This window comes from Zea mays, chromosome 5 (genome assembly GCF_902167145.1).
Source record: "Zea mays cultivar B73 chromosome 5, Zm-B73-REFERENCE-NAM-5.0, whole genome shotgun sequence".
Classification (NCBI taxonomy): Eukaryota; Viridiplantae; Streptophyta; class Magnoliopsida; order Poales; family Poaceae; genus Zea; species Zea mays.
In genome coordinates, this window is record NC_050100.1 from 61282990 (window position 1) to 61354785 (window position 71796).

General features: G+C 45.3%; 2 protein-coding genes, 2 long non-coding RNA genes and 2 other non-coding genes across 6 annotated transcripts; 1 reads left to right on the plus strand and 5 right to left on the minus strand.

Moving 5' to 3' along the window:
* The first annotated feature begins 6800 nt into the window (after nt 1-6800).
* On the plus strand, nt 6801-8433 carry LOC103626435 (uncharacterized). Its single transcript, XR_552949.3, has 2 exons — nt 6801-7672; nt 7979-8433. It is a non-coding gene; the product is annotated as an uncharacterized lncRNA (long non-coding RNA).
* Nucleotides 8434-21389: 12956 nt separating this feature from the next.
* LOC103626437 (benzyl alcohol O-benzoyltransferase) lies at nt 21390-23235 on the minus strand. The gene has a single exon (XM_008646844.4). It carries the CDS (start codon nt 23116-23118, stop codon nt 21772-21774), a length of 1347 nt encoding a protein of 448 aa, XP_008645066.1. The 5' UTR covers nt 23119-23235; the 3' UTR covers nt 21390-21771.
* A 6099-nt stretch (nt 23236-29334) lies between these two features.
* On the minus strand, nt 29335-30501 carry LOC112806036 (uncharactered LOC112806036). Its single transcript, NR_157390.1, has one exon. It is a non-coding gene; the product is annotated as an uncharactered lncRNA (long non-coding RNA).
* Nucleotides 30502-33699: 3198 nt separating this feature from the next.
* On the minus strand, nt 33700-36547 carry LOC100502201 (60S ribosomal protein L30-2). Its single transcript, NM_001196678.1, has 5 exons — nt 36466-36547; nt 36149-36254; nt 34502-34603; nt 34010-34078; nt 33700-33926 (listed from the first exon to the last, which is right to left on the minus strand). Exons 1-5 carry the CDS (start codon nt 36484-36486, stop codon nt 33886-33888), a joined length of 339 nt encoding a protein of 112 aa, NP_001183607.1. The 5' UTR covers nt 36487-36547; the 3' UTR covers nt 33700-33885.
* On the minus strand, nt 35289-35384 carry LOC111589380 (small nucleolar RNA Z103). The gene has a single exon (XR_004849808.1). It is a non-coding gene; the product is annotated as a small nucleolar RNA Z103 (small nucleolar RNA).
* LOC111589381 (small nucleolar RNA Z103) lies at nt 35472-35567 on the minus strand. The gene has a single exon (XR_004849809.1). It is a non-coding gene; the product is annotated as a small nucleolar RNA Z103 (small nucleolar RNA).
* Nucleotides 36548-71796: the final 35249 nt, after the last annotated feature.

Here is a 71796-nt window from a genome sequence, read left to right on the forward strand (position 1 = left end):
CTTGGGCATAACCTTTTGCCACAAGTCGAGCCTTGTTCCTTGTCACCACCCCGTGCTCGTCCTGTTTGTTGTGGAACACCCACTTGGTTCCCACAACATTTTGCTTGGGACGAGGCACCAGTGTCCAAACTTCATTGCGCTTGAAGTTGTTGAGTTCCTCCTGCATGGCCAATACCCAATCCGGATCTAGCAAGGCCTCCTCTACCCTGAAAGGCTCAATAGAAGAGACAAAAGAGTAATGCTCACAAAAATTAACTAATCGAGATCGAGTAGTTACTCCCTTGCTAATATCACCCAGAATTTGGTCGACGGGATGATCCCTTTGAATCATCGCTCGAACTTGGGTTGGAGGTGCCGGTTGCGCTTCTTCCTCCATCACGTGATCATCTTGTGCTCCCCTTGATCACACGCCTCCTTTTGATGAACCTGTTCATCGTCTTGAGTCGGGGGATGCACCGTTGTTGAGGAAGAAGGTTGATCTCGTCCATCTTGTTCCTGTGGCCGCACTTCTCCAATCGCCATGGTTCGTATAGCGGCCGTTGGAACATCTTCTTCATCTACATCATCACAATCAACAACTTGCTCTCTTGGAGAGCCATTAGTCTCATCAAATACAACGTCGCTAGAGACTTCAACCAAACCCGATGATTTGTTGAAGACTCTATACGCCTTTGTATTTGAGTCATAACCTAACAAAAACCCTTCTACAACTTTGGGAGCAAACTTAGAATTTCTACCCTTCTTTACTAGAATGTAGCACTTGCTCCCAAATACACGAAAGTAAGATACATTGGGTTTGTTACCGGTTAGTAGCTCATACGAAGTCCTCTTGAGGAGGCGATGAAGGTAGACCCTGTTGATGGCGTGGCAAGCTGTGTTCACGGCTTCCGACCAGAAACACTCGGGGGTCTTGAATTCTCCAAGCATCGTCCTCGCCATATCGATTAGCGTCCTGTTCTTCCTCTCTACCACACCATTTTGTTGTGGTGTGTAGGGAGCGGAGAACTCGTGCTTGATCCCTTCCTCCTCAAGGAACTCCTCCACTTGAAGGTTCTTGAACTCGGACCCGTTGTCGCTCCTTATCTTCTTCACCTTGAGCTCAAACTCATTTTGAGCTCTCCTGAGGAAGCGCTTGAGGGTCCCTTGGGTTTCAGACTTATCCTGCAAAAAGAACACCCAAGTGAAGCGGGAAAAGTCATCAACAATAACTAGACCATACTTACTTCCTCCTATGCTCAGATAGGCGACGGGTCCGAAGAGGTCCATATGCAGCAGCTCCAGGGGTCTTGAAGTGGTCATCACATTCTTGCTGTGATGCGCTCCTCCCACTTGTTTACCTGCTTGACAAGCTGCACAAGGTCTATCTTTTTCGAATTGCACGTTAGTTAAACCTATCACGTGTTCTCCCTTTAGAAGCTTGTGAAGGTTCTTCATTCCCACATGTGCTAAGCGGCGATGCCACAGCCAGCCCATGCTAGTCTTAGCTATTAAGCATGCATCTAGATCGGCCTCTTCTTTTGCAAAATCAACTAAATAAAGTTTGTCGTCTAATACACCCTTAAAAGCTAGTGAACCATCACTTCTTATAAAGACAGACACATCTACATTTGTAAATAGACAGTTATATCCCATATGACATAATTGACTAACAGATAGCAAATTATATTCAAGACTTTCCACTAAAAACACATTAGAGATAGAATGCTCATTGGAGATTGCAATTTTACCTAGCCCTTTTACCTTGCCTTGATTCCCATCACCGAATATAATTGAATCTTGGGAATCCTTATTCTTGACGTAGGAGGTGAACATCTTCTTCTCCCCCGTCATATGGTTTGTGCATCCGCTATCAATAATCCAGCTTGAACCCCCGGATGCATAAACCTGCAAGGCAAATTTAGGCTTGGGACTTAGGTACCCAACTCTTGTTGGGTCCTACAAGGTTAGTCACAATTTCCTTAGGGATCCAAATGCAAGTTTTATCACCCTTGCATTTTGCCCCTAACTTCCTAGCAATCACCTTTCTATCCTTTCTACAAATTGCAAAAGAAGAATTCAAAGCATGATATATTGTAGAAGGTTCATTGACTTTCCTAGGAACATTAACAACCTCTCTCCTAGGCATATTATGAACAACATTCCTTCTACCACCATTTCTATCATGCACATATGAAGAACTAGAAGCAAACATAGCATGAGAAAAATCATTGTAAGCATTATAACTCCTATAGGCATTTCTAGTTTGTCTCCTATCATGATACAAAAAGGCATGGTTCTTTTTAGCACTAGTAGCCATAGGGGCCTTCCCTTTCTCCTTAGCGGGAATGGGAGCCTTATGGCTTGTTAAGTTCTTGGCTTCCCTCTTGAAGCCAAGTCCATCCTTAATTGAGGGGTGTCTACCGATCGTGTAGGCATCCCTTGCAAATTTTAGTTTATCAAATTCATTCTTGCTAGTCTTAAGTTGGGCATTAAGACTAGCCAATTCCTCAGTTAATTTGGAAATTGAAACTAAATGATCGCTACAAGCATCAACATCGAAATCTTTACACCTAGTGCAAATCTCAACATGTTCTACACAAGAATTAGATTTACTAGCTACTTCTAGTTTAGCATTTAAGTCATCATTAACATTCTTTAAAGTAGCAATGGTTTCATGACAAGAAGATAGTTCACTAGAAAGCACTTCATTTCTTTTAACTTCTAAAGCATAAGATTTTTGTGCCTCTACAAATTTGTCATGCTCTTTATACAAAAGGTCCTCTTGTTTTTCTAAGAGTCTATCTTTTTTCATCCAAGGCATCAATCAATTCATTAATTTTATCTATTTTAGTTCTATCCAATCCTTTGAACAAACTCGAGTAATCTATTTCATCATCACTAGACTCATCATCACTGGAGGAATCATAAGTGACATTGTTTTGATTACATACCTTCTTCTCCCTTGCCATAAGGCATGTGTGACGCTCGTTGGGGAAGAGAGATGACTTGTTGAAGGCAGTGGCGGCGAGTCCTTCATTGTCGGAGTCGGAGGAGGAGCAATCCGAATCCCACTCCTTTCCGATATGTGCCTCGCCCTTGGCCTTCTTGTAATGCTTCTTCTTTTCCCTCTTGCTCCCGTGTTCCTGGTCACTATCATTGTCGGGACAGTTAGCAATAAAATGACCAAGCTTACCGCATTTGAAGCATGATCGCTTTCCCTTGGTCTTAGTCTTGCTTGGCTGTCCCTTGCGACCCTTTAGCGTCGTCTTGAATCTTTTGATGATGAGGGCCATCTCTTCATCATTAAGACCGGCCGCCTCAATTTGCGCCACCTTGCTGGGTAGCGCCTCCTTGCTCCTTGTTGCCTTGAGAGCAATGGGTTGAGGCTCATGGATTGGGCCATTCAACGCGTCGTCCACGTACCTTGCCTCTTTGATCATCATTCGCCCGCTTACAAATTTTCCAAGAATTTCTTCGGGCGACATCTTGATGTACCTAGGATTTTCACGAATATTGTTTACCAAGTGAGGATCAAGAACGGTAAATGACCTTAGCATTAGGCGGACGACGTCGTGATCCGTCCATCGCGTGCTTCCATAGCTCCTTATTTTGTTGATAAGGATCTTGAGCCGGTTGTATGTTTGTGTCGGCTCCTCGCCCCTTATCATCGCGAATCGTCCGAGCTCGCCTTCCACCAACTCCATCTTGGTGAGTAAGGTGACATCATTCCCCTCATGAGAGATCTTGAGGGTGTCCCAAATCTGCTTGGCATTGTCCAAGCCGCTCACCTTGTGATACTCGTCCCTGCACAAAGAGGCTAGTAACACAGTAGTAGCTTGTGCATTTTATGGATCTGTTCATTAATAAACGAAGGGCTATCTGAGCTATCAAATTTCATTCCACTTTCCACAATCTCCCAAATGCTTGGATGGAGAGAAAATAGGTGAGTACGCATTTTGTGACTCCAAAATCCGTAGTCCTCTCCATCAAAGTGAGGAGGCTTGCCAAGTGGAATGGGGAGCAAATGAGCATTTGAGCTATGCGGAATGCGCGAATAATCAAAAGAAAAGTTTGAGTTAACCGTCTTTTGTTTATCATAGTCGTTGTCGTCGTTGTCCTTTTGGGAAGAGGAAGATTCGTCGCTGTTGTCGTAGTAGACGATCTCCTTGATGCGCCTTGTCTTCTTCTTCTTCCCTTCCTTTCGTCTATGGCCCGAGCCGGTGTCGGTAGGCTTGTCATCTTTGGGCTCGTTGACGAAGGACTCCTCCTTGTCGTTGATCACGATTCCCTTCCCCTTAGGATCCATCTCTTCAGGCGATTAGTCCCTTCTTGAAGAGAACGGCTCTGATACCAATTGAGAGCACCTAGAGGGGGGGGGTGAATAGGTGATCCTGTAAAAACTTAAACTTATAGCCACAAAAACTTGTTAAGTGTTAGCACAATGATTGCCAAGTGGCTAGAAAGGAGTCTCAGCAAAACACAATACCACAAGAGATCAAACACAGAGATGACACAGTGGTTTATCCCGTGGTTCGGCCAAGACCAACGCTTGCCTACTCCACGTTGTGGCATCCCAACGGACGAGGGTTGCAATCAACCCCTTTCAAGCGGTCCAAAGACCAACTTGAATACCACGGTGTTTTACTTTGCCTTTCAATATCCCGTTTGCGAGGAATCTCCACAACTTGGAGCCTCTCGCCCTTACACTTAAGATTCACAAAGAAATACGGAGTAAGGGAGAAACTAGCAACGCACACAAGACTCAAAATCAGAGCAACAGCACGCACACAAGTCGCAACAAGAGCTCGCAACACAACTCAATGAGTCCACAACTCAACAAGAGCTCTAGATGCTATCACAATGAACCAAATGCGTGGAATCGATGTCTTGGTGCTTAGGAATGTTGTAGGAATGCTTGGGGTTCTCCTCCATGCGCCTAGGGGTCCCTTTTATAGCCCCAAGGCAGCTAGGAGCCGTTGAGAGCAATTCTGGAAGGCTGATCTTGCCTTCTGTCATCGGGCGCACCGGACAGTCCGGTGCACACCGGACACTGTCCGGTGCCCGATTTCTTTCCTTAAATGGCGCAGCCGACCGTTGCAGATCTGGGAGCCGTTGGTGCACCGGACAGTCCGGTGCCCCCTTCCGACCGTTGGCTCGGCCACGTGTCGCGCACGGATTCCGCGGCCGACCGTTGGCCCGGCAGACCGTTGGCTCACCGGACAGTCCGGTGCACACCGGACAGTCCGGTGAATTTTAGCCGTACGCCGTCGGCGAATTCCCGAGAGCGACCACTTCACGCCGAGTCAGCCTGGCGCATCGGACACTGTCCGGTGCACCACCGGACAGTCCGGTGCCCCAGACCGAAACAGCCTTTTGGCTGTACACAGCCAACTTTTCTTTGACTCGATTTCTCCTGTTTCAAGCACTTAGACACAATACATTAGTCTTCAAAACAATGTACTAAGGCTTAGAAACATACCTTTACTCTTGATTTGCACTTTGTCCATCCAAGGGTATAGATTCACATTTAAGCACCTGTGTTGGCACTCAATCACCCAAAATACTTAGAAATGGCCCAAGGGCACATTTCCCTTTCAGCTGGCCAGTTGAAATATGCAAACAGCAGGGAGACTATCGCCAGCAAATACACTTCTATTAGAGAACAGAACCGACAGTCAGGGAAGGCAGTGAAAAAGGAAATTTCATCAAACTCTGTATCTTCACTTGAAGAAAGAAGTTCTGAGCAGTGGTCCAATACTGGTATACCACCAACTGGTGTGTCTGCAACATGGGCCTCGATGAAGATAGGTTTTCAAAATTTCAAAGCCAATTTGGGCTCGAAGAAGTTTCTTCCTTTGCGCCAGGACCCAGGATTTGTTCTAAATTTTAGTGTCTCTTCACTTGAATCTCTTGATGACATATTCCAAAGGTTGAAACGGCGGCCTACAAATGTGCCTGTGGATTACCTTGATGACGATGACAACAACAACACACGAGATATGGATCTGCATTTCCAGGATCAATGAAATAGGTTGTGATATTCTTTTAGGTTCAGAATATGCATGCACAGAAAAACTAAAAGGATTGGTAGCATTAGACGCTGAAAGAAGATATAGAGGATGTATAGATCTGATGATGGTTTGGTGTGATTCCTGGAATCTCAAGACGCCTGCCATATGAAAAAACTTCAAAATGGAAGTAAGATATGATGACAAGCTGACTGCCTTTGCGGAAAGGCTTGAGATTTTCCCACCAAGAAGGTTTGGGACTTCTACTTCACTATATGCAGGTAACATTGTTGACTTGCTGATTCTCTTACCTTTTTTGAATCTGTATTGGAGATGCTGATCTGTGATTGAAGCCAAAGGATGTAAATGTGTACCTAGGATTCCATGCAGTGGCGGCCCTGAGATATTAGAGGCTCGGGACAAGGCTTAAATAGAGGCCCATACAATTATTTTTTAATGTATAAAAATATTAATATAAGTACTTAAGAGCCTTTTAAAAACATTCATATCAATATAAACATTCGATAAAATTTTGTTGTTCTTCAATATTACCATTTTTAGTAGGAGATGAATTAAATTTAGGCTCATGATCATTCACACCATGTTATCTCGCGTTGTTGTCTGAGGCGTCTCGCCTCTCGTACCCTTGATAGTCACATTGGACATACAATCACGAGCTCTTACCTCTCATTCGAGCATTTAACTATTGCTTGTCACGTGCACCTGTTATTTTTCCATCACTATTTTGAACCAAATTTTAAGATACTGTAGCAACGCACGGGCACACACCTATGACCATATAAAGTTCTAAACCTGCCTTTTGCATTCTTCGTGGTTGTTGTACTGTGCAAACAATACCATGCTGCTGAATTATGCATGATTTTTTCAAATACAATTTCACCTCCATTTACGGACTTCAGTAGTGATCAAAGCACGGCACATTGTATCTCATGCTGCTAAGTTCTGAGATGACCATACACGTCTCTTATGATTGCGCAGGAATTGGAGAAATCGAAGCCTGTCATACTAACCGGTGATCTTAATTGTGCACATCAGGAGATTGTTATACATGACCCTGCTGTGAGTAACCATCTGTTTGAATTTTTTATGCTGAATGTATTGTTAATTTTTAGTCTCTCACTTAATTGTATCCTTATTTGGTTGTTTGTTTTATGCTATAAACACCTTGATCCCTGTAATAGAGTAGAATGACTGAGAAGTTTAGCCATGGTTTTGGACCCATGTTAGGTCTGAGATTTCTGTTCCAGTTTTTTTAGAAAGCTTGAAGAGTGGAGAAAATTGTTGCCCAAAGTTGTGAGAAACCGATAAACCTTACATTGCATTGTCATGGTGTTGTTCTTTTAGCAACCTGTACTCCTTGTTGCTCATATCTATATGTATATGCTCGGTGCCCTCCATCAGATTGGAATATGTGGTAAACCGTAAACATTACCAGTTTTGCTTTAGCTACTTCACCTATCTTTTCTACATGGTCTTTAACCCATTTTTAATACCTGTTTTCCAGGGAAATCGTAGAAGTGCAGGCTTCACAAACGAGGAAACATAATCATTTGGGACCAATTTTTTGTCCAAAGGGTTTGTTGATACGTTTTGGAAACAACATCCTAATGTTGTTGCCTATAGTTACTGGGGGTACAAGCATAATGCCCGGAAGACAAACAAAGGTATGTAGTATATGTACTGGATGATATATTGATATGGGCTTTGCCACCTGGTATTGTGCGTTTATGACCTTATGTGCTGTTTCAAACACATCCTTGAGATTATGTGCCACTTACAAACATACCTATGATTTTAGCAATTTGTGCCACAATACATGGAAACTTCTGTAATTTAGCATGGTTTCTGAGCAATCTTACATCCATCATGCACAAGCACTGATCAAAATTGGTATACTCATTTGTTATTCCGGCATAAGTCAAGATCACTCTCACTGTTTCACTTGTTTTGATTTATTCATTGGATTGAAGGTTGGCGCCTGGATTACTTTCTTGTGTCCGAATCAATCGCAGAAAAAGTGCATGATTCATATATTCTTCCGGACATCTCTACCAGTGATCACAGTCCCCTTGGTCTCGTGCTGAAGCTGTAGGCTGTATCACAGGCTATGCCAAACATTCAGTCTGAAGCCTGTGCCATATTTCTCAGACAGCGATGCTTATTCCTGATGGTTTCTGGTTCGTGCAGATCCCTGGCAGGAACAATGACTTTTGTCAGACTATTAGTGAAATAAGGCTTTGTAACGCACTGAGCAGATTTGACTATTAGTGGACAACTTGCTGTTAGCAAAGCTGCACCTTTGTAGTGTAAATATGCGGCCATATCTTGTGCTGCACTTGTGCAGCTCAATATGAGCAGCGGGGGAAGCTCATTACCTGGTTATGGAATTATGATACTGACCTTAACCTGTTGAGGTCTTTAAACTATCTCTGATCATGTGCTGTGCCGCTGATGGCGTCAGAAAATAACTGTGCCATGCAATTTCACGCATAGCCGAAACTGTTATTGGACGTTACTGTGTGCTTGGTAAACTATTTCAGCGTAACAATTAATTAGTTATAGTGTAGCTCAGGGACACTGCAAACCCGTGAACATTCCATAAATACCGAAATGCAGGTCTTTTTTTGTATTATCCCTACTACTAATTAAGCATGGAGAGTGGGCGTCTGGCGCGTCCATGCCCCCGCCTCCCTGTCATTGTCGTTGATAGTCGCCTAGAGGGGGGGGTGGATAGGCGAAACCTGAAAATTAAAACTTTATCCCCCAACTAGATCCTTTGATTAGTGGTTAGAACAAGATGAACAATTATCGGAGTATAAAAAAAACTAAGTTCTTGCTAGTAAAGAGTATAGCTTTCAAATAATGTGGAAGTGATAAATCAATACAACTAATAAGTCTATGATAATAAAGCAAGAAAGCTTAGATGAAAAGAGCACTAACTAAAGTTCTTTCTTGCGGAGTGTTGCTTCACTTAAATGAGAGTTTAACTTGAAGCAACACCAAATGATATGAGCAAAGAATAGTGCAAGAGAACTTAGAGTAAGGGAAAAACAAACAAATCACAAGCAAAAGCACAATGAACACGGGTGATTTGTTTTACCGAGGTTCGGCCCTCGAAGGCCTAGTCCCCGTTGAGGAGTCCACTTAAGGACGGGTCTTTTTCAACCCTTTCCCTCTCTCCCGATCACACAAGGATCGGCGAGCTCTTCTTCTTCTCAAGGATCACTCTCGATCCCACAAGGACCACCACAATCTTTGGTGTCTCTTGCTAGCTTTTACAAGCCTCCAAAACTTTGGAGGAAGTTCAATGGGAGTCAAAACTCCACGCGCAAATGAACACAAAGATGTAGCTCACACTATCTCTCAATGAATCTCACAAGGCGCTAGGGCTAAACTCAATTGAGTAGCTCACAATTGCTTGCTCTCTCTTTTGTGGCACTTGTGTTGGTTGTAATGGGCTAAATCTTGTGTATAGGATGGATCAATGAATATATGTGGTTGGGAGGGCTTGAGTATGTCAACTAGATGACTTGGAATGTTGCTTGGACTCCCACACCTTGAAGTGGCCGGTTGGGGTGGTATTTATAGCCACCATCCAAAAACTAGCCGTTGATGAAGTCTGCTGGCGATGGGTGCACCGGACAGTCCGGTGCACACCAGACATGTCCGGTGCCCCAGCCACGTCATCCTATCCGTTGGGGTTGGAGCTGGTCGACCGTTGGAGGCTTTTGTCCTCATGTGGCACCGGACAGTCCGGTGCAGCACCGGACAGTCCGGTGCCCCTCTGACTTCTGCTCTGACACTCTGAATTCAACTGTACACTTTGCAGAGTCGACCGTTGCGCGCAGATGACCGTTGCTCCGCTGGCACACCGGACAGTCCGGTGCACACCGGACAGTCCGGTGAATTTTAGCGGAGCAGTCTTCGTGAAATCCCGAGGCTGCCGAGTTCCTGAGGCCGCGTTCCGTTGGAGCACCGGACACTGTCCGGTGTACACCGGACAGTCCGGTGAATTATAGTGGGCTGCCCCTGAGAAACCCGAAGGCGAAGAGTTTGAAGGCAATCTTCCCTGGTGCACCGGACACTGTCCGGTGGTGCACCGGACACTGTCCGGTGGCACACCGGACAGTCCGGTGTGCCCGACCAGGGAGCACTTCGGTTTCTTTTTGCTCCTTTCTTTTGACTCTTGTCTTGTTCTTTTTATTGGTTTTATGTTGAATCTTTGGCACCTGTAGAACATATAATCTAGAGCAAACTAATTAGTCCAATTGTTTGTGTTGGACATTCAATCACCAAAATCATTTAGGAAAAGGTTTAAAGCCTATTTCCCTTTCAATCTCCCCCTTTTTGGTGATTGATGCCAACACAAACCAAAGCAAAAATATAAGAGCATAATTGAACTAGTTTGCCTACGGTAAGTGCAAAGATTGCTTGGAATTTAAACCAATATTGATTTCATAAGATATGCATGAATGGTTCTTTCTTTATTTAGCATTTTGGACCACGTTTGCACCACATGTTTTGTTTTTGCAAATTCTTTTTGTAAATCCATTTCAAAGATCTTTTGCAAATAGTCAAAGGTAAATGAATAAGAGTTTGTAAAGCATTTTCAAGATTTGAAATTTTCTCCCCCTGTTTCAAATGCTTTTCTTTTGACTTAACAAAACTCCCCCTAAAAGAGATCCACCTCTTAGTGTTCAAGAGGGTTTTGATATACATTTTTGAAAAACTAATTTTCTCCTCCTTTTGAACACAATAGGATACCAATTGATAAATACTTTTGGAAAGCACTAAGTTTTTGAAATTGGTGGTGGTGCTTCTCCTCCTTTTGAACACAATAGGATACTAATTGATAAATACTCTTGGAAAGCACTAAGTTTTTGAAATTGGTGGTGGTGCGGTCCTTTTGCTTTGGGCTCATTTCTCCCCCTTGTTGGCATGAATCGCCAAAAACGGAATCATTAGAGCCCTTGATAACTTTTCTCTCTCTCCCTTTGGCAAAAATATATGAGTGAAGATTATACCATAATTGGAGAGCTAGTGTGGAGTGATGGCGAAGGGTAGATAATACCGATAGAGTTTAGTGGAAGCCTTGACTTCGCCGAAGACTCCATTTCCCTTTCAATTTACGACTTAATTATAGAGATCACTTGAAACCACATTAGTCGTAGACATAAAGAGATATGATCAAAAAGATATATTAAATTAAGCATGATCATAGTTCTATACAACATAGATTGCTCCCCCTAAATATGTGCATGGAGAGAAAGAACACATAGTTTGGCCTAAAATGCCAATTGCACATAATTAGGTTAATGAGAACAAATCTAAATCATATAGAATGTGAAGTGCATTGTGTCATAGGATAAGTGTGATGCTCATGACAGTTTATGCACTACTGAAAGCATGTTACAAATATTTTAAGCATTTTCCCTTAAGGATTTCAAAGAGGCTTAAGGACCATCCACCTTTGAGACAAAGGCAGCTTATCCTCATTACAAGGTCAAGCTTTAAGCTCTTTGACAATAAGATTACTTCATCCAGGTTAACAAAGATGCATAAATGCAAGAATGAAATGTTTGAGAGGTTAAACTAGGTATGAAGCAGGGAAAAAGTGCAAAGGACATGCTTTCTCTTCCTTTTATACAAGATATGTAAAGAAAGTATAGAAAAAGGAAGATTTAGGTACAAGTTTGAATGAAAGGAAGTGGTTTTACCCTTTTGTACCTTCTCATAGAGATGCTCTCTTCATTGTGCTTTGTCCTTAGTCTTAGTTGCTTAAGACCTATACTCAATGACAATATATGGAAATACTTTGCACAAGAGAGAGTTCTACAACTAGTGATCTTTTTCAAGTTATTGTTAGCATATATCAAATGGATCACAAGTTGCATAAATGAATCATGAATTCTCCTTTTTCCTTAGTGCATATCAAGATAGATGTCAATTAAAATTACCAATTGAGATCAAATTGAAATTACATGAGGCACTAAGAAACATAAGTGATAATCGAAGTTGTTTAATGATCAACCAATATGCGATCAAGAGAGCAACAAGGGCATTAAACTTTCAATCAAGCTTAAAAATAGGAGAATCCAATAAGCATGCTACTTTAGAAATGAAAGCAACAATCCTTGATAAAAGCGACATTATTTTAACAAGTTGGATTGATGTGAAGTAGCATACTATATGAGAAACATTATTCTCATGCAAGAGACTATATGAAATTATTAAGATAAAGCAATAGTCTCAACATAATCAAAATATAAGAATGAACTCCCCCTAAAGATATGCATCAAGTAATTGAAAGAATTGATTTCGATGCATTCACTTTTAAGGACATAGAGGGAGAAGCATTATACATTTTGATCAAGGCTCATAAATTTAGCAATAAACAACTTAAGCCTTGTAATCTCATAATGAAAAAGAATTTAGAATGCTTACAACCACACCATTGATTATTGTGAAGACCTTATTGTCCAAGTAGGTGTTGTTATCCTTGATGTTTTTCCTTTTTCATTTGAGTGTCCTCCCTTTGTATTTGTCTCTTTTTCCTTCCAAACTTATTGAAAATACTCAAGAGACATGTTAATAGCGCAAGGGAGTATATGGTGAAGGATGATTACTTTAGATAATTAGCATACATAATTTATCATCCACAAGTCACACAGACATGAAGTAAAATCCTTAACATTACTTGGAAGCAAATCAATATGATAACATATAAATATCGCAAAGGCATTAAATAGATTCATGAGCTTTTTAAAAGAATGAGATTGAATGCACATCTAGTTGAATTGAGTCCAATAAAGAATCTATTTCTCACATGGGTAGAATATGATAATTTAGATTAAATAGTCATTGAGATGGAAACTAAATTTAACTAACAAGATGAGTTCTCATACCTTTGCTTTTACTTCTCTTCCTTTGGGTGAAGAGCAACCCATGAGGCTTGTGGCATTAAACTTGCACTTACTCTTTTGTAGATTTTCATAAGTAAGCTTAAGAGAGATGTTAAAACAGCACAAGCACTAGTTTCCCTTTTTGTAATCATTTTTGATAAAGAATGAAAAGTGAATTACTATTGGCATGGAAACTTTATAATATGAACTAGATTATTCCATGAAGTATGCCTAGTTTTAACTCATAAAACAAGCATGGTTAAATTCTTGAGACTTAAGGGAATAAATCTAATTCATAACATGGAGAGCGATAAATGAAGAAGAATCATATCCAATTTAAGCAATAAAACATACAACATAAATTATTGGATTGATTTTCCTTGTCATGATGGATTACGCATTTCCATAGAGAAATTTATCTCTACAAGTGAGACTACTTAAATTACTTAGATAAAAACATTAGTCTCACTTTTCTAGCTATAGAGAGAATTTTTCCTTTTATAAGTGTCCTAAGTATTTGAATTTCTTACATGACACCTTATTCTTTTAAGAACATGAAATATCTCTCTATATCTAGAACATGGCAATAATAGAATAATTAATGTAAAGACATGCCATGTGAACTTGCAACAATTTAAAACATGTAGATTGTCATAATATAGAATTTGATAAATACACAATCTACCATTATGAGAGGAATTTCTTCAAAGAATGATGACATAATTTTAAAACATCCTTAAGTGCTTTCTATTTCTATGTGACTACACAAGACACATGACAAATTAAGATAATTGCACTTAAGAATATAAATGTTACCATCCCTTGACTTTTCTCCATGTTGTAGGCTTTGATATTCCGCACATGATGATTCTTTATTTCCTACAACATTAATATCTTCCCGAGATGATATGAGTTTTGAATACAATAAACTGAAGTAACCTTGGGTCAAACTTGAATATGTAGATCATTTGAAGATTGATAGCTTGAGTTGATAAGAATTGAATTAACTCCCTCAAGCACCCCAAAGGTTCATACCATCTCCTTCTCCTACAAATCTTGTCAAGCACATTTTGGTACCCATCGCTTGATGGGTCCGTTAAGGTTAGTAAACAAAGATCTAGGAACCCAAGTGTCCTTTGTGCTAGCGCTTGGTAAACTTGTTACCTTTCTAGCACAAGTTGCAATCTTGGGTTGCCTAGTTATATATGAATCAAATGACAAGTTAGGAGTGAGATTTTTACCAATGGGACAATCTTTGCATTGATGTCCCTTCTTTCGGCATGTGTAGCATAGGCGTTTTCCAAATTTTGAAGATTTCTTCTTTCCTTGTTTATTGCTTGCTACATGGTTAGTAAAAATTTTCTTTTCTAACCCTATGCCTCTTTGTTTTAAATGGGGACAAGATCTAAGCAAGTGTCCCTTCTTGGAGCATTTAAAACAAAGTCTATCATGCTTGTTAATAATCAAGCCATTTTTAATGTAGGGACATGACCTAATCAAGTGCCCCTCTTTGAAGCATTCACTACACCTCTTAATGTGAAGTGTGGCTTGATCATTACCTTGGATGTTACCTTTTGTGAAGGCGTGGTTGAGGCTTTTGGAGGAGGTGTTGAATTTCATCTTTTGTTTCTTCCTCTTGGCAATCCTCAAATCCTTGACATTTTCTTCAAGGGATGTAGTGCATGCCACGGTTGTTCCCGTCTCAAGCTTCTTCACCATGTGATCACGGTTATCTTGAGAAGGTTGAGCGATGCATTTCCCTTTAAGTTGTGTCAAGCTCATCTTTAGCCTCTCATTTTCTTCTTTGAGCTTTTGATATGTATCATCATTTGTTCCTGCAAATTCTAGCTCAAAGGAAGATTTGCTTGTTGACTGACAACAAGCATTAGCACATGGTAATATAGTATCAATTTGAATACATGTGCATGAGTGAGGTTGTTGAGATTTCAAGTTTTCTATCACAACCTCATGAGCAATGTTTAATATGATATGATCATCTCTAAGATTTTCATGAGAGCATAGGAGCATATCATATTTTTCTTGAAAAGCTAGATTTTCAATTTTTAGCTTTTCTACTTGGTCCTTTAGCAAGGTATTCTTATTTACTAATTGAGCGATACAATGTAACGCGTTATCTTGCTCAATTGAAATAGTTTCATACCTTTGGACCAAAACAACATGAGAGCACTTTAGCTCCTCATGTTCTTTAGTCAACTCGTCAAAGCATTGCATCTTCATGGAGAGAATACTTTCTAGCCTTTGACGAGCTTCACCTTGCTCTCTCGCTCTTTCTAGCAGTTTGAGCATGACCGCCTTATCTTCTTGGCTTAGGCGAGCGTAGAGTTGCACAAAGCTTCTTTCTTCCTCCTCATCCTCATTTGTGCTTCCACTATCATTTGTGTTAGCCACACAACACATGTGGGAATTAAAATGGGAAGACAAACCTTTTGGAGAGGTGGATTCATCGTTTGGTCTCCACCGTTCATTCTCTTCTTCTTCCTTGCAAGGGTTAGTATCACAAATACCAAGGGAAGTAGAAGTACAAAATGAACTATCATGTTTGGACTTATTAAATTTGCTTTTAATTCTAATCCAAATATCATGCACATCACAAATGGGTTTATCATATTTTATTATGAAGGCATGATAATCTTCTTTGCTAAGGGATTTACTTAAGATGTCATAAGCTAGATAGTTTAAGCGTACACATCTTAAATCTTCTTCGGAGGCATTTTCCCTAGCATAGTTAGGAGGAATAATACTCTTGTCTAAAATTTGTTCTAATTGTGGGTCTACCGCTCTAAAGGCATTTATCACTCTAGTAGACCAAGAAACATAATTAGAACAATCGGAAAGTAATATCTCAAGAGTTACCTCCTTGTTCTCGTGGGTCTTCTTGTTCTTTTGGGATCTTTTACGAGCCATCACTTCGAGTTGTTAGACTCAAGATGAAGTGCCTAGCTTTGATACCAATTGATAGTCGCCTAGAGGGGGGGTGGATAGGCGAAACCTGAAAATTAAAACTTTATCCCCCAACTAGATCCTTTGATTAGTGGTTAGAACAAGATGAACAATTATCGGAGTATAAAAAAAACTAAGTTCTTGCTAGTAAAGAGTATAGCTTTCAAATAATGTGGAAGTGATAAATCAATACAACTAATAAGTCTATGATAATAAAGCAAGAAAGCTTAGATGAAAAGAGCACTAACTAAAGTTCTTTCTTGCGGAGTGTTGCTTCACTTAAATGAGAGTTTAACTTGAAGCAACACCAAATGATATGAGCAAAGAATAGTGCAAGAGAACTTAGAGTAAGGGAAAAACAAACAAATCACAAGCAAAAGCACAATGAACACGGGTGATTTGTTTTACCGAGGTTCGGCCCTCGAAGGCCTAGTCCCCGTTGAGGAGTCCACTTAAGGACGGGTCTTTTTCAACCCTTTCCCTCTCTCCCGATCACACAAGGATCGGCGAGCTCTTCTTCTTCTCAAGGATCACTCTCGATCCCACAAGGACCACCACAATCTTTGGTGTCTCTTGCTAGCTTTTACAAGCCTCCAAAACTTTGGAGGAAGTTCAATGGGAGTCAAAACTCCACGCGCAAATGAACACAAAGATGTAGCTCACACTATCTCTCAATGAATCTCACAAGGCGCTATGGCTAAACTCAATTGAGTAGCTCACAATTGCTTGCTCTCTCTTTTGTGGCACTTGTGTTGGTTGTAATGGGCTAAATCTTGTGTATAGGATGGATCAATGAATATATGTGGTTGGGAGGGCTTGAGTATGTCAACTAGATGACTTGGAATGTTGCTTGGACTCCCACACCTTGAAGTGGCCGGTTGGGGTGGTATTTATAGCCACCATCCAAAAACTAGCCGTTGATGAAGTCTGCTGGCGATGGGTGCACCGGACAGTCCGGTGCACACCGGACATGTCCGGTGCCCCAGCCACGTCATCCTATCCGTTGGGGTTGGAGCTGGTCGACCGTTGGAGGCTTTTGTCCTCATGTGGCACCGGACAGTCCGGTGCAGCACCGGACAGTCCGGTGCCCCTCTGACTTCTGCTCTGACACTCTGAATTCAACTGTACACTTTGCAGAGTCGACCGTTGCGCGCAGATGACCGTTGCTCCGCTGGCACACCGGACAGTCCGGTGCACACCGGACAGTCCGGTGAATTTTAGCGGAGCAGTCTTCGTGAAATCCCGAGGCTGCCGAGTTCCTGAGGCCGCGTTCCGTTGGAGCACCGGACACTGTCCGGTGTACACCGGACAGTCCGGTGAATTATAGTGGGCTGCCCCTGAGAAACCCGAAGGCGAAGAGTTTGAAGGCAATCTTCCCTGGTGCACCGGACACTGTCCGGTGGTGCACCGGACACTGTCTGGTGGCACACCGGACAGTCCGGTGCGCCCGACCAGGGAGCACTTCGGTTTCTTTTTGCTCCTTTCTTTTGACTCTTGTCTTGTTCTTTTTATTGGTTTTATGTTGAATCTTTGGCACCTGTAGAACATATAATCTAGAGCAAACTAATTAGTCCAATTGTTTGTGTTGGACATTCAATCACCAAAATCATTTAGGAAAAGGTTTAAAGCCTATTTCCCTTTCAGTCGTCTTGGTCCCACCAAGAAACTCGTCTTGGTCCCACCAAGAAACTCACAGGCCGCCCACACTCGCTTCGCCTACCCAGCAATGGCGCCGACACAATCCCCTCCACCTGGCCATGCCCATAACCTTCCCTCGCTGTTGCTTCAGAACCCCGTATTCAGCGCCGTTGCCGCACACCATGTATTGTCGGCAGAATCCCCTCCACCCGGACGCCATCGCCAACTGCATCGAGCGCCCGCCATTAGCGTCCGATTTGGAAACACAGGGTGGAGGGGATTCTGCCATGCCAAGACAGAGCCCAACATCAGCGCCCACCATCAGCGCAGATCCAGTCACACCATCCCTAGGTATGTGCCGCACAAATCCAGTCACAACAAACCTACCATGTGGGCTCGGCACCGCGCCATCTCTCAGTCGTCTCCTCCGCATCGCCATCCATGCAGCCGACTCGCCCAGGACAGAGCCTGACCAACCAACTATGCTAGGCCGCGCAGTCGCGCTGTGGCCGGCTGTACAGGAGCCTAGGCGTCCCCTAGCCCGAGACGCCAGATTTGTCAATGTAGAGAACCGGTTGTGTTGGATGCATTAAGAAGTGTACTGATTGTTTAACGATGTTATTGTTTCTATCTTAAACTATGTGCGCAAGATATATAATCTGTGGTCTGTTTATACATGTTATTCTTCCGTGTATATAAAACAGGTCCGTTCTTACATTTTTTTCGTGCATGATCTCCGTCGCCGATTTGGAAAGCGCATTGTCTGCGACACCGATTTGGAAAGCGCACTCGTGGAAATCGCCTTGCCAAACGATTCCAACACAAAACTGTTCGTGCACGCCGATTAAAAAGGTCGCAATTCAGTTCCTGCTCTAACCATCCTACGGTTTTTCAGTTATCCTTCGCCCACCCTCGTAGAGGTGAGTCTTCATTGTCTTTACCATTTCTCTTATGCTGGGGCAGTTCATGAGCATGCGACCATATTTCTTTGGACTAATATAATGTTTCAGAAATCCTCTCAAAACCAGCCATGGTCGATCAAGTGAAATCATACAATGCTAACTGAAAAATTCTAGCTATGTTTATCTATTAGTTATGCTTTGTATTCATATTGTGGTCTTTTAAAATTCAAAAAAAATTGACCTGTTCTCTGCATATTGTGATCTTTTAAAATTCAAAAATACCTGACCTGTTCTCTACATATTGTGTTCTTTTATTTATTTATAATGCTGCAGAAATCCTCTCAAAATGATTACAAATCATTGCCTCCAATGAATACAATTAAAATACCTTGCATTCTCCTCATACATATTAGTGTTCTAGACAAATAAAACTCCCTTTACTGCAATCTTTTATCGATCTGTAAATGTAAATTCAGTTCTCATTCCCAGATATGCAAATGTAAATTAAGTTCTCCTTTTACTGTAATTAAGTTATAAAAAAATAGAATGTCTGTGCATGAGCTATGTTTATCTATTAGTTCATAGTGTGTACCGGTTCATGACCATGCATAACCATGACCAGCCATGGTCGAACCTTCCTGTTCATACAAATACCTCACATGTTCTCTACATATTGTGTTATTTTATTGATTTATAATTATAATGTTGCTGAAATCCTCTCAAAGTAAGTGCTCGGAAACCATAATTTCTCACTCATCTGTTGACCCTGAATGAATCTTCATACTACTTGGCCTTTTCAGGCATGAAGCCGAACTGGCAACTACGGCAACTCAACCATTACCAGATGACAATGACGACCTGATCGAGTAGATGTTGCATTATACTACTTTATCGATCTACATGTCTCGCCCAATGCGTCTTCTCATAAGTTCTCGTGTCCTAAACTTTGGGATGGTGAAGTTTTTTGTAGCTAACTGTCCTGATTAGTTGGGTTCCACCATATTTGATGAACTGGCTTCATTGCAATGGTTATTTGCTTAATTGCTTTGATTGCCAAATAAAATGCACGTTTTCTTTGTGTTTTTGTATATCACGAAATAGTAGGCATTTATTGGTGATAGATGGAGATGGCGGTTATAAAGTCTGATTCAGTTATAAATTACTTCAAAAACATCATATGTAATGTAACTCGAAGTCTCGTAGTTTGATTTTTCTTATTTAAGTACCGTCTCGCATAATGCTTTCTATATCATATATGTAGTTTAGCTTCTTGTGCTATTCTATATAGTTTGTTCGAGACTTCCATTTGTGTCTTCTTTTTGAATTTTTCTATGTGGTTATAATTTTTCGTTGCGACTACCTTGAATTCTTTGTATTTTATTAGGTGTATGTCCATGTGTTATTACGGAGTAAACATGTTATAATAAAATATATTGAGAGAACCATTAATTGTCGTTCTATGCTCTTATTAGCATCTTTTCAAGATTAATAATGTTTATATAATTATAATTTTATCTTAATCAATGAAGATAAAATCCATAAAACGTTTTGTGATAGTTTGTTTTTCATGGCGGAGTATACTTTTTTAAGGTATGTAAATATTCTTAACCTTTAAAATGCTAACAAGATCATAGAACGACAATTAATGCTTCTACATCTCAATGTATGTTATCATAACATGTTTACTCCGTAACAACGTACGGGCATACCTAGTTATATATTAAGCCAGTGTCATCGGATCTTTCAAGAAAAATATGACTTCTAACTTAAATTATACTAGTAGATATAATAACAGTTACAGTAAAACATACGCTAGCAAAAAAACACGTTTGAAAGTCATGATCTGTGTTGAGATTAAATTCAACAATGATTCAATTGCCGACTAGTCCGTCCTTGGCACACAGAGCGAGTCTCAACGTACAAAAAAAACCATGCACCTGATGATTAGTAAGTAAGGTGGCTAAGCTAGTATATGACTTTATTTGGGAAATAAAATATGCCAACACACGGTTTCCTTTGCTAATGCAATAACAACGGTCGTATCAAACAACGTGCGTTATGATCAGCAATATATCCTGTTGGGTCTTTGTTTTTCCGAATAGCATCCCAAATGTATGGTTGCTTGATTGCTTCGGCCACTACAAACCTTAGCTTACCCTGAACTTGTGGTTGCAGTCAAAAGGTCACTAGCTAGGCGTGATTTGGTTGCCTACCTTACCCTACTCATTTTACACACATTAGATCTAATATAAGCGGTGATGATTTAATATGTGCAAGTACTAAACTTTTATGTGTACCAGGTATATTCTCCTCTCGTTAATCTTGACCTTATGTAAATAATAGTGGTCTAGAACCGGTACGAGAAAGGAAAGCCATTTTGATCGTACAGGCTAGACACATAAACCAAGATCTGGTTTGAGTTAGTTTTATTGTTATATCTATTAATTAACGCATCCAATTAGAAAACCAAATTCACTTTTGTGTTCCTGATATTTTTATGAAGAAAATTAAATCTCACTCGCTATATAAAATATATTTTTTATTTTTTTCGGCTTCTTTTCCGCCCATCAACCGACACAGAAATGAAACCAATCATACAAGCTTACCAAGCGAACATCTTATTTGAATTCCTTCAAGTATTCTACCTTGTTGACATATTACGTGAAATGCATGCATGCACTGTGTTTCTTATCGTGATAGTCGGCGGGAATGTTTCTTATATAATCTAACCTCTCTGCTTAAAATGTAATTTATTATAGTTATATCCAGAGTCGTTTTTTTCCTGACTTTGAACAATTTTATTAGAAAACACACTAGCTTAATATCAAGTCAGTTTCATTAAATCCTTCAGTTAGATGTGTTTTAACTCGATGGTGTATTCATTTCAACAAATCCATGTGTTGATATGTTTTTACAAACATAAATATGGAGAAAATAAAATATTTGAAACAGGAAAAGAATTGCGCAAACCACACGTCAAGAAGAAATACAAGGGTCTAGCTTTGCAACTTGAAGGCGGGAGGGAATGACAATATTACAAACCTGCAAGTAGTATATGAATCGTTTACAAAGTTACCCTACACAAAACATGTGTGCACACCACCATCGTGTTTTGTCGAGTATGTACGGAAATACAGTACGAAAACAGCACACGATATTACGTATAGTATGGTGTTCGTGGTTCATGACGTTTTACTATCTATGTATAGTATAGTATAGTATGGTGTCCGTGCTTATGACGTTTTACTATCTACGTACGTGTGTACATCGTATTGTGATGATATCCTGGTGGGCTACTGTTTATTCGGTGCCGTGCATGCGCACACCGTACACATGCACATATGCATGCGGCTCGGTCGGCTAGAGCTCGGCGGTGAGGCCTTCCACCTCGAGCTGAAACTTCTCCATGGCGTCCTTGGGCAGGCAGATGGGCACGACGGTGCCCTCCTCCCCCTTGCCATTCTTTGCCCTCGAGAAGTAGTTGGTGACGCCGAGGAGCGGCCCTTCGCCGCCCTTGGCCGGCCCGCCGTAGACGGCCTCGCCCCAGCCGAAGTCGACGCTCTTGAACCCGGCGTGGCTGACGTCCGACACGATGTACGTCCTCGACACCGCGAACAGCGGGCGGCCCGTGAGCACCATGAGGTCCGCCACGGACAGCAGGTAGTCGTAGGTGACCGCCGTCTTGGCCTTCCTCACCAGGTCGAGCGCGAAGCCTAGGTCCCCGGCGCAGAGCTCCCCCGCGGTGGCCGCCGCGACGGAGTAGGCGAAGGCGTTCCCGTAGAAGCCCTCGGGGAGCGGGATGTCGGGCCGGCCGCGCGCGTTGACGATGAAGGACAGGCGCACCTCCTGGTCCGCCGCGTACCCGAGCGCGGCGGTGCGGCTGCGCCAGATGCACGCGGCGACGAGCTCGAAGCGGGAGCAGCGCGCGCCGGGCGGGGCGCGCTGCCGCAGCCCCGCGATCTCCCTGGGCCCGAAGAAGAAGGGGACGCGCGCCATGTCGGCGGGCGCGGTGCACAGCATCCGGTCTGCGGGCCCGCCCGCGGGCTCGCGGTACTCGAGGTGCGGGTACGCGGGCCGCGGCGGGTCGCGCGCCATGAACATCTCCCTGCCCCAGGCCGGCGCCACGGACGGCGCGGCCGCGCCGCACGCGACCTCGCACACGGCCTTCTCGAACTGCATGCCGCCCGGGGCGTCCACGACGCAGTGGCAGAAGCGCTGGCCGAAGATGAACCCGCCGCACCTGAGGCGCGTGACCTGGACGTACAGCAGGGGGCGGTCGACCACGGGCTCGACGCCGGCCACGGTGGTGCTCTCCAGGATGAACTGCTCGAAGCACGGGAACGGCGGGCTCTGCACGTCCCCGAAGTCGGCGGCGGTGAGGCCGTCGGCGTCGGCTTCCGCGAACATGACGCCCTGCGCGGCGCAGTCCACCACGAGCTTCCTTCCTTCCACCTCGCGGAGGCGGCCGGCGAGAGGGTAGTAGGGGACGAGCGCCCGGGCCAGCGCGTCGCGGATGACCCTGGCCGGGTCCTGCCCGGCCTTGGCCGGGTTGGCGCGGTACAGGTGGATCCCGGAGCTGTAGAAGCGCATGCCCTCGGCGTCGTCGATGTCCGACAGCGGCTTCGTCTCCCGCGGCGTCGGCCCCGCCGGCGCCACCAGCACCGGGTCCCCGCGCCGCACCGTGAACGCCGGGAGCGACGATGCCATTGCCTTGTTCGCTCGTACGTACGTGGTCAGAGTGACTCAGAGAGCTGAGCCGAGCTGAGTGAGTGCGGTGCGTGACTTGATGAGCTCAGTGGAGTAGGCTGCCGAGGTCTCCTCCCTGATGAGAGTTGGTTTTATAGCGCGAGGTGGGGGTTGGTGGTGCGAATCGTGCGATGGTGCCATGGTGGAGGTGGATTGGTGGAGGAAGAGCGCACGTCGCTTGGTCAGCAAAGTCAAAGGAGCCTACCCTACCGCATGCAGATGCATACTGAACTCATCATGTGCACAATACACTACGACTACACTGGGACTGGAAAGCAACGTAACCGAGCAGTGGTGTGGAGTCGATGGAATGGAAAAGAGGCCGGTGGTACGGAAAATCTGCGGCCGGGCGCCTCGCTTTTTGACCGGCGCGGTTGCAGCGAGCGAATGCATCAAGGAACGGTGGCCACGCTCACTCTCAGGCCGCCCAAATAAATGCGGCGGCGCATACCATGCGTCATCATGCGTCACCACCGCGGGGCCCAGGGGTCATCGGGGCAGAGTAACAGTCTAGTACTCAGCTGTCCTAATAATAAATCCCGAAAGGCAGACGCTAAAGTCTAGTAAGATCAACTCCAGCAACGCCCAGTACTCGCTACTCATTCGTATTCTGCACGGCCGAAGCCACTATTTCATCCTCCAGCAGACTTTATAAACCACAGTGCAAAATAGGTGTGCATTTTTCTATTCCGTATTCCTACGTTGTCTCTCTCCTCTGTTAAAACCGGGGCATTTAAAAAGCGGGACCTAACTGTCATTGAGAGGTATGGGGATACGGATATAGAGTCTGTTGGACGACCGTGTAAAATATGGAGCATGTTGACTGTTGTCACATAAAATAAGGATGCGGAGAGGGATTCTGTTGGAGTTGGTCTAAGAGCAACTCCAAGAGATTAGTTAAAAAGATTAGCCAAATTTACTGATTTAGCTACTTTCTAAAACAGATTTTAAAGAAAAAGTGTAGGCTAATCCAACAGACTCGGTAAACCTACAGACTGAATAGAGAGTGAAGGAGGCTATCCAAAATTGGAGAGCGAAGATGGAGAAATAGAGAGCCACTAAATTTGAAGAGTCGTTTACAGAATCTATTGGATACAATTTTCTTTTAATATTAGTTAAATTTACCTTTACAAAATCATATACCTAGTCTCTTGAAGTTGCTCTAATAGCAGGGGCGAATCCAGCGGGTGGTCCATATGGGCCACGGCACACCCTAAAATTACATAAGAGTAGTTAGCATAGTGGTGTAAGTGCTATATCTTGAACTTGGTAGCCAAGGTTCAAGTCTTGATGACTCATGTTTTTTTGTTTGTTTTTTATATTTTTTCGGGTACACCCTAAGCATAGCAGCTGGATCCGCCATTGTCTAAGAGCATCTCCAAGAAGTCCCCTAAACCAACCCAAAACCTGTTTTTAGAGAAGAAATCATATTTTAAGCTCTCCAACAGCTCCCTCTTCTTCTCCCCGTATTATTGGTGTCCCGTATCGGCTAGCTGTTGTCTCGCAAATTTGAACGTCGCCAATCCCACCCTAATCACCTCAGCACGTGTGCAGTTACTGGCTTCCCGCCCATGCAGCAGCTCACGGACGCAAGAAAATCCATCAACCGTCTCGATTTGTGTTGGTCGTGGCCACACTAGGTGTTTCAAAAATATTAGGGACTACTTATTAGCAGTCTGCTGTGTGTTTACCTTCTTTTTAAAAGAATTTTTTTAATAACAATCCTAATAAAGCATTTTGGGGAATATATTTTTAGTGTTCTTTTGGAGTTGCTCTAATAGGATAAGCCACAGAGCTCTCCCCAATATTGCAGCAAACGCATGCAAGCTGAGACATCGTCGTCGTGAGCTCGCGTGACCATGGATTGCTGTGGATCGGACCGGAAGCTGCTGGTCGCCACCTGCTCCGGCACCGGCAGTCTGAAACGGGCGGCGCGCGCATGGCATGGTTGATTTGATTGGTGGGTTGGTTGGTGCACCAGCTCCTTCCACACTACTACCGCAGGCGCGGTCGCGTGGACGACAGGCCGGTTCACACGTCGTCGTACGTGCCTGCCTGCCTCACAGGCCGCACGTACCGGGAAAGAAAAAAAAACCGTTTTGACGTTCAACACGACGACTACTAGTACGTGCAGCTGCCTGATCAAAGGTGGCTACCAGCTTGATATATAGAGGCGACAGCAAGCAAGGACCATCATAAGCACGTGGGGCCACCGTCAGCTAGCTCGACGACGCACGGCCGGGGGTCGTCTATATATCGTACTTGTCCAACACGTACATGCGTCGACGACAAAAAACGATGATGAGCGAGGCTTTCATCGACCAATGCAAAAGCTTGACCTCGACCGACCGATCGAGAAACAAACCCCGTTGCCATGCATGGTGAACGATGATCCACTTGCAGCCATCGGCTACTAGTCTACTATATACGGCGCACGTTCGCAAAAAAAAAAAAAATTGATATACTAGGACTACTAGGAGACTACAGTGCCTAGCACTTACGAGTTACTAGCTTGTACCGTTGTGCGACGCAAACTCTTGGGGTCATGTTGTTGGTTGACCTGGACGAGACGGGAATACACATACAATATACACGGAACATATAATCCAGTCGAATCAATCTAATTACCTTATTTATCATTCGTATCTTAAAAATAGATGTAGCGTAGCTTCAACTGTAGTTCTCCCATCTTAATATTCACTTCTCTTCGACCCTACATCGTCTAGAGTCGGTTTAGCTAGCATACCGATCCCAAAACAACCCTATAATCACCTCCCGTCTAGGTCCACCGCCTCTTAATGCATCCCAAGTAAGCGAACAAGCTCGCAGTGCGCCTCACTTTTTTGACCAGCGCGCCAGGCCGGCCGGGCCCCGGCGGATTTTGGCTGCAGTCGCGGCGCGGTGAATGAATTGCATCGAGCTAGCTAGGAACGGGGACGGGGTGCTCCGGTCACGTACGCGTACGCTGCTTGCTTGCTGCCCAAATAAATGCGGAGGCGGCGCATACTGACGCATGACGCGTCGTCATCATGCCATGCGTACCACCCACCACGCGGCCGGCCCCGGTCCATGTCCATCCGGGCCGTAACAGTTGACACATTCGCACGACAGCTCAGCTCAGCTCTAGCCAAATTCCAAAAGGCACAGTACACAAACGTTCGTTTTAGTCTAGGAGACTAGGATAGCCACGGCAGCTCTCCCCGGAGGAGCAGATGAGATGCCCCCTCCCTAGACCTAAAGTGGTTGCGTTTGCGCGAACGGTGCATAAAACTCGAAGCAAGCTGACAGCCTGACGCATCATCTTCGTGGCCGCCGTCGTCATCTCGATGGGCGCGGGCGCGGCGTCCGGCGAGAGAGCTGTAGCAGAGCAGGAGCAGGTACTCCCTCCTCCTGCTCCTGCTGCTAGCAGCTAGCCGCCCGTAGCGCGCAGGGGCACGGCGCAGCGGGTTGGTTGGTTGCGTGCGTGAGCGTGACCGTGTGGCTGCTTGCCTGCTTTTGCACCCTGGCTAGCGCAGCGCCCGCCATTGCCAATGTGCCCATCCGAAAGCCGCCTCTTTCTATGGCACCAAAACAGCCGGCGGCCGAGCTGGTGGTACCAATGCAAAACAGGGAACACCAGTAGGTCACCTTCAGCCGAGACGGATTCCTTCTATCACAACTCCTCGATCCATTGTATATTCGCATTAATTCTGAATGATTTTCACCAAAGCATTTCTCACAAAAGCGGACCAAAAAGTTAAACGTTTGATAGTCCATAAACATCTTCTGATGGTCAGAAGCTAAAAAATAGAACAAATTGCTTATCAACGAGGGAAAAAAAAACGAGGCTAGCTCTTTCATTCACCACAAGGACATACTAATAGCGCGTATAATAAGCGGTGATGTAGAGGAGATGTGACATCATACTAATATAGAGCAAGGTTAATATAATATAGCCTATATTGAGAGAGCGCTTTATGATGTTGTTATATATATTGCCGGATAAAAGCATAGTCATGCAATAACTCTACCATGTTACAAGCTATATGTTTAACATTGGTCCTATCTCCTCCTCACGGTTTCACTCACAACTGCCTACCAGTGGTAGCTGTTTCTTTTTCTTCCCAATCCACTCATCTTCTACCTTGCCAGAATACAGATGGGAAAAAAAGAGACAACGGAAACCAAACCCACGGTTCCACGGACGCACGCGCTTCTACACCACCAGCCACACACCATGGCTAACTAATCCAGCCTCGATCTGTGCTAGTCAACCCTCCAGCCTACCCTTCCAAAAAAATCATTCCATATCAGATTAGTGCTTCGCGTGTCCCATGTGTTTGATTGAACATATAGGGAGTAATGGAAGGAGGCGCCCACATTTTTATATAGTATTTAGATGAGAGTAATGTATAGTGGCAAGATGAACATTGGAATTATTTTTTATGACACTATATCTAAAAAAATCGAAAGGATGATGTCTTCCCGTCTCAACCTACTTTAACCTCAAAACAATCACATTATAAATAATCTCCCTAAGATCTATGGAGAAGAAAGGTTTGCTGACCGCGAGTCCGCGGCCACCACCATTGTGGTAGTGGAGTGCATGCAGATCTCATCCTTTTGGTTTGCCACATACACATGAGTGGTAAATACCACAAACCAATCAGGTCTGAGGAAAGGCAGCAGTAGCAGGCGGTCAACAAAGCAGGATTACCAGCCGGGCCAGAAGTAAATTGCTGTTAGTGTACTAGAAAGCAGTATCAGCTCGGCCACTGGACCTCGGCCCTCATCTAGTCAATAGTCATCAGTCGTCTGTCTCTGCAACACATCCACTTGGATTTCCTGTCGGGCGGTCCGACTGGACTCGTGTCATTAACAATAGCACTATATTTAACCATATAGCGCGCATTTTCACATTTGCGAAGTGGTAAACCAGGAGGCTAGTGGCTAGCACTGAGCGAACTCTTGATGATTAGAGTGGCGCGATGCAGGGCCCGTACGACTCGGCAGGAAACAATACAGGCATACTACTCCATTTTATACAATTTCCCATTATTATTTGCTCCATCGTCAAATTATACTTTGACCGGATGGCTGGGTTCGTTTGGACGATAGTTAGGTACGAAAATTTCCGAGGGAGAATATGGAATGACACATGCGATGCTTTAGCTTACAGAAAAGAGAAGGAAAAAAATAGAAGAAAAAGAAATGGTATCCGCCCAAGTCCTTCTGGTTGGTGGAAATTTGTCGCGTGGGATTTTGACCGTTAGTTCGAGCCATCTATCGTCTAAGCTACACCCATCGCACCAGTCACAAACAATTGTTTTTTCCCTGGTAGCTGGCTGATGATAAGATCCTAGGCTCCGCTGACGGGTTGACGCCAGCGCTGCATCATCGTGGACACGTTCGAAGTGAGCTCTCGTTTCAAATAAAGCTGGTTTTATATACATATTCAAATAAATGATAATAAACCTAGACCCACTTGTAAAGCATATGCATAGTGTTGTATGAATACAGTAATTTGGACAGTTAGGAGACAGTTGCTTTGTAAAAGAATTGACTTTTATATGAAATTTCACTTTTCGCCTCCTATATTTCAGAACCAGAGAAGATATGTACTAACATTTAGCCTCTAACTAAATTTTAACCCATGCACCAAAGGAACCAAACTTATTGTTGATCACATTCTTTATGAATTTAAGTTTCACACAGTTTGTGTCCGCCATAAAATACGTTCTGTTTCGTATACTGGAACGACGTCTACTGGATTGGACACCAACCACCATTGACGTGTCATATTACTTGGTGGCGACGTCTCTGGAGTTTATAGTTCTTACGCATGCGACGTATTGCCAGAAAGCCACACATAGCGTCGTCAGCTCCGCGTCACCGACGTAATTCTACGTAGTCAGAATCCAGCAATTTATATCAACCTGTTTTAACCACAGTTAAAGAGTAATTATCTCCATCCGTTTCCCTTTGGTACGTAGCCTATTATAATCTTACTCTTATTGCAAGGTTGGAGTAGTTCTGGGCATCGTGGTTACCACAGCCAGGTTCTGCACCACACCAACATCAAAGGAGACTGCTTTTGTTCAACCAGCAGTCGCACGATTCGCAAAAGAAAAGAAAAAAAGGTAGAACATATCTCAACTCGTGCTCGACCAGTGATATATATATAATACAAAGGTACAGTACATGCACGAATTTGAGCTGGGATCAGTTTGGCGTTGACTCATACGCAGTGGCCATCTAAATCAATCCACTGGTAATCAGTTTTTCAACGCAGATCTCAAATGACAAGTGGCCACTTTAGATGCATATTTTGGTTTCTTCTTCAAATTAACAAACAGTCCCGGTAATCGGATGAATAAAGAAAGAGGTAGATCGACGAAGCACTTCAGAGAATCAGAGTTCTGGCTTGGCTTTCTCGAACGAGAAAATGTAGCGCTCAGTATGTTCAGCGTCGATCATCTGGGGAAAGGGTCATCATATTCTCCGTGGTGTGCAACGCAGTTGAGAGAAACAAACAAGCACAAAAAAAGAAGCATCGGTTTTGGTAAGGGGCAACAACAAAAAAATAAGCACTGCATTACGTTCGGGGGTACATTTTCTGCGTAAGTGGAGGATCAGAATTCTGGCTTGGTTCTCTAATAGAGAACTTGTTGCGCTCAATATGTTCACTGTCGATCATCTGGGGAAAGGGTCATCATATCCTCAGCAGGACACATTTGAATCGTTTGTGCACAAATATAAGATCGTTCTCGAGAAAAGAAATGCGACAGATTATACATGACACAAGACGGCAGCGATGATCAGATAGAGCTAATACAGTTTGAGCCATCATGGCGGCCAATCAAACCAATAGGGAAACAATTTCATCGTCATTTCATCTCCAGACCACCACACACAGCAGCACCAATGGCGTGACTGAACCACACCCTTCTTGAAAGATGAATCCAGATCGAAGAACACGAATCCAGACAGAAAAAGAGAAAAGGCAGACATACTGAAACGGGGAAAAGGCAACGACGGGGAAAAAATAAATCAAAACAACTGTAGGACGCTACAGAGATGGACTTGAGGCGGAGCATTGGGTGCATCAGATCTCCAAGGTGAAAAAGGGTGTGACATCACAGAGATGCCTCAGATGCAAATTACCCATTACAACTTGTGGCTCCTCATCTGCACCGACAGATCCAACAGTCCCACAGCACCAAGCAGCGATGCCAAGGCAGATAAAACAACGACAGATCTCGAAGAACACGAGCAAGCGGCATAGGCGAGAAAGGCAGAGCCCGCAACACTGAAATCTGCGGACAGCGAAAGCTTCAGGACGACCGTGAAGCCGGAGATGAGCGAATTCGGCGGCGGAGGGAGGTGCTTCCGTTGTCGTACCCAAACCTCACACGGTACATATATATACGCACACAAAAGGTCTACTAGGGTTTGAGACAGAGAAAGGGCCGGCGGCCGCGCCGACCGTGAAGCCGGATGTAGGACGCGTTCTCGCTGGAGCAGGCCGGCTGAGCGTAGCGGCCCATGGACACTCACATCCTAGGCCCAAGTTGGGGGGGAAACCCCTCCTTCATCATGCTCAGCCCACTAAAACAAAAGCGAGAGTTCTCAAATGATTTAGAAATCCAGCTCAGCCACTAAAACGAAAGCGAAACCTGAACCCTAAAACAAAAGCTCAGCCCACTGAACCCTGTTTGGGAGAGCTTCACTTTGTAGTTTTAAATTTGTTTCAGGTTCTTCTATTCAAATCATAGTTGAATATTTATGTTACTAAAGTGATATTTTACACACCTAAGAACAGCTTTGTGAAGTTGGCATTATAGCTCTCTACAAAAAACACACTAAGAACACACTAACGCGATCACATCTTATCTACCAAGCTAAACCAATCATCCTTCTCGCTTATGCAGTTCTGCTTTGAAGCCACAACTACCGATTGCCTTAAAACAGAAGAAACAAGCAGGGTAGTTGATCGTTCATTGTTGAAAAAAAAGTATCTAGGAGTCGGTGGCAGAGGACGTCTAAAAATTAAGGTACGACGGTTGGCGGAATATGTCAGAGGCCTTGCTAACGCTCAATTAGAACAAACCCAACACATCATTGTCCAAGAAACCAGGTTGAATTCTGGCATTTGTTCAAATAGATCCGTTGCATTCTACCGTTAGTTGGCTATGTTAGTACCCAGTAAGAATTGTGTTCCTTGACAAGGAATTCCTGATTTGTTTTTTATCGAATACCTTGCGTGCCAGAGTGATGTCTGCCTGTTCTTGACTCAACAGGTAACCTTGGCATTTGACGCCACGATGTTATGTTAGTTATTTCATCAAACACCCTATGAGCATCACGTACGCGTAGCCCGCTAGCGGGATGGTTCTCGTGCGCAGGTTCCGTCGGTGAACGCGTCAGCGAGCGACCTCCTGACGTCGGTCATGGTCGCGCAAGTGGCCGAGATCCCGAACACGGGCGACGGCGACCAGTGGCAGTGGCGCTGTGGCGGAGGCACAGAGCGAAGGTTGTCGGCTAGTCGCGGACTACATGCACTTGACAGACGACAGTTAGCGGTAAACGACCATGGCAGGCTGCAGGTGCGGTTGTGTAGAGCGGAGTGGGCAATTGACGGCGGAGGCCGCGAAGGAGACGTCTTGACGACTACGACGGCGGAGGCAACAGAGCAGAGCGGACTAGAGGTTCTGGGCTAACCCAAGGTATGGCTCGAGCCATACCTGGCCACACTAGGTCCTCCACCACTGCTAGGAGTGTTTGGTAGGAGAACAACTTTGCAAGGTTAGGATAGATGTCCTGCCAAACACACGTTTAGACAATAGTGACACCATCTCATTTTGGTTACCAAACCAAATAAACCACCTTCTTAGAGCAACTCCATTAGAGCAACTCTAATAGTTCTTTAAAAAATAGCTCCCTAAATAGACGTTTAGCAAGTTGGTAAATTAATTTTCGAAAGACAAAAATACTTGGTCTCCAATAGTTCCTGATACGTGGGGAGGTAAATCTGATCCAAATGTATTTAGTGGGTCTATCTGTTTTAATTGAATAGGAAAACTCCCGTATAAAACCCTACACCGTCAGAGGCCTTGTGCCATCGTTACTTTGTGCTACCTGTGATCGATTTTTGCTAGAAATTAACAAAGGTTATGCCGCATCTTTTTTCCCCTGTAGCTACCAACAAAGGTCCGCACGAGTATTTTGCTGCAAAGTCCTGAAACATGTCAGTCCTTGTCTCATCTTTGCCTTTTGGGAACAGAGAAGTACCATTAGAAAAATGGTGTGGAACAAAAGAAAATGGTGGCACAATACTTTCGGAAGTTGAAATACTATAGCCACATTTGGAGAACAAATAAGGTTAAATCCAAAGTGGCTAAAGTTAAGAAGTTAATTTAAAGAATTGTTGGAGAGATGTTTTTTTGCCAAACTCTCTAAAATACTGATTTTAGAAGGTTTTTAGAGAACTTTTGGAGTTGCTCTTAGTTCCGTAAAAGGATCCCTAAATCAATAATTTAGATAGTTAATCTAAATATTATTTTTCATCAGTTCTCTAAATAAACTTTCTAAATTTAGCTACTTCTCATCTAACCCCAATTTTCTATTCTATCTATATTTAGTAATCATTTACTAACTCTCTAAAAAAAACGATGTACCCAATTTTCTATTCTATCTATATTTAGTAATCATTTACTAACTCTCTAAAAAAACCGATGTACCTATGCAGCAGTTGGCAGCTGCACTAACTTGGCTTAAAATTGAAACGAACAGGGTAGTTGACTGTTGAAAAAAGAATCAATGTGGATCCATTTGGTATGAGAAACAGAAAACAACTAGATGAAATTAGAATAGATGCTCTATCACTCACTTAGAAAACGATGACACTATCACAGCTTACAGCTTATCTAGTATCAACACATACTAATCATTCTGATTGAAACCACAAACTGCTGCTGATACGCCTACACAGCAGTTGGCTTAAAACAGAATCAAGCATACACAACAAAGGACATGCGGACTGGCTTAAAACAGAATCGAGCAGGGTAGTCATCGAGATAAAACTATCTTGCACGATTACTGACTCTTTACAAGTCGCAAAATTACTTAACCATCAAATCATAAAACTCTAAAACTTTACATTGACACAACTATCAATTCCCTAGTCATAAGATTAATGAACTGTACAAAACTTTGCATTAAGAGTAGACGTGCCCCGAACTTTCATTTTACATCATTACATAGGGAGGCCTTTACTCCCACCAATATAGGTTATGAACCTTTTTTTGCCTGCCACTATAAATCAAAATTCCCTGGATTTAAGTATATTTGCAGAAAAATATAAACAAACATATAGACCAAACAACCTTATAAATTGAGTACGACTTGAATATGTAAAATTTACTATCACAATACCGATGACTTAAGACAAGACTGTCCTGCCCGAGGTACCATGTTTAAAGCAGCATCGTGTACCAACAGTAAACAAGATACAAATTTGACACAACAGAGAATAGTGCAATTTTGAGCAGTGGGGGACTAAATGCTGTAATCCGAGCACATCCGGCAAGAGATCCATTCAACAATTAGCAAATGTCTGGAACGAAATGTTCAATCCACACAATGTTGCCAAGAACTCTATAAATTCTGACGGAACACGATAAAAGACAAGTACATCAAAATCATCAGCTACTAAGAATTCAGATGCCGAGTACAGCTGTTGTGGCATCCTTACTGCTCGCCCGGTGTAGTCTTGATGATATCAGAATCACCTGAAATCACAATAAAACAACTCTTCATATCCATGTTTTGATCAAAGCATCAAAGTGACTTGTGATATGGAGGCGGCTTTTACCAGGATCGATAATGCTGAGGCAGCAGACACGGAAGTATTTTCCACAGGCTGTTCCAAGGTCAACATTGTCTGGAAAACAACAAAATACAGTTAATTTTAGGACTTGTAACAACAGCTAGTTGCATAGACCAACACAACCCTGTCTCAAATAACATGATAGGAACCAACTATGTACATTATTTAGTTATTCCTAATAACATAGTGTGGTATGCATTACCTTACAATGTAAGTTCTTGTCATATATATTGCAAAGCGAGTAATAATTATGGATTTATGGAAGCCAAAACTTCCTTTCTATTTGATTTATAGTTAATAATTATCTTATGCATTAAACATGCATGGGTGACATTCTTGTGCTTTTCTGCAACTGGCTAGACATTGCAGAACAGTACAAATCAGGGGCTAAAAGAAAAGGTAACATGCCAACTGACAGTTGACATTTCCCTAGATAATGCAACATCGATTGAAGAAACAGAAGGGATGATAACTTACTTCCATGGAAGTGGTGGACTGTCACCTTAGCCAGCATAGCATAGTACTCAATTTCAGACTTCCGAAGCGGAGGACAGTTGTTAGCAATGATCACTAGCTTTGCTGAAAATCAATACATTGATTTAGGCATATTACAAGCATGCTATATAACAAATGATATTGTGTAGAGTCTAAGGCAGAAATTATAGTTTTGTGCACTCACATCTAATTTTAAAGAAGTTATTATCATGTCGAATGAACAGTTAGGCAAAGAAAAGGAGTCAGACCTTAGTAACCAAGTTACCGGATAGATGGGGTCAAGAAACGGGAACGTGGTACAATACTTAAAAAGGATTTTGACACTGAGGGGGTGAGATTGTATCCGTGTTCCCAGAACACAACAAACAAATAAAGTTACACGTTTAAAATACTATACTAGATGGGACATACTCAAAACAATTGTACATAACATAATCCACAAAAAACACTATAAAGCAAACAAAATATAAATCTGAAAGAAGATATCCCCCACTCATGCTCAACCAGTGATATCATGCACAGGTACCATATACGCACAAAACAGGGAGAGGATTATTATGGCGTTGACTCATACACAATGGCCATATAAATACATCCATTGGTAATCAGTTTTCAACGCAGAACTCAAATGTCAGTCACATAAAATAACTGTTTGAAATAAATAGTAACCTAAAAAGAGCAAGCAATGACAACAAACTTTATGTACAGGCTTGAGATAAATTCAGAAATTAAGATACACAACAAATAAAGCAAAACAGCAAAACAAACAGAGGATCAGAATTCTGGCTTGGTTTTCTCAGATGAGAAATTATAGCGCTCAGTATGTTCATTGTCGATCATCTGGGGAAAGGGTCATCATATCCTCATAAGTGTGCAACATAGTTAAAAAACACAAAACGAGGCTACAAATAAGCACTACATAAAATTCAGAAATACATTTTATGCAAAAATGGAGGATCAGAATTCTGGCTTGGTTTTCTCAAAAGAGAAATTATGGCACTCAATATGTTCACTGTCGATCATCTGGGGAAAGGGTCATCATATCCTCATAAGTGTGCAGCAACACAGTTAAGATAACAGAAAAGGCACAAAAAGAGGCAACAAAAAAACACCACATGGAATTCAGAAATATTTTATCATAAACGGATGATTAAAATTATGGCTTGGTTTTCTCAGATGAGAAATTATAGCGCCCAGTATGTTCACTGTCTATCATCTGACCTTCCACTGATAACATTAAGTATAGAGTGAACAAACATTCAGTGACGTAGATAAAAATACGTTGTCCAGAGAATATTTCGGTGGGCGTCCATGCAGCCACAAAGTTCATAGTGGCTGAGGTCATGAGCCCTATTCTCCTTCTTTCAATGTCGTATTTCCATCTTGACATCTAAAAATGTTCACTTCACTTGATTTTTCCCCTGCATAATCCTAATACTCCCACTGTGAGCAGTAAAAAAACAGCTACATGAACACGTCCATAGGCACGGATTGAACATCCACGGGATCAATCTACGGTATTGTAACATAGGCAGACATCCATATGCACCGATTTGACTACCTAACCCGTTAATCAAGAGCTAAGTAGCCTTACGCATGAGACAGAATATAAAGTGTGAGCTTCCTTACACTTAGAATTCCTGAGGGTCCTGAGGACAGTCTTGTAGCCGAGCGTGTACTTGCCGCTCTTCATCACAAGCTGAAGCTTGTTGTTGATGTTGTCCGTGGACTTCTTCTGCACAAAACCAACAACGAAAAACGAAAAACAGAGCTTAGAACATAAATTGCAAGACTGGAAACATGAATACTTGGAATGCAGCAGCAAGACATGTTGCCGCCCAGAAGACGGCAGCAGATCGACGGAAAAGGTGGGAGAAACGTGGGCTTGTAGTCGAGAACTCGAGATACGGGGGTAGATGTGAGAGGGCAGCAGATGTGATCGTTACCGTCTTCTTTGCGGCCACCATGGTTGCGCCCCGATGAGTGACGGCGTCGAAGCGGCTTTGCGCGGCGGCGGCTCTTCTCGGGGATGACTGCGGGGCGGAAGGCTGGAGAGCTAGGGTTTGGTTATTTATAGAGTACAAGGAACCCTAGGGGTTACTGATGTGGGCTTTGTATAGGATAGAATGGGGCTTACGAGTTCTTTGAGCCCAGACGGCAGACGCCCAGACGCGGAGTATGAACTTTGATTTTTGTGGCCAGAAAAAAAAATCTCTTTGACTTCAAAAATAGTTATTTCTATTTTTTGTGGCAGAAAAAAACGTGAGACTACGTACCATGTTGTAAATATGCCCTACTACAATGCTCATGGGTTGTGATGGTATGTAAATTATTTGATAAAAAAGTTTGTGAATAACGATTACATAAAAACGAATAACTCATATATTATCATCAGCATGAACGACGATGTGGTCCATGAATGGCCATATTCGTGCTATGAGGTTCTTGATGTAAATAACCTCATAGAGCTTCTTTCTCGCCAGTCACCTCGATGGCCTCGAGCGTTGTTGGGACCATGCTTTGTCGTCGAAGGTCCTGCAGAAAGAAACAACTTCGGCTGAAGCTGCTCATACGTGATGTCGAAGGTGTCATTTCGTGAAGCTTCGGAATTACAAACCGACTTAAAGATAGAATGACCTTTTAGTCCACAAGAGTCCGAGTCATTGTTGTAAACTTTTATGAGGGGTACGATTGTAATTCCTCACGGGCTGTGTCCTGTGCCTATAAATAGTGAACAATATTCCTTTACTGTTCACGCATTCCTGCAATTGCAATCGCATCACTCGGAAATTATACTTTGTCAAGGAAGAGGTATAAATGTGTCTAAATATTACGTTTGAACATCTTAAATTTATATAGTATATAAATGATGTTATTTATTTTCAATTTACTTGTCTTTAATGCTTTATGTCTTACGTTATTTTATATTATCTTTGTGAGTTCAATTACGAAAGTATAACTTTCGTAGTTCTGCCATTATAACCTTCGTCCGAAGTATATCCTTGGGGAAATAATGCTTCAGCGGACGAAGGGCACTGATATTTTAACATTTTATGTTGCCTTATTCTTAATTCATAGCATTTGAGAACAAGTCCCCAACATTGGCGCCCACCTCCGGTGAACTCACTTCCACTTTTTTGAGCTGATGGCTTCGTTCAACGATCAAGCTGGAGCTGCTTCGGCTCCGAAGCTGGTACTCCCGATAACAGGCGGTTCATGCTCAGAGCCAGCCAACAAGAAGCAGAAGAAGGAAGCACAGAGAAGGGTATAGCACGTTGGGGTGCAAGGACCCTTCATCAAGTCAAGATGGTCTCACATTCCAATTACCTTCTCTCAAGAGGATCTCCAACTCAAGGATTACCCACACAATGATGCTATGGTTATCTCTTATGTGATCAAAGGATTCCTGGTCCATAATGTTTTGGTTGATACAAGCAGCGCAGCTGATATCATATTTGCTAAGGCCTTCAGACAGATGCAAGAGCTCGAGGATAAAATTCATGATGCCACACATCCCCTTTGTGGCTTCGGAGGAAGGCAGATCGTAGCACTTGGAAAAATCACAATGTCAATAACCTTCGGATTCATTAACAACACAAGGACTGAACAAGTTGTATTTGATATTGTTGATATGGAATACCCTTACAATGCAATCATTGGTCGTGGTACTCTCAATGCCTTCGAAGCAATCCTTCATCCAGCCTATCTTTGCATGAAGATACCTTCGTACCAAGGGCCCATTGCTATTCATGGAAGTCAGGAAGCTGCCAGAAGGGCCGAAGGAAATTGGACAGACTCAAAAGCAATCCATAACATAGATGGAGCTGAAGCTTGTGAGCAATACAAGTTCAGAAGGGAAAAAGCTGCTTCGGCTGATCAGCCGAAGCCCATGCTCTTATGTGAGGACATAACAGAGCAGAAAGTGCTATTGGGATCTCAACTGTCCGAAGAGCAGGAGAAAACCTTAATAAGGTTTTTGTTCAACTACAAAGATGTTTTTGCTTGGTCAGCTAATGATCTTTGCGGAGTAAACATGGATGTTATTGAGCACTCGCTCAATGTTGATCCATCCTTCAGACCAAGAAAGCAAAGGCTTCGGAAGATGTCTGATGACAAAGCCGAAGGTGCTCGCAACGAAGTGAAAAGACTCCTCAGTGCTGGAGTTATCAGAGAGGTAAAATATCCAGAATGGTTGGCTAACACTGTTATGGTAAAGAAGGCCAATGGTAAATGGAGAATGTGCATCGATTTTACTGATCTCAATAAGGCCTGTCCGAAGGACGAGTTTCCATTGCCAAGGATAGATTCCTTAGTCGATGCAGCAGCTTCATCAGAGCTTATGAGTCTGCTGGATTGTTATTCAGGCTATCACCAAATCTGGATGAAGAAGGAGGATGAACCGAAAACCAGCTTCATTACCCCCAGTGGAACATATTGTTACCTTCGGATGCCTAAGGGGCTCAAGAATGCCGGAGGAAGTTTCAGCAGAATGACAGCGAAGGTCCTACATTCTCAGATAGGCAGGAATGTGATAACTTATGTTGATGATATCATTGTAAAAAGCACGAAGCAAGATAACCACATTGTTGATCTGCAGGAGACTTTCGTTAATTTTAGACAGGTTGGCTTAAAGCTGAATCCAGAAAAATGTGTCTTTGGAGTAAAGAAGGGAAAATTTCTTAGTTGCTTAGTTTCAACAAAGGGAATCGAGGCTAATCCAAGCAAAATCGAAGCTATACTTCGAATGGAACCACCAAGTACAAAGAAGGGGGCTCAAAGATTGACAGGAAGGCTGGCATCTCTCAACAGATTCATATCTAGATCAACAGAGAGAAATTTACCATTTTTCGAAGTGCTGAAGTCAGCCGAAGTTTTTCAATGGGGACTAGTTCAGTAGAGAGCCTTCGAAGAACTGAAGCAATATTTGATAGATCTAACAACATTAACTCCACCAACGCCAGGGGCTTCTTTGTTATTATATGTGGCAGCTTCGCACTCAGCGGTAAGTGCAGCACTTGTCCAGGAGAAGCTTGAAGGCCAAGTTAAGAGGCAGGCCCCAATATATTTCGTATCTGAAGTTCTTAGTTTATCAAAAAAAATTATACAGAATTGGAGAAAGTACTGTATGCTATTTTGATGGCCTCCAGGAAGCTTCGGCGTTACTTTCAAGCTTACAACATAATTGTTCCTTCTTCACAACCTCTGAAGGATATTATGAGAAACCGAGAAGCTATTGGAAGGATTGGAAAATGGGCTGCAGAGCTCAATGAATTTTGTATTGATTATGTCCATAGATCTTCGATTCAGTCCCAAGTGTTGGCAGACTTCATTGCTGACTGGACGCCAGGGGCTCAGGAGGAAGAAACGAATAAAGATGCCGAAGTATGGACAGTGTTTTGCGATGGGTCTTGGGGAACCTTCGGAGCAGGAGCGGCTGCTGTGTTGGTTTCTCCTTCCAAAGTTAAAACTTGTTATGCGGCAAGACTTGATTTTAGTTGCACAAATAATATCGCTGAGTACGAAGCTCTGCTCTTGGGTCTTCGAAAGTTAAAGGCAATGGGAATCAGAAGGGCCATTCTTAAAACTGACTCCCAAGTTATTTCTGGTCACATTGACAAGAGCTATAAAGCAAGAGACCCGAAGCTTGAAAAATATTTAGATACAGTCCGAAGGATTGAGGCTTCCTTCGAAGGATTCTCTGTCAAAAATATTCCTCGTGGAGAAAATGAATATGCTGATCTATTGGCCAAGTCAGCAGCACAGGGGTTTCCTTTACCTTCGGAAGTATTTTTCGAAACAATAAAAGCACCTTCGGTCGAGCTTCTTGAAAGAGCGGTTCTTAACATATCCCTTGTCTATAGTGAAGATTGGAGAACTGAAATCATCTCTTTCCTTCAGGGTAATTTTCTTTCAGATGACGAAGCTTATAACAGGAGGATAGAAGCAAGAGCTCGACCATATGTCATAATAGAAGGGGAACTATACAAGCGAGGGGTCTGTTCCCCGTTGCTCAAGTGTTTATCCAGATCCGAAGGCATAGAATTGATGAAGGAAATACACGCAGGCCTGTGTGGACCTCACATTGGATCTAAGCCTTTGCTTGGGAAAGTTTTTCGTCAAGGATTTTATTGGCCAAAAGCAGCTTCGGATGCAGCGGATTTAGTCCAAAAGTACGAAGGTTGTCAGAAATGTGCAAGAGATCAAAAACAATCTTCGTCTTTAACTCAATTAATACAACCCACTTGGCCATTGCAAAGGTGGGGCCTTGATTTGCTAGGCCCATTACCACCAGCACAGGGGAACTTAAGATATATGGTAGTGGCAGTGGAATATTTTTCCAAGTGGATTGAGGCAAAGCCCTTAGCCACAATAACTTCATTTACTATTCAAAAGTTTTTCTGGCAAAACATTGTTTGTCGCTTCGGAGTGCCGAAGGCCATTACAGTGGACAATGGGACACAGTTTGATTCTGAAGCCTTCAGAGAATTTTGTGATCAAATTGGCACGAAAATCCATTTTGCATCAGTCTGACATCCAGAGTCAAATGGACTTGTCGAAAGAGCTAATGGGATCATAATGACAGGAATAATGAAGTCAATCTTCAATCAGCCCAGGGGAAAGTGGCCAGACGAGTTAATCAAAGTGGTGTGGAGCCATAACACAACCATGTCAAGATCAACAGGTTTTATGCCCTTCAAACTATTGTTTGGTGACGAAGCAATAACCCCGGAGGAGGCCAAAGCAGGATCAATAAGAACAGTAGCTTCGGCAGAAGGCGAAGACGAAGTTGATTGCTCTGTAGAAAAAGATGCTATAGAAGGGATCAGACTTCAAGCTGTGGAAAACATCAATAAATATCAAGCTAAAACAATAAAATGGCGTGACAGAAAGGTCAAGCTGAAGAACATTGAACCAGGACACTTGGTACTTCGAAGAGTAGCCAACCCTGAGACAGTAGGCAAATTACAGCTGAAGTGGGAAGGCCCCTTTTTGGTAGTATCTTCGTCAAGACCCGGTTCCTACAGATTGAAGGATATGGACGACAACGACATTCCTAGATCATGGAACGCGGATGAGCTTCGGCGATATTATGTTTAGCGTGATGTAATTTTTTCTATTCTTTTTTGTGGCACCCTTTTCCTTTCCAAAGGGGGAGAAAGGTTTTTAATGGGGCAACAACATGTAATTTTCCTTATTTCAATTCTATGAGAGTGATATCCCCCAAAAAATGTAAATGTAAATGCAAAGGAAAAAAGAAAAGGAAACAGGGAGAAGCTCAAAAGTCGTTCCTAAGGGAATGCAGAGCTTACAACGAAAAATAAACGCTGATTCCGCCGAAAGTAAAAGGCGAAGAAGCTCCTAAGGGAGGCTTACAGCGAAAAATAAACGTTGATTCCGCTGAAAGTAAAAGGCGAAGAAACTCCTAAGGGAGGCTTACAGCGAAAAGTCAATGTTGATACACCGAAAAGTAAACGGTGAAGCCGAAAAGTAAACGGCAAAAAGATTTGAATCATTCCTAAGGGGATGAAGGGTTGTGATTATGGTTTTTGAACATGTGTCCCAGTATTCATTTGCATAATACATTTCATCATGTCATTTGCATTCATAAACATTCATTTAGACATATATAGAATCATCATCATACCACACAAAAAAGACAGGTGCTTCAGCAATGAGGAAAAACTTCGAAGGAAAAATTTTATGCTTCGTTGTGTACGAAAAGAAGGGAAGGTGTTTTTCGCCTTCGGCTCAAAAAAGAAGTTTCGTCCACAATAAAGCAGATTGTACACAGATAGCAGAAACAAAATATATTACAAGGTATGTACAAATTTACATGAGTTGTTCCATAACTATATTACAAAAGTTTCTCTAGAATTTTTTGCAGAAAAGTATATTGTAAACAACTATCAAGCTTCAGGCTAGGCTTCGTCAAACTTCAGCTTCGTCATTCTTCAGCTTCGTCATCCTGCGTATATCAAACAGCAGAATAAGAAAGGTGCAAATTTCAAGGAGAAGGTAAAAGTAACAAATATAAGTTTCTTACCGGCTTAAGATGACTTCGAGCTTCGTCACCTGCCATTTTCCGCCCGCCATTTACCCAGATCTGGGTCATGAATCTATTTCCAATGTTTCGGGCCAGACTTGGGATATCTATCATATCTGATGCTGATAAGCTGAAGTTTGGTCTATTCACAATATTTCCATGCGTACAACCAACCTTTAGAAAAGCGGTAGCTGTGCCCCGAGAAGCTACCAGGGCGCAGAAGTCGGCATGCCCACCAATAACTTCGTCAAGAGCATCAACCTCGCCTTTAATATATTCTAATGTGTTGGGCAGATTTTCAGCTGAAGGTGTAAATTTTTCAGAGCTGGCTCCGATAGAATGAAACACATCCTTCAGCCGCTGCACGCATCGGCTGCTGAAGCTTAGGCATTTCCCCTGAAGTTCCTTCGAGGATTTTTTGCAAATTTGAATTTTTATCCATCTCAGTTTTAAGGCTTGCTTCAAGGTGTTTCTTTTCTTGCTCAAATTTTTCTGATTGTTTCAGCAATTCATTCTTTAAGCTGTCGTTCTCTGCTTGGACTTCAGCCAAGGAGCCTTCTATAGACTGGATAACAAAGTCTTTCTTTTCTAATGCACCTTCGTGCTCTTTAACCATGATTTCAAGGTCTTGGATGGTGAAGTCCTTCTTTTTTAGATCAGCTTCGTAATTTTCAACTTTTTCAGTCAAATCTCGGATGATGGCTTTGTTCTTCTCGTCTTCGAGATCTTGTTGCATTTTTAGAACCTTACTTAACAATATGCTCTGTCAAAACAATCTTCGTTAAAAAATGACCTAAATAATAATAATAATAATAATAATAATAATAATAATAAAATAGCAATAATATTTGTTACCTTAAAATTAGCATAAAGTAAGCTTCCGGCGATATGGTGTCGTTGGTAGCGGCAGAGGTCCGCTTCTAGCTTCGGCAGGCCAATGTTTTTGGAGAGGGTTCTAACAATTTTAGCTTCGCTGCGGTTTCGAAGGCATCTCAGCTTTCCTTCGTTAACCCCACCAAATAGTGTAGCCCCTGGCTTATATCCGCAGGATATGGCATATTTTTTAAGCTCTTCTTTTTCAGCATCTGTCAATTCTTGCCCAAGTAAATCTTGAAAGTTAAAATCTCTTTCTTCCAAAATGTCTTCAACTTGCTTTTTCCCCTTTTCAGTAGCTGTGCTCGCTGCAGCCACAACAACTTCTTCCTCAGCCATTTTCAGGAGTATATTATCAATAACTTCAAGTGTGTCTTCCAGGTTCGGATCTTCTGTGGCGCCGGTTTCGGCCCCAGTAGCTTCGGCTGCGCCGGTTTCAGCTTCGGGGGCTTCCACTCTGGTGGCTTCGGCTGCGGCGCCTTTTGCTTCAGCGGTCTCGACAAAAGCAACTTTTGACACTGTCGCCGGTGGCGGCGTCTGATGAATTACATCTGCTATCTGAATAATTCTTCGTTTTTTCGGCAGTGCAGGACCTTCTTCTGCCGAAGCTGCTTTGTCCTTCTGAAAAAACTTTATCAGTTCCGGCGCCAGCGGACTTAGCTTGACAGGCAAGGGTTCAGTCATTACCTTCATAATCTCTTCTACATCGGCAGCAGAAGGCATTGCAGGAGTATCTTCTTCTCGAACCAACATTTTTGGTTCTGGAGATGCAGTTTTTCTCTTTCTTGCAGCAGCCACCTTCGGCTCAGGGCTCAACTTTTCAGGACTCAGTTTTTCAGAAATCTCCTTTTTATTTTTGGCCACCTTGGTGCTCTCTTTGTCAACAGCGCTGGCAATTCTTTTTCTCTTCGGGCCGCCAGCATCTCCGCCCAATCGCCCATAGTCAGGATATTCGAAGCCTATAACATCAAGTACTCTGTTTAGCCTTCGTTTCGGCCGGGTGCCGAAGGCTGCTGTCATCAATTGGTCCTCTTTTTTAGAGTAATTTCCAAGAATTTTAGTACTCATTATTTTGATTGTATCGAGCCATTCTTGGCAGGGTGCCTTAAAATATTTCTTGAACTTATAATGGTAGGGTAGTCGGACAAGCTCCCCCTCTTTCTTCTCCCCTGTAAGCTTCGGCATAGTCCACTCCTTCATAGTTGGAAATACTCTGAAGGCCAGAAATTCCTGCACTAAATCTCTAGTGCCAATGTGCTCTGCAATAGTCCTGAATTCAGCCAGCGCGATCCGGGTTGGACCTTCTGCTGTCATATTGCATCGGGGTCTGGTTTCTCCGAAGATCAGTTCAAGTGGACTCTGTACCAGCTTTTCCTTGTCATCATCAACTTTGACGTAGAACCATTCTGATTTCCAGCCTGCCGACCACTTGCTTCGGTAGCTGATCACAGGAAATTTTGTGGTTTTCCGATAGGCAAAATTATAACAACCAAAATTTTCGTGTAACCCATCCTCTCTGGCCTTGGTTTGGTAATGTAGCTCGTGTACCCGGCAGAAACCTTCGGCAAATGCCTCCACCGCCTGGCTTCGGAGAGCCCAGATATAAACACTAAGCCTAACAATGGCGTTAGGAGTCAGTTGGTGAAAATAGATCCCAAACTTTTGTATCACATCAGCAATCATCCTATTCAAAGGAAATCTCAAGCCAGCTTTAAAAAAACTCTTGAAAATCACTATTTCATCCTTCTCTGGCTTCGGGGTAGTTTCCTCTCCACCGAAGCGAATCAGCGTTTTCTCATCTTCGTTGAAGTAGCCCGACTTCACCATCTTGGGAAATCAGCCTTGGAGATAGTCGACTTTCCGAAGTCCAGATGGCTAGGCTTGCTCGGTACTGTGATATTGTAATCACTGTCAGAACCAGCCTCCTCAATATCTCCTTGTTCTACTTCGGCAACGGCTTGTTCTGCTTCGGCAGCGGGAACTTCTTCCGGTGTCACCAATCCAGATCGATGCGTTGCTTCCGAGATAGGAACAGTCTCCACACCTTCGGCTTCGTCTCCCTCACGCTCAACTCTAGCAGTAGAGCGCACTCTGGCCATTTAATTTTGAATTTCTTGAAAGTTTTCTTGGAAATTAATAACCTTTTCTTCCGAAGCTCTCCTTCTGATGAAGCAAACGCCAAATAGGAGCTTCGTTTGAATGCGAAAGTCAAGCTTCGGCTATAGTTAAAATTTTTGGCAGCAAAACAGTGCAATAGCAATGAATGCTGTGGTAACTTCACACCTACCTGTCTGTTTATATAGTGCCGCAGGTAAGAAGGTGAATCGTTATGATTTTTACACCAGGCAAACAGTTGCTCGCACCCGCTGCGCGGTGGGCCGCAAAAACCAAATAGTGAACCTGCACTGTGGGACCGCTCTGCACTCAGAAACTGTATCGTTTCTCGACAACGAGCTCAGGGAAGGTATTTTTCGGACCTTCGGCTTCCTGAAGCCTAAGAGACTTTTTTCACGGATCAAGCTTGTTACGAAAAACGATCTAGCACCGCGAAGGGGCTACTGTTGGGACCATGCTTCATCGACGAAGGTCCTGCAGAAAGAAACAACTTCGGCTGAAGCTGCTCGTACGTGATGCTGAAGGTGCCATTTCGTGAAGCTTCGGAATTACAAACCGACTTAAAGATAGAATGACCTTTTAGTCCACAAGAGTCCGAGTCATTGTTGTAAACTTTTATGAGGGGTACGATTGTAATTCCTCACGGGCTGTGTCCTGTGCCTATAAATAGTGAACAATATTCCTTTACTGTTCACGCATTCCTGCAATTGCAATCGCATCACTCGGAAATTATACTTTGTCAAAGAAGAGGTATAAATGTGTCTAAATATTATGTTTGAACATCTTAAATTTATATAGTATATAAATGATGTTATTTATTTTCAATTTACTTGTCTTTAATGCTTTATGTCTTACGTTATTTTATATTATCTTTGTGAGTTCAATTACGAAAGTATAACTTTCGTAGTTCTGCCATTATAACCTTCGTCCGAAGTATATCCTTGGGGAAATAATGCTTCAGCGGACGAAGGGCACTGATATTTTAACATTTTATGTTGCCTTGTTCTTAATTCATAGCATTTGAGAACAAGTCCCCAACAAGCGTGAGGTGGTGCAACGTGTCTTCCTCGCCTCGATGACCTCCAACGTGAGGTGGTGCAATGTGTCAGCCATCACCAGTTCATTGCTCTCCACCATGCACGCGAATTCTAGCAGCATGTTCTGAAATCACACATATAGACACATCAATTAAACCCTAGATCAGCATAGGATTCAGGTAAATCACGGAGCACCCGAAGAGGACGAGGAAACCAGGAGGCGAGGGATGTCTTTGACATCACACTTGATGTGCTCGTCGATGGCGAAGCAGCCCATCGGAAAATCGGTGTTGTTGGCAAAGGGGGGTCTCCTTCACGATGCCGAGGACGTGTCCGACCATGACCGCATCGGATCGTGAGAGACATGGAACCAAGGAGCACCGACAGAGTAGGAAGAGAGGGGGAGCGGTGGCTTGTTCACTATTGACGACAAAAGAGTCGAGCCCATCGGATCGCCAGACTCAATCTTTCTAACAGTCATTTTCATGTGCTACTCCTGTATCAATTGCATTTTTTCAATAAAAACATAAATTGGACCATAAAATTTTCGAAAAGGGTATGCTAGACACATGCCTGTTCAAATATCGTGGCAATAGATCAGTTTATTAGGAACCCTATAGTACTCAAGTGCGTCCCCTAAAATAAGCAATTTTGCATTCCTATGCTCAGAGACCATGCACTTGTGTTTTACATTCTTGGAGCGATAAACCATTAGGGCTAGTTTGAAAACCATATTTTTTCAATGGGTTTTCATTTTCCCAAGGGAAATTAGTTCATTTTCCCTTAGAAAATTGGAAATCCCATGGAAAAATAGAGTTGCCAAACTAGCCCTTAAACAAAAAATACTATAGAAGAAATTACTTGTCAGTTTCACATGAAGGTGAGAACAGCCATGTAAATCTATTACTACTCTATAAGGCTCTATTGTAGGCGTCCACAAGTGCACCGTCGTTCTGCCATCCTCCCCTCGCGCAATCCCACGAATCATCGCGTCGTGCTCAAGGCGCCACAGGTCCACATCCCCCATCTACGCTGTGTCCCTTCCTTACACTGCAAGGACCACCATCGGCGCCCCCTTCCCTGGCGAGATCCCCTCATCTGCGTTGTTTTCCTTCATTACACGGTGAGGTCCACCATCGGCGCCCCCTTCCCTGGCGAGATCCAACATGGTATCTAGCTAGCTAGGTCTCTCCTCTCTCTCTCCCACAACCGTCCATGTTCCTGGCCACCAGCGACCTCCCTTCTCTAGCCCTCGGCGGCGAGTCAACACCTCCTCCCCATGGTTGCCCCCCAGTCTCGTCCGCGCATTCGCTCCCCCATCAGTGACGCACCTATTCTCCCCGACGTCGCCCAAGGCGTGGGGCAACCTCCCTCACCCTGCACTCTGGTATGTCACCGTTTGCCGCCTCCTTTCCCCGTGCCAGCGCAGCCCCCGTGTCTACATGTGTTAATTCTCTTGTGGTTATTGTGTTTCGCTAAGACTCTTCTCTAGCCACTTGGCAATACTGTGCTAACGCTTAACCAAGTTTTTGTGGCATTAAGTTCAAGTTTACAGGGTCACCTATTCACCCCCCTCTAGGTGCTCTCAATTGGTATCAGAGTCGTTCTCTTCAAGAAAGGGACTAACCGCCCGAAGAGATGGATCCTAAGGGCAAGGGGATTGTGATCAATGATAAGGAGAAGGAGTCCTTCGTCAACGAACCCAAAGATGACAAGCCTACCGACTCGGGCTCGGGCCACAAACGCAAAGATGGGAAGAAGAAGAAGACAAGACGCATCAAGGAGATCATCTACTACGACGACAGCGATGAGTCCACTTCTTCCCAAAAGGACAACGACGACAACGACTACGACAAAAGAAAGACGGTTAATTCGAACTTTTCTTTCGATTACTCTCGTATTCCATAGCTCAAATGCACATTTGCTTTCCATCCCTCTTGGCAAACCTCCACACTTTGATGGGGAGGACTACGGATTTTGGAGTCACAAAATGTGTAGTCACCTGTTCTCTCTCCATCCAAGTATATGGGAGATTGTTGAGAATGGAATGAAATTTGATAGCTCGGATAGCCCTATATTTATTAATGAACAGATTCATAAAAATGCACAAGCTACTACTGTGTTGTTAGCCTCTTTGTGCAGGGACGAGTACCATAAGGTGAGCGGCTTGGACAATGCCAAGCAGATCTGGGACACCCTCAAGATCTCTCATGAGGGGAACGACGTCACCTTGCTCACCAAGATGGAGTTGGTAGAAGGCGAGCTCGGGAGATTTGCAATGATAAGGGGCGAGGAGCCAACCCAAACATACAACCGGCTCAAGACCCTCATCAACAAAATAAGGAGCTACGAAGCACGCGATGGACGGACCACGACGTCGTTCGCCTAATGTTAAGGTCCTTTACTGTACTTGATCCACATCTGGTGAACAATATTCGTGAAAATCCTAGGTACACCAAGATGTCGCCCGAAGAAGTTCTTGGGAAGTTCGTGAGCGGGCGAATGATGATCAAGGAGGCGAGATACGTGGACGACGCATTGAATGGTCCAATCAATGAGCCTCAACCCTTTGCTCTTAAAGCAACAAGAAGCAAGGAGGCGCTACCTAGCAAGGTGGCACAAGTTGAGGCGGTAGGGCTAAATGATGAAGAGATGGCTCTCATCATCAAGCGCTTCAAGACGACGCTAAAGGGTCACAAGGGACAGCCAAGCAAGACCAAGACAAAGGGGAAGCGCTCATGCTTCAAGTGTGGTAAGATTGGTCATTTTATCGCTAACTGTCCTGATAATGATAGTGACCAGGAACAGGGAAACAAGAGGGAGAAGAAGAAGACATACAAAAAGGCTAAGGGTGAGGCACACCTTGGCAAAGAGTGGGACTCGGATTGTTCGTCATCCGACTCCGACAATGAAGGACTCGCCGCCACCGCCTTCAACAAGTCATCCCTCTTCCCCAATGAGCGACACACATGCCTCATGGCGAAGGAGAAGAAGGTATGTACTCGAAACAATGCCACTTATGATTCTTCTAGTGATGATGAGTCCAGTGATGAAGAAATAGATTACTCTAGTTTGTTCAAGGGATTGGACAGAACTAAAATAGATAAGATTAATGAATTGATTGATGCCTTGAATGAAAAGGATAGACTTTTAGAGAAACAAGAGGACCTTTTATATGAAGAGCATGACAAATTTGTAGAGGCACAAAAATCTCATGCTTTAGAAGTTAAGAGAAATGAAATGCTTTCTTGTGAACTATCTTCTTGCCATGAGACAATTTCTAGCTTAAGGAGCATAAATGATGATTTAAATGCTAAGTTAGTTATAGCTAGTAAAACTAACTCTTGTGTAGAACATGTTATGATTTGCAATAGGTGTAAAGATTTTGACATTGATGCTTGTAGTGAACACCTAGTTTCAATTTCCAAATTGAATGATGAATTAGCTAGTCTTAATGCCCAACTTAAGACTAGCAAGAATGAATTTGACAAGCTAAAATTTGCAAGGGATGCCTACACGATTGGTAGACACCCCTCAATTAAGGATGGACTTGGCTTCAAGAGGGGAGCCAAGGACTTAACAAGCCATAAGGCTCCCATCTCCGCCAAGGAGAAAGGGAAGGCCCCTATGGCTAGTAGTGCTAAAAAGAACCATGCTTTTATGTACCATGATAGAAGACAGTCTTATAGGAGTTGTAATGTTTATGATGCCTTTGACTCTCATGCCATGTTTGCTTCTGGTTATTCCTATATGCATGGTAGAGATATGCCTAGGAAAAATATTCATCATGTGCCTAGAAAGAATATTGTTCATGTTCCCAGGAAAGTTATAAATGGACCTTCTACAATATATCATACTTTAAATGCTTCCTTTGCTATTTGTAGAAAGGATAGAAAGATAGTTGCTAGAAAATTAGGGGCAAAATGCAAGGGAGACAAAACTTGCATTTGGGTCCCTAAGGATATTTGTACTAACCTTGTAGGACCCAACATGAGTTGGGTACCTAAGACCCAAGCCTAAATTTGCCTTGCAGGTTTATGCATCCAGGGGTTCAAGCTGGATTATCGATAGCGGATGCACAAACCATATGACGGGGGAGAAGAAGATGTTCACCTCCTACGTGAAAAACAAGGATTCCCAAGATTCAATAATATTCGGTGATGGGAATCAAGGCAAGGTAAAAGGGTTAGGTAAAATTGCTATTTCATCCGAGCACTCTATATCTAATGTGTTTTTAGTTGAGTCTCTTGGATATAATTTGTTATCTGTTAGTCAATTATGCAATATGGGATTGTCTATTCACAAATGTAGATGTGTCTGTCTTTAGAAGAAGTGATGGTTCATTAGCTTTTAAGGGTGTACTAGATGGCAAACTTTATTTAGTTGATTTTGCAAAAGAGGAGGCCGGTCTAGATGCATGCTTAATTGCTAAGACTAGCATGGGCTGGCTGTGGCATCGCCGCTTAGCACATGTGGGGATGAAGAACCTTCACAAGCTTCTAAAGGGAGAACACGTGATAGGTTTAACTAATGTGCAATCCGAAAAAGATAGACCTTGTGCAGCTTGTCAAGCAGGCAAACAGGTGGGAAGCTCTCATCACACCAAAAATGTGACGACCACATCAAGACCTTTGGAGATGCTTCACATGGACCTCTTCGGACCCGTCGCCTATCTAAGTATAGGAGGAAGTAAGTATGGTCTTGTTATAGTTGATGACTTTTCCCGCTTCACTTGGGTATTCTTTTTGCAGGATAAATCTGAAACCCAAGGGACCCTCAAGCACTTCCTAAAGAGAGCTCAAAACGAGTTTGAGCTCAAGGTGAAGAAGATAAGGAGCGACAATGGGTCCGAGTTCAAGAACCTTCAAGTGGAGAAGTACCTTGAGGAGGAAGGGATCAAGCATGAGTTCTCCGCTCCCTACACACCACAACAAAATGGTGTGGTAGAGAGGAAGAACAGGACGCTTATAGACATGGCGAGGACGATGCTTGGAGAGTTCAAGACCCCCGAGCGCTTTTGGTCGGAAGCCGTGAACACGGCTTGCCACGCCATCAACAGGGTCTACCTTCATCGCGTCCTCAAGAAGACGTCGTATGAGCTACTAACCGGTAACAAACCCAATGTTTCGTATTTTCGAGTTTTTGGGAGTAAATGCTACATTCTAGTGAAGAAGGGTAGGAATTCCAAATTTGCTCCCAAAGCCGTAGAAGGGTTTTTGTTAGGTTATGACTCAAATACAAAGGCGCATAGAGTCTTCAACAAAACATCGGGTTTGGTTGAAGTCTCTAGCGACGTTGTATTTGATGAGACTAATGGCTCTCCAAGAGAGCAAGTTGTTGATTTTGATGATGTAGATGAAGAAGAAGTTCCAACGACCGCAATACGCACCATGGCGATTGGAGATGTGCGACCATAGGAACAAGATGAGCAAGATCAACCTTCTTCCTCAACAATGGTGCAACCCCCAACTCAAGATGATGAACAGGAGGCGTGTGATCAAGGGGGAGCACAAGATGATCATGTAATGGAGGAAGAAGCACAACCGGCACCTCCAAACCAAGTTCGAGCAATGATTCAAAGGGATCATCCCGTCGACCAAATTTTGGGTGATATTAGCAAGGGAGTAACTACTCGATCTCGATTAGTTAATTTTTGTGAGCATTACTCATTTGTCTCTTCTAATGAGCCTTTCAGGGTAGAAGAGGCCTTGCTAGATCCGGACTGGGTGTTGGCCATGCAGGAGGAGCTCAACAACTTCAAAAGAAATGAAGTTTGGACACTGGTGCCTCGTCCTAAGCAAAATGTTGTGGGAACCAAGTGGGTGTTCCGCAACAAACAAGACGAGCACGGGGTGGTGACAAGGAACAAGGCACGACTTGTGGCAAAAGGTTATGCCCAAGTCGCAGGTTTGGACTTTGAGGAGACTTTTGCTCCTGTGGCTAGGTTAGAGTCCATTCGTATCTTGCTAGCATATGCCGCTCACCATTCCTTCAGGTTGTTCCAAATGGATGTGAAGAGCGCTTTCCTCAATGGGCCAATCAAGGAGGAGGTGTACGTGGAGCAACCCCCTGGCTTCGAGGATGAACGGTACCCCGACCACGTGTGTAAGCTCTCTAAGGCGCTCTATGGACTTAAGCAAGCCCCAATAGCATGGTATGAATGCCTTAGAGACTTTCTAATTGCTAATGCTTTCAAGGTCGGGAAAGCCGATCCAACTCTTTTCACTAAGACATGTGATGGTGATCTTTTTGTATGCCAAATTTATGTCGATGACATAATATTTGGTTCTACTAACCAAAAGTCTTATGAAGAGTTTAGCAGGGTAATGACTCAAAAGTTCGAGATGTCGATGATGGGCGAGTTAAGCTACTTCCTTGGGTTCCAAGTGAGGCAACTCAAGGATGGGACCTTCATCTCCCCAACGAAGTACACGCAAGACTTGATCAAGCGGTTTGGGATGAAGGATGCCAAGCCCGCAAAGACTCCAATGGGAACCGACGGATACACCAACCTCAACAAAGGAGGTAAGTCTGTTGATCAAAAAGCATACCGGTCTATGATAGGGTATTTACTTTATTTATGTGCTAGTAGACCGGATATTATGCTTAGCGTATGCATGTGTGCTAGATTTCAATCCGATCCTAAGGAGTGTCACTTAGTGGCTGTGAAGCGAATTCTTAGATATTTAGTCGCTACATCTTGTTTCGGGATCTGGTATCCAAAGGGGTCTACCTTTGACTTGATTGGATATTCAGACTCCGACTATGCTGGGTGTAAGGTCGATAGGAAGAGTACATCGGGGACGTGCCAATTCTTAGGAAGGTCCATGGTGTCATGGAGTTCTAAGAAACAAACCTCTGTTGCCCTATCCACCGCTGAGGCCGAGTACGTTGCCACATGACAGTGTTGCGCGCAACTACTTTGGATGAGGCAAACCCTCAGGGACTTTGGCTACAATCTGAGCAAAGTCCCACTCCTATGTGATAATGAGAGTGCTATCCGCATGGCGGATAATCCTGTTGAACACAGCCGCACAAAGCACATAGACATCCGACATCACTTTTTGAGAGACCACCAGCAAAAGGGAGATATCGAAGTATTTCATGTTAGCTCCGAGAACTAGCTAGCCGATATCTTTACCAAGCCTTTAGATGAGCAGACCTTTTGCAAGTTGCGTAGTGAGCTAAATGTCTTAGATTCGCGGAACTTGGATTGATTTATAGCATACATGTGTTTATGCCTTTGATCATGTTCCTTATGCATTTTGTTGTTATCTATGGTGCTCAAGTTGCACACGCACTCCCCGGACCTTACAAGTCCATTTGCAAGTGATGCACAAATTTAGGGGGAGATGTGCTACAACTTGACCCTTTGAGACTAACTGTGTGCTTAAGGTTACTTAATTTAGTCTCAAAGGTGGATTGAAAGGGAAAAGGTGAACTTGGACCATGCAAGACTTCCACTACACTCCGATGAACGAGTAACTTCTTCCAAGTTCATCTTAGTACTCTTATTGCCTTTTACTCTTAGTTGAAGATTTTTGGTGAGGCAATGGGGTTAAAAGGGCCAAGATTGATCCTGTTTTGGTGCTTGATGCCAAAGGGGGAGAAAATAAGGCCAAAGCAATAAATGGATCAGCTACCACTTGAGAAATATTGAAAATAGTAGAATAGAGCTTTTTGATTTGTCAAAACTCTCTTGTTGTCTCTTTTGTCAAAAGTTGGTCTCTTGTGGGGAGAAGGCTGAATTATGGTAAAAAAAGGGGAGGTTTTTGAATCCTTGATCAATTTTTCGTGAAATATCTCTCTTTATGTTTCAACATGTGCGTTTGACTTAGAGATAGGAAATTGAGTTTGATTTGCAAAAACAAATCAAGTGGTGGCAAAGAATGATCCATATATGCCAAATTTGATTCAAAACAAATTTGAGTTCTTATTTGAATTGATTTTGTACTTGTTCTACTTGCTTTATGTTATGTTGGCATTAATCACCAAAAAGGGGGAGATTGAAAGGGAAATGTGCCCTTGGGCCATTTCTAAGTGTTTTGGTGATTTAGTGTCCAACACAAGTGCCTAAGTGTCAAATGGTGGACAAAGTACAAATCAAGTATAAAGGTACGTTTCTCAGACTTAGTACATTGTTTTAGTGACTAACGTATTGTGTCTAAGTGCTGGAAACAGGAGAAATCGAATTGGAGCAGAGATGGCCTTGTTCAGCCAAAGCCAGCTCTGTCTGGGTGCACCGGACTGTCCGGTGGTGCACCGGACAGTGTCCGGTGTGCCAGGCTGGCTCAGGCGAACTTGCCGCTCTCGGGAATAAATTAACGGCGTACGGCTATAATTCACCGGACTGTCCGGTGTGCACCGGACTGTCCGGTGAGCCAACGGTCGGCCGGGCCAACGGTCGGCTGCGCGAACCGCGTGAGACACGTGGCCGAGCCAACGGTCGGGAGGGGGCACCGGACTGTCCGGTGTGCACCGGACAGTGTCCGGTGCGCCAACGGCTCCAAGGCTGCCAACGGTCGGCTTCGCCAAATAAGGAAGGAAATCCGCACCAGACAGTGTCCGGTGGTGCACCGGACTGTCCGGTGCGCCAAGCGACAGAAGGCAAGAATTGCCTTCCCGGATTGCTCTCAACGGCTCCTAGCTGCCTTGGGGCTATAAAAGGGACCCCTAGGCGCATGGAGGAGACAACCAAGCATTCCTTGAGCACTCTTGATCACTCACACTCCATTCTTGCGCACTTGTTCGACATTCTAGTGATTTGAGCTCCGTTCTAGTGTGCTAGTCTTTTGAGCTCAAGTCTGAGTCTTGTGTGTGCGTATTTGCTGTGATCTTTGTGTCTTATGTGAGTTGCCCATCCCTCCCTTACTCCGTGCTTCTTTGTGAACATCTTTGTAAGGGCGAGAGACTCCAAGTTGTGGAGATTCCTCGCAAACGGGATAAAGAAAAGAAATGCAAACACCATGGTATTCAAGTGGGTCTTTGGACCACTTGAGAGGGGTTGATTGCAACCCTCGTCCATTGGGACGCCACAACGTGGAAGTAGGCAAGTGTTGTACTTGGCCGAACCACGGGATAAACCACTGTGTCTACCTGTGTTAATTCTCTTGTGGTTATTGTGTTTCGCTAAGACTCTTCTCTAGCCACTTGGCAATACTGTGCTAACGCTTAACCAAGTTTTTGTGGCATTAAGTTCAAGTTTACAGGATCACCTATTCACCCCCCCTCTAGGTGCTCTCAGACAGAAAATCTCATTTCTCTCTGAAGGTGACTATATCTTAGTGCCAATTACCGTGTTTAAAACATGCGAGATATTAAGCATTGGAGAACTAAGGATAACATGTTTGTGTTGCATTGTGATGTTACGCTTTCTCCAACTTGTTGTTGTGTCCTGCAGCAACACTTTTTAGCGTTGCTTACTATATCAGTTGGCAAGATATTTACAAAGTAGTGGGTACATCCTTTCAGGGCAGTTGGTTGTAGCATCATTGCTGAGCAGGAACATCAAGTCTAGGTTGCTCCTAAGAGATATAGAAAAGGCATCGTCCTTATTTGGCAAGCAAGATGAGAGAGTAGGTATGTACTGCCTGATACTCTGCATTTGAAGTTAAACTTTCACCCAAGGTATCAACCAATGTTAAAGAAGAACATGCACTTATTTAGATAATCCAGATAAAAGATTTTTGGGCACGGACAATCTTAATGGAACATAGGAGGACCCTTCGATTCCAGAATGAACCAAATAAAAAGGTTAAATTTTAGCTATGACAAACGTGTAATGAGTTATAATTTGTTTGAGCTCTAAACATCCATTTATGTGTTCATTGTGTACATCATTCTGGTCAAATCATGCACACATGTATGCTTAGTCATTTTATGTCCTTGCATGTCAATAACTATAGGTATCTATGTTTATCACATATACAAGCTAACAATATACAGTTATGGGTGAGACAACGTCTTAGTTCACCGATCACACACATAGTGTTATAATAAGGTAATTGTTTGTGTAGAATATGGGGCAAGTTTTAGTGCAGATGTGAAAGGGAAATAGACATACACCTTTTCCTAATTGATTTTGGTGGTTGAATTGCCCAACACAAATAATTGGACTAACTAGTTTGCTCTAGATTATGAGTTCTACAGGTGCCAAAGGTTCACAACAAACCAATAAAAATACCAAGAAAGGGTTCAAACAAAGAGAGCAAAAGACAACCGAAGTGTGCCCTGGTCTGGCGCACCGGACTGTCTGGTGTGCCACCGGAGAGTGTCCGGTGCACCAGGGAACTCAACTCCAAACTGCTCACCTTCGGGAATTCTGGGAGCCGCTCCGCTATAATTCACCGGACTGTCCGGTGTAGCACCGGACTGTCCAGTGTGCCAGCGGAGCAACGTCTACTTCGCGCCAACGGTCGTCTGCAGAGAGCAGTTAATGCGCTACAAAGCAGAGCCAGAAGGCGCACCAGACAGTCTACAGGACCTGTCCGGTGCACACCGGACTGTCCGGTGGCCTAGAAGACAGAAGCTCCAACGGTCGAACCCAAACGGTCGGGTGATGTGGCTGGTGCACCGGACTGTCCGGTGCGCCATGCGACAACAGCCTCCACCAACGGCTCATTTGGTGGTTGGGGCTATAAATACCCCCAACCACCCACCATTCATTGCATCCAAGTTCTCAGCCTTCACACCTCATACAAGAGCTATAGCATTCAATACAAGACACAAACAAGAGATCAAATCCTCTCCCAAGTCCAAAGCCAATTCCAATCAAATAGTGACTAGTGAGAGAGAGATACTTGTGTTCACTTGAGCTCTTGCGCTTGGATTGCTTTTCTTCTTCATTCTTTTGATTCCAACTCAATTGTAACCAAGGCAAGAGACACCAATTGTGTGGTGGTCCTTGTGGGGACTTAGTGTCCCGGTTGATTGAGAAGAGAAGCTCACTCGGTCTAAGTGACCGTTTGAGAGAGGGAAAGGGTTGAAAGAGACCCGGTCTTTGTGACCACCTCAACGGGGAGTAGGTTTGCAAGAACCGAACCTCGGTAAAACAAATCACCGTGTCATCCGCCTTATTTGCTTGTGATTTGTTTTCGCCCTCTCTTTCAGACTCGTTTATATTTCTAACACTAACCCCGGCTTGTAGTTGTGCTTAAAGTTTGTAAATTTCAGATTCGCCCTTCACCCCCTCTAGGTGACTTTCAATTGGTATCAGAGCCGATACTTCATTAGAGCTTAACCGCTCAAAGTGATGTTGGGAGATCACGCCAAGAAGGAGATGGTGACCGGCGAGAAGCCCGCCACAAGCCATGGGAAGGCTCCATCTGGGGAGTCCGGCAACAAGGTGAAGGGATCCCCTTCACACGACAAGTCACGTCAGAGCGGCGAGAAGAAAAAGAAGATGAAGAAAGTTGTCGACGTTTCGAACCCCGGGGGTCCCTGGACCGACGAGTAAATTGTCGCTGCGTGCCCCAGCCCAGATGGGTCAGCGCAAGACGGAGCGCGAAGGGGGGAAGAAGCCAGAGGGAGACAGGCGTGAGAGGTGAAACCCGCGACCTTCGTGTTTGTCCCGCGCCCAGGTCGGGTGCGCTTGCAGTAGGGGGTTACAAGCGTCCACACGGGAGGGAGCGAGCGGCCCTGCGCGAGCGTCGTCCCGTCCTTCTCCGCGCGGCCAACCCTCTGTAAGAGGGCCCTGGACCTTCCTTTTATAGGCGTAAGGAAAGGATCCAGGTGTACAATGGGGGGTGTAGTAGTGTGCTAACGTGTCTAGCGGAGGAGAGCTAGCGCCCTAAGTACATGCCATCGTGGCAGCCGGAGAGGTTTTGGCACCCGGTTCGTGTGGTGTCGTGGCCGTCGGAGGAGCGCTGGAGCCTGGCGGAAGGACAGCTGTCGGGGCTGTCGAGTCCTTGCTGACGTCTTCTTGCTTCCGTAAGGGGGCTGAGAGCCGCCGTCGTCATAGAGCGTGCGGGGCGCCATCATTACTTGTTTAGCGGAGCGAGCCAGATGGGATGCCGGTCTTGTTCCCCGTAGCCTGAGTCAGCTTGGGGTAGGGTAATGATGGCGCCTCCTGTGACGTGGTCGGTCCGAGCCCTGGGTTGGGCGAGGTGGAGGCTCCTCCGAGGTCGAGGTCGAGTCTGTCTTCCAAGGCCGAGGTCGAGTCCGAGCCCCTGGGTCGGGCGAGGCGGAGACCGTCGGCTGGGGCCAGGGCTGAGTCCGAGCCCTGGGGTCGGGCGAAGCGGAGTTCGTCATCCTTCGGGGCTGAGCCCGAGTCCGAGCCCCTGGGTCGGGCGAGGCGGAGACCGTCGGCTGAGGCCAGGGCTGAGTCCGAGCCCTGGGGTCGGGCGAAGCGGAGTTCATCGTCTTCCGGGGCTGAGCCCGAGTCTGAGCCCTGGGGTTGGGCGAAGCGGAGTTCGTCGTCTTCCGGGGCTGAGCCCGAGTCCGAGCCCTGGGGTCGGGCGAAGCGGAGTTCGTTGTCTTCTGGGGCTGAGCCCGAGTCCGAGCCCTGGGGTCGGGCAAAGCGGAGTTCATCGTCTTCCGGGGCTGAGCCCGAGTCCGAGCCCTGGGGTCAGGCGAAGCGGAGTTCGTCGTCTTCCGGGGCTGAGCCCGAGTCTGAGCCCTGGGGTCGGGCGAAGCAGAGTTTCCTATGGTGCCTGAGGCCGGACTTGGCTGCTGTCAGCCTCACTCTGTCGAGTGGCACAGCAGTCAGAGCGGCGCAGGCGGCGCTGTCCTCTTGTCAGGTCGGTCAGTGGAGCGGCGAAGTGACTATGGTCAGTTAGGCTCTGTCAACTGGAGGGCGCGCGTCAGGATAAAGGTGTCAGGCCACCTTTGCATTAAATGCCCCTGCGATTTGGTCGGTTGGCGTGGCGATTTGGCCAAGGTTGCTTCTTGGTGAAGACTAGGCCTCGGGCGAGCCGAAGGTGTATCCGTTGCTGGAGGGGGTCCTCGGGCGAGACGTAGATCCTCCGGGGTCGGCTGCCCTTGCCCGAGGCTGGGCTCGGGCGAGGCGTGATCGCGTCCCTCGAATGGACCGATCCTTGACTTAGTCGCACCCATCAGGCCTTTGCAGCTTTGTGCTGATGGGAGTTACCAGCTGTGTCGGTGTTTTGGGTCCGACCGCACACCCGGGGTTGCCCCTCAAGGTGTTTTTAGGAGTAGGATGGTGTCGACAACTGTAGCAAAATGGTTCGTGCCGATTGCACGAGGAACAGTGGACAAGGTTTACAGGTTCGGGCCGCTTAGAGATGCGTAACACCCTACGTCCTGGTGAGTATGCTTGGTGAATGTGGTTACAAGAGAGCTCTCTAGATTGAGAATGCAGAGAGTTGATGTGGGTGGCTAAGTAATAGGGTCGATCGTTCTGAAGGGGGTGCCCCCTAGGCCTTATATACTCGACCGTGGGGCAATACATGTGGATATGATAACAACGAGTAGCTAAAAGATAATGAACTGCTTGAGTTTATCTCCATGTAACCCTGCCGACTTATCCTCGCATGGCTCCGTTGCATGGGGGCTCTAGCACGGGAAAGTTGGATCTCTGTTGTGGTCACTCGCTCGACGTTGTGAGTCGTCCGGGTTTGCACAAATCCGGCCTCATGTCGATCTGCTCTGCTGGTTGTCTCTCCCCAGGCCCACGAAAGAATGACCTTACGATTTATTGGGCCCTTGGGCCTTTCGTGAGGTCTTTTACTCTTTTAGTGGACCCGGGGGATATCTATCCCCCACAAGCCCCCGATCTTTGGGTTAATTTAGAGGTAATCAGCCCAAAGATCCCAGGTCCAGCTTGCAGGTGATTTGAAGAAAATGACTTCCTGTTGTCTTCTCCTGCTTTGATCACTCGTTGACCGAAGCTTAGTTTCGTGCTTGTGCCTTAGAGTTCGGCATTTCAATTTGTAGGATTCTGAACTTCATTGGGTGCACCGGAGGTGCACCCAATGGGTGTAGCCCCCGAGCTTCGAGTAGATTTTTAGAAAATAATCTGCTCGAAGGTCTTCCCTAGAAATTATTTCCATTTGTGCTCCTACGTTTTGGTTGAGGGTTGGCCTTTTAATCTTGTCCCACGCCTTAGAAGTCGGCACTATCTTGGCTTGGAATGATAATCCATGGGGTGCACCGGAGGTGCACCCAATGGGTGTAGCCCCCGACCTTCAAATGGATTTTTGAGGATAATCCATTCGAAGGTCTTCCTTTCGTGTCTCTTTGTTGAAAATTATCCTTTCTGTATGTGGAAATTGGCATGAAGCTATTCGCATTATGCTTTGGAGGTCAGCATTATGTCATCAATATTTTGCTTCAGAGGTCAGCATATATTTTGTCTTTAACAGCCGAGTTCGCAATCCATCCATATCTTGCTAGGTAGTGCAATTTATTTGCTCTGCGACTGATTGGACGTTTGACGGACGTCCTCTGTCTAGTCTTCACGTCGCTTCTGTTGGCCATATTTTGTACTTCACTTGCTATATTTGGCTTTCCTCTGATCCTTACTGATATCTCATTTTTGTCTTGAGGTATTCGCTGCGTGCCCTGCACAGATGTGACCGTTTTGAAAAATATACTGATAATTCCTGGGCGTCCCCCCCCCAATGGGTGTGGGCAAGGGACGACTTGGTACGCTGAGTGTTTTAGCCGGCTGCTTCTGAGTAGTAATGTGACGTGACGGCGAGTGTAATCATATCCTCCACGCTGTTGACTGGAGTCCCAATGGGTGTTGTGTTGCGTGAAACGGCGTCAGCCGCCTGACGTGTCTTCAGACGGGTTGAAGTGCTTATTGAATGCTTTGCGACTGTTCAGTGACCGCGGTTGGAGGTGAGCGGTTGCCTTCTCCTTCTATAAATAATGTCGTTGTCTCTCTGGCCTTTTCACATCTCTCGCTGTTCTCTGTTGCTTCCCTTTCTTCTCTTCCTTGTGCTTCCACCATGGGCAAGAACAACAAGCGCAAGCGTGAGCCAACTCCTCCATCGGAAGAGTTTGGTGACTCAGAGTACTTAGAGGAGGAGTTCTCCTCTGAGTCCGAGGGTCTCCGGCTCCCGTCCCCCTACGTGAGTCGTCTGACGACTCAGACGACTCCCAGGGGCTCGCGGCGGAGTTCTGGACGTACATCCGGGCCGTCGAGCGCTCCGGGCTCGAGGGCTCGGATGAGTCGGAGTACTCCTCGGATGAGGAGGACTCGGACGGCGGCGGCGAGGACGAGGACGACGACGACGATGACGACGACGACGATGGCGACGGTGACGGTAACGGCAGCGGCAGGGGCAGCGGCGGCGGCAGCAAGGACGGTGACGGCGGCGGCAGGGGCAGCAACCGGGGCGACAGCAACAGGGGCAGCACCAGGGGCGGCAGCGGCGGCGGCAGCAACAGGGCCAGTGGCTAGATGCCACTGGTCTTTTAGATATTAGTATAGTATAGTTAGAATAATGTAGTTGTAATGTAGAGTAGTATAGAGTAGTGTAGTAGTAGTAGCAGTAATGTAATGTAGTAGTAGTAGGGAAGTATCAACTCGTAAAGAGTTGATTTGTAAGTCTGTTATCTTCCCTTCTAATGAAAGAATGACGTTAGCTTCTCCTTTATGACTTGTCTTGCTCATTTGTGAAGCTGATTCCTTTGAGACAGTAAATGAATAACTCGGGCATCAAACTGATGCTTTTAGGAATAGCCGCCGAGTAACTTCGTAGATGGTGCCCGCGCTTTTAGAGTAACTGCTGAGTGATTGAACACAGTATCAGAGTTTTTAGAGGCAACGTCGAGTGACTGGAGGGCGACGTCGGCGTTTTAGAGGCAACGCCGAGCAACTGATCACTATGTCAGCATTTTAGAGGCAACGCCGAGTGACTGGAGGGCGACGTCGGTGTTTTAGAGGCAACGCCGAGCAACTGAACACGAAATCGGCGTTTTGGAGGCAGCGCCGACTGACTGAAGGGCGACGTCGGCATTTTAGAGGTAATGCCGAGCAACTGAACACGAAATCGGCGTTTTGGAGGCAGCGCCGACTGACTGAAGGGCGACGTCGGCATTTTAGAGGTAATGCCGAACGACTGAACTCGAAATCGGCGTTTTGGAGGCAACGCCGAGTGATAGCAGGCCGCGCGAGCCACTTTGAGGATGATGACCGAGTGATGAGGTGGCGCACCGGTGTTCTGGAGATAATTGCCGGGTTTCCACGTGGCACGCTGGGGTTTTGGAAATAACCGTCGGGTGATGACTGGGCACTTTTTGAAACGGTATCTGGCTCGAGAATATCCCATAAGTGCTGCGCTTTTAGCCACCTTTGCTTTCCGTGCCCTAGTTCTTGCTTTCTCGCTTCCGAATCCTCTCTGCTACTCGCTCCCCATTCCGCTCGCTGATAGAATCGAGATGGCGCCCAAGAGGAAGACCTCAAGTTCACCCGCTGTGGTGATTCCTCCAATCGACCCCAACAGCCAGTTGCCTTTCACAGGTAACCACATGTCTATCATTTTTGAGCCTGAACTTCTCCACCTCGTATCCATCGGGGTTCTTCCTCCGCGGGAACTCTATTCTTGGCGGATTTGCCATGGGTTTACTTTTCCGACCGAGGATACCCATGAGTCCGTTGTTTACGCCCCTTTCCTTCTCCGCGGCCTTGGCCTTCCCATTTCTCCCTTTTTCCGCGGCCTCCTTGATTTCTACCATATTAACTTGACCCATTTGAACCCCAATTCAATTATGCAAATCTCCATTTTCGTTCATTTATGCGAGGCTTTTCTTGGCGTGCTACCGCATTTCGGTCTGTGGAAATACTTGTATCATTGTCGCCCTGGGATGGCCGGGGGACAACATCAGTTGGTTGGGGGTGCCAGCTTGGAGATGCGCCGCGGGAGGAAAACTGAATATCTCGAGATCCCTCTCAAGGACAGTATTAAGGGATGGCGCCTGGAGTGGTTCATAGTTGAGAATTATGGGAATTCTCTTCCCTCCCGGTCGGGAAGATAGCCGGACGTTCGCACCCCAAGCTGGACCGAGTCTCCCACAGATCAGGAGGTAGCTGAGGCAGGTGTGTTGCTAGCTGAAGTTGGACTGCTGAAAGAGAGGGGTCTGACTGCTGAAGCCGTGGTTACTGATTTTGTTTTCAAGAATATTCAGCCATTGAAAGACAGGGCCTATCCAGCTTATCTGTATCAAGGGCTAGCCGACTCAACTCGGGTTACTAACAGAAGAATTCCCTCTGCAGACTTGGTGAGTCGACTAGAGATGATCCTTAGGGGCAAAGTGTCAAATGTTGGTGCTCCAGTGGCATACTCTGCCTGGAACCTGCCTCCTCCCAAAGCCTTCACCCTTTTTGTGTCGAATCCACCTATTACTGATGGCAGTTTGGGCCTTAGAGTGCGACCCTCTGCTGATGAAGCTAGTGCTTTGGTTGCCTCGCTTGGGGAGATTCCTGATGACGAACGGCAGGTCCATTTTGAGGTGCCCCTGAACCCTAGTGATGCGGAGATAAGTGCTATGCTTGATTTGCTGGCTGAGGATTCTTCCGACGCTGCTCCTGCTGGGGCGTTGGTAGTGGCGCCCCTCCTAGAGGCTGATACAACTTTGGATATTCAGAAGCCTGTCAGTACTCGCCCGAGGCGCCCTTGCCGAGCCAATCAGCCTGATCCTTCTGCTGATGAGCAGAAGAAGAAAAGACGACGCCTCCGGCGAGTATCCAGTTTTGATCAGGACACTGGTACCTCGGCTCCTGCTACTGAAGAAGTGCCTGCGACTGGATTTACTGATGCTGACCCCAATGGGTGTACCCAATCCGCTGCTGATCCCAATGTGGGTGCTCCATCTGTTGCTGATCCCAATGGGGGTGCTGCTTGTGTTGCCAATGTGGATGACGAGGAGGAAGAAAATGAGATTCCTTTGACTCGGAAAAACAGTCGGCAGTTCATCACCAGCGGTGAAAGTAGTGGAATTCCCTCTCCTGCTTTGTCTGCCCTCATTGGTCTGCAAGAACTGTCCTTAGCCAACTTTGATCAGACTCTTGAGGATATGGTCCCAGAGGACTTGTTATCGGAGCCAGTGGATGATGGTGCAAAGGAGGTTTGCGCTGATGTGCCTGATGCTGGGTTGAGGTCATCCCGTGCCTCGTCGACCTTAGAGCGCGATCTCGAGGGTCGGGAGACTGGCTTGGATCATCTTGGTCCTATGGAAGTAGCTGAGGGCCCGTCAACCTTAGAGGTGGTTACTGCAGAGAACTTGGACCTCAAGAATGGTGCTGACACGTGCCCAGCCCCCGAGGGTGCTGCCGGGGATGACTTGGCTCGGGTGAAGAGTGTAAGCCACTGCCCAGCCCCCGAGGGTGCTGCCAGGGATGATCCGGCTCAAGTGGGCAGTGCAAACTATGACCCAGCCCCCGAGGGTGCTGCCAGGGATGATCCGGCTCAAGTGGGCAGTGCAAACTATGACCCAGCCCCCGAGGGTGCCCGAGCAGGGTCTCCCTCCTGTACTTCCATGGACGTTCATGCGGGATCTCCTCCACACTCTGGCTGTATGGTGGTAGCCCAAACCTTGGACCAGGGAGTCGCTTTAGAGGGCAGCTTCCCCGCTGATCGAGTGTTTGGCTCTGTTGAAGGCACCGAGCTGATTCCTACTAGTTCTTTGCAAGCTGCTTCGGGTGGTGGCCTTATGCCTGATTATCAACTGATCTCTCCTGATTTGGGGATCTCTTCGTTCTTTTCCAACCTCCAGGTACTGTGATGTATTTTAGCTTGATTTTCACATTATATGAACTGCTGTCATTACACTCATCTGCTTTCCTCATCAGGCTTTGGTGGATGGGATGGCTAGCCAGCTGAGGCTACAGGGTGCTTCCGTCCCAGAAGTAGCTTCGTCTCTTGCATGTTGGAATCCAGTGTCACTTCAACATCGCGTCTCTAAATTGGAGGCAACCAACGCTGGTTAGTGCCTTTTTGCTTCTCTTTGCCTTCATTGTGGACTGCTTTACCTTCTGACCCCGTTTTGTTTGATTATCCTTTGCTAGGAATGACTCGACAGATTTCAACTCTTGAGGAAAAACATTCCCGAGATCAGGCTGAATTGGTCCAGCGGTGTGCTGACTTCGAGGAGAAGTACTCTCAGAGCCAAACTGAGCTGGGTCAAGTCTCTGCTGCCTTGGATGACGCCAATGCACTAAGTTCTTCTCTTCATGCTCAGCTCGATTCTGAAAAGGTAATTTACAAAACTGTGCTCTGCCTTGTTGTGTTCCTATTACTTGTTTGGTTTTTGAAGGAGTTGATTTTTGCTCGCAAAGCGTATCCTCGCTGCCTCTCGTGACAGTCTTGACAGATTGTATCGTGATTCTAGCAACTCGCTGACCATCTTGGAGAGGAGTCACCGCTTTACAATGGAGGAATTGGACAATCAACGCTGCAAGCTGCAAGAATCCGCGGACGAAGTGACCCGCCTCAAGTAGTTGATATCAGCAAAGGATGCTACCATCAAAGAACTCCGAGCTTCCAAAAAATCCATTGTCCAGGAGTTAGAAACTGCTCGACTGGCTGCTAAAGTTGCCGAAGAAACTTCTGTTACTCTCAGAGCCCAGCGCGACAGAGCCATGGACAAGGCTATTCGGGCGGGACGAATCTTGATGAGGAGACCCGGCGTGGTTGTTCCTGAAGACATAAGGGCTAATGTGAATGCTGCCCCTGATTCCTCGAGTCGCCCTTCTTCGTCGGCCGCTCCTGAGAAAGACATTGCGAAATAGAGAAACATTTTGCGTGCTTTGAGCGCGCGGTTAGCATGATCGAGTATTTGTTAGAGGACATCAGTTCAGCATTCGAATGATATAATTACTCTCTTATTGTTTCAGAATTCATCAGTTTGTAAATTTGCAGTAGTGAAATAACGCGCGATGATTATGAAATTTGTTTGCGGGATATAGAAGTCATCCCTGTATGAGTAATCATAATTACGTTAGATCGCCTTAAGTCGCTGCTGACTTAAGTTGATTATTTTTGTTAATAGGGCGTAGTGGTCACCCTGAACTGCATAGGCATGAGCATGTTGCACCGGCTTAAGTCGTTGCCGACTTAAGTCGATTGCTCCGATAGTAGGGCATAGTGATCACCCTGAGTTAAGTAAGCGTGAGCATGTTGCACTGCCTTAAGTCGTTGCCGACTTAAGTCGATTGCTCCGATAGTAGGGCATAGTGATCACCCCGAGTTAAGTAAGCGTGAGCATGTTGCACCGCCTTAAGTCGTTGCCGACTTAAGTCGATTGCTCCGTTAGTAGGGCATAGTGGTCACCCCGAGTTAAGCAAGCGTGAGCATGTTGCACCGCCTTAAGTCGTTGCCGACTTAAGTCGATTGCTCCGTTAGTAGGGCATAGTGATCACCCCGAGTTAAGTAAGCGTGAGCATGTTGCACCGCCTTAAGTCGTTGCCGACTTAAGTCGATTGCTCCGTTGGTAGGGCATAGTGGTCACCCCGAGTTATGTAAGCGTGAGCATGTTGCACCGCCTTAAGTCGTTGCCGACTTAAGTCGATTGCTCCGTTAGTAGGGCATAGTGGTCACCCCGAGTTAAGTAAGCGTGAGCATGTTGCACCGCCTTAAGTCGTTGCCGACTTAAGTCGATTGCTCCGTTAGTAGGGCATAGTGGTCACCCCGAGTTAAGTAAGAATGCAAGTCAATCGTAAACAAACTGAGTATCTTTGAAACCTCTTTTTTATTGATGACATATTTCCACTTACAGAGTACATCGTCGTCCCGACAGTTTTTGAAATATAGCTTAGGGATAAAACTTTCTGAGGTGTTCTATGTTCCAGGAGTTCCCGACTTCTGTGCCATCCATCTGAGTGAGACGATACGATCCGGGCCGAGTGACTTCTGCTACCATGAAGGGTCCTTCCCATAAGGGCGATAACTTGTGCCGTCCCTCCCCCGTTAGAATTCGGCGGAGGACGAGATCTCCTATTGAGAAGGATCGTTGTCGCACAACCTTGTCGTGATAGCGCCTTAGAGTCTGCTGGTACCGTGCTGATTGGATTACCGCATTTAGCCGTTCTTCTTCAAGTACATCAATGTCCTCCAGCCTGGTGGCCTCAGCTTCTGCTATGCTTTCGAAGATCAACCTTGGCGCCCCGAACTTGAGATCGGCGGGTAGCACTGCCTCCGACCCATAGACCATGAAGAAAGGAGTGTTTCCATGCAGGGCTCGGCTAGGTTGGGTTCTTAGGCTCCAAACGACATAAGGCAATTCCCTTATCCACTTTCCTGCGAATTTTTCATTCTTATCGAAGACCTTTTTCCTGAGTGCCTCCAATATCATCCCGTTGGCTCGCTCAACCTGCCCGTTGGCTCTTGGATGTGCTACAGATGCATACCTGATCTGAATGCTCTTTCGCTCGCAGAAGTCGAAGAATTCTGAACTTGTGAAGTTGGATCCTAAGTCAGTTATGATGCTGTTTGGTATCCCGAATCTAAATATTATGTCCTGTATGAATTCCACGGCTTTAGCAGAGGTTAAAGAAGCAATGGGCTTGAACTCTATCCATTTAGTGAATTTATCGATCACTACCAATACATGGGTGTATCCCGCCTGAGCTTTCTTGAAAGGTCCGATCATATCCAGTCCCCAGCATGCGAAAGGCCAAGTTACTGGTATGGTCTGCAGTTGCTGTGCTGGCAGGTGTTGTTGCTTTGACAAGTATTGGCAAGCTTCGCACCTCTGAACTAACTCGGCTGCATCGTTCTTTGCTGTTGGCCAATAGAATCCTGACCTGAAGACCTTCCCGACTAGTGTTCTGGAGGCTGCATGTATTCCACATTGTCCAGCATGGACCTCCTCCAGAAGTTGCTTCCTAGTGGACGGGAGGATGCACTTCATGAGGACGCCTGACGCACCCCTTGAGTGTGTAGTGAGCCGACTGTCTGGCAATGCGCTCGGCCGAGTTCTTGTCATCTGGTTCTTCTTCATTCTTTATATACTTGATGATTGGCCTTCTTCAGTCATCAGAGTCTGACTCGGGTTGATCTATAATGTTGCACTCTTCTATTTGATCCATTGAGATACTCGGCTGTAGTATTTCTTGCACAAAGACCCCGAGTGGGACCTGAGTTCGACTGGATCCTAGCTTGGACAGTACATCGGCTGCTGTGTTCCGATATCTTTCTACGTGATGAAATTCCAGACCCTCAAATTTATCTTCCAGCTTTCGGACGGCAGCACAATATTTTCCCATTGAATCGCTCGAACAATCCCACTCCTTGTTAATTTGGCTGATGACTACCAGAGAGTCTCCGTATACCATCAATCTCTTGATGCCCAACGAGATGGCGATGTTCAATCCATGGATCAGAGCTTCGTACTCGGCTGCATTGTTGGAGGCCAGAAATAGCAGCTGGAGGGCATATTTGAGGTGCTCGCCTCCAGGTGCGGTGAAGAGAATTCCTGCTCCTGCTCCCTGCAACTTCAGCGAGCCATCAAAACACATTCGCCACACTTCTGCAGTCTCTGGGTTATCTGGTACTTGCTGTTCAGTCCACTCTGATACGAAATCAACCAGTGCTTGAGCTTTGATGGCAGTGAGAGGTCGGAACTCGATGTCATGAGATCCCAATTCACAAGCCCATTTGGCTATCCGGCCAATGGCCTCTTTGTTGTGAAGAATATCCCCTATTGGAAAACCGGTGACTACTATGACTTTGTGGTCATCAAAGTAGTGACGTAGCTTGTGGGCAGTTAGAAGTACTGCGTATAATAGCTTCTGAACTTGAGGATACTTTTTCTTTGAGGGGCCTAGAACTTCACTGATGAAGTAAACAGGATGTTGCACTGGGTAGGCGTGTCCTTCTTCGACTCGCTCGACTACCAACGCGGTGCTTACCACGTGAGTCGTGCAAGAGATATACAGTAGCAGATCTTCAGCTGGTTGAGCTGACGTAGCTCGTCGGGGTGGCTTCAGTACTGGTGGCGTTGTCAAGAATTTCTTCAGTGCATCTAGAGCTTCCTGTGCTTCTGAAGTCCACTGAAACTTATCCACCTTCTTGAGTAGCTTGTAAAACGGCAAACCTTTTTCCCCCAGCCTGGATATAAATCTGCTCAGAGCTGTCATACATCCAGTAAGTCGTTGAACCTTCTTTTGTGATCGAGGTGCTTCCATCTTCATGATAGCTTCAATCTTATCCGGATTAGCCTCAATTCCTCGGTGGCTGATGATAAACCCGAGTAACTTTCCCGCCGGTACCCCGAAAACACATTTTTTAGGATTAAGCTTCCATCTATACCGTCTCAGACTGTTGAAAACCAGCTGTAAGTCTTCGATGAAGTTTTCCGAATTCTCCGTTTTGATTACCACATCATCTACGTAGGCCTCCACACACTTGCCCCAGTGATCGGCTAAGCACGTTTGGATGGCTCTCTGATAAGTCGCTCCAGCGTTTTTGAGGCCAAACGACATGGAGGTATAACAGAAAGCACCAAATGGAGTGATGAACGCTGTTTTTTCCTCGTCTTCCTTCGCCAAACTAATCTGGTGGTATCCGGAATAGCAATCCAAGAAAGACAGCACAGAACATCCAGCGGTGGAGTCCACCACCTGATCTATCCTCGGGAGCCCGAAGGGATCCTTCGGACAGTGTTTGTTGAGATCGGTATAGTTGACGCACATGCGCCAATCCACTTTATTCTTTTTGAGTACAAGAACAGGATTGGCTAACCACTCGGGGTGTAACACTTCTCTAATAAATCCAGCCGCGACCAAGCGAGCTAACTCGGCGCGAATGGCCTCTCTCTTGTCGGGCGTGAAACGACGTAGCTTTTGCCGAATCGGCCTTGCCTGGGGATAGACCTTCAGTTTGTGCTCGGCCAGTTCTCTTGGGACTCCCGGCATATCCGCAGGTTGCTATGCGAATACATCTCAGTTATCTTGCAGAAACTGGACGAGCGCGCTTTCCTATTTGTCGTCCAAGCTGGAGCTGATGATGGCAGTCTTGCGTTCATCAGCGAACCCCAGGTTGATCCTCTTGGTTTCTTCAGTCGGCCGCATAGAAGTCGCGGCCTGAGCTTCGTTTGCCGGTACTGCAAGGTCCTCTTCAGGCTTAGAGTTTGCCAGTGTCGAAGAAACCGCCGACGGCTTGGTGGTGAGGGCTGCTTGTATGGCCACTCAGAAACACTCTGCGGTGCCTTGGAAGTCGGCGCGCATAGTTATGATTCCTTGCGGCCATGGCATCTTCAGTATCATATACGTGTAATGAGGGATGGCCATGAATTTAGCCAGTCTCGGCCTCCCGATGATGGCATTGTACCCGCAGTCGAAGTTCGCCACTTCGAACCTCAGGAACTCGGTTCTGTAGTTCTCCGGAGTTCCGAAGGTGACTGGCATGTAGATGTGGCCCAGCGGGTATTCCTCTTCCGTCGGCACGATGCCGAAGAAAGGAGTGTCCGACTCGTGGAGCTCTTTGAGGTGAACTCCCAAGCCTTGGAGTGTCCGGGGGAAGGTGACGTTGATGCTGCTCCCCCCGTCCACTAGCACCTTCTTTACCCGGCTCTCTCGGATCACCGGATCGACGAGGAGCGGGTATTTGCCCGGATGGTCGAAGTTGAGCCATTGATCCTCCCGAGTGAAAGTGATCGGGTGTTTCGACCACCGGTATGGGGCGGGAGGACCGGTGGTCGCCACCAGTATCTGGCGGTCGTTGAGCTTTTGTTGTCTTTTGTTCTCCTGCGACCCATGTCCACCGAAAATGACGTTGACCTCCCTGTCGACGCGTGGGAAAGCTCCTCCTCCTCCCTCCTCCTGCTGATGGGGTTGTCGTGGTTCATCTGGTCCTCCCCTCGGCGGAGGAGGAGGTAAAGGTTGGAAGGGTCGGCCGTGTCCGACGGAATGCTTGAAGTCCCGGCAGTTACGAAGAGTGTGGCGCATGTCCTTGTGGTACGAGCACTGGGCGTCGAGGATGTCGTCCAGCGTGCGTTCGCCTCCACGAGGTCCTCCTCGGGCGCGAGAGGCAGGTGGTCCGGCGGCGTGTACTTCTTCGCGAGGCCTCTTCTCCCATCGTTTGTCGGGTTGTTGGTTCGCGTCGCGTCGTGGTGCTGCCGGTGTGGGCTTTGCTCCTCCGATGAGGTCCTGGGCCCGCTCGTCGGCGGTGATGTAGAGGTCGGCTTCCCGGAACAGCTCCTCGGAGGTAGTCGGTGCCTTCTGTAGTATGGCTCGGACGAAAGCCGAGTCATTGGATCCTCTGTAGAAGTCCTCGATCACGGCCGCCTCCGTGACCTCGGGG

Coding starts and splice junctions, on each gene's coding strand:
- LOC103626437 (XM_008646844.4), bottom strand. CDS start 23,118: ATGGCATCGTCGCTCCCGGCGTTCACGGTGCGGCGCGGGGACCCGGTG.
- LOC100502201 (NM_001196678.1), bottom strand. CDS start 36,486: ATGGTGGCCGCAAAGAAGACG. Junction 34,604..36,148: donor GACCCTCAGGAATTCTAAGT/GTAAGGAAGCTC, acceptor ATTGATTTTCAG/CAAAGCTAGTGATCATTGCT. Junction 33,927..34,009: donor CCTCAGCATTATCGATCCTG/GTAAAAGCCGCC, acceptor TTGTGATTTCAG/GTGATTCTGATATCATCAAG.